General features: G+C 44.1%; 1 protein-coding gene across 1 annotated transcript; it reads right to left on the bottom strand.

The window, feature by feature from the left end:
• Positions 1-16,973: 16,973 nt before the first annotated feature.
• IRS2 (insulin receptor substrate 2) lies at positions 16,974-48,181 on the bottom strand. Its single transcript, XM_059815364.1, has 2 exons — positions 44,665-48,181; positions 16,974-17,229 (listed from the first exon to the last, which is right to left on the bottom strand). Exons 1-2 carry the CDS (start codon positions 48,179-48,181, stop codon positions 17,225-17,227), a joined length of 3,522 nt encoding a protein of 1,173 aa, XP_059671347.1. The 3' UTR covers positions 16,974-17,224.
• Positions 48,182-72,089: the final 23,908 nt, after the last annotated feature.

The following is a 72,089-nucleotide window of genomic DNA, read 5'->3' on the forward strand; positions in this document are numbered from 1 at the left end:
CATCGCTCAGCCTGTTTTTGTTAGGAGCTGTCTGCCACCTATGCTACGCGCTCTTGTGAACAGGGACTCACTTCTTTGTTACTTTCTTAAGCCCTTACCCAGCCAGTAAAACCCACGGTCCATTCCTACATGTAGGGCACCTGGATTGTTTTTTTATTTGGGATTTCTGAGTGAGCGATTGTGCAAGTTTGGAAGACTTCCATTTTTGTGCCGAGCCGCACATATTTCCACTGAGGACTGGCCATCCCGGACCTTGCCTCATAGGTGGTTACCTCACTCAGATGCATTGTGCAAACAGCTCTAGTCTAACGGTGTGTGGCAAAAGCTGCGCTTACCCGCGCATAAACACCACTAGTAAAGCCAGCGAGTGTCTGAATCATAACCATCCAAGCACCTGACGAAACGTCTTTTACTGCAGACCCTTACGTTAACCTCGTTTTCCTTTTGGAGTGGAAGACCGTGGGAAGAACCACTCAGAGAAGAACACCTTTCAGAAGGGCAGTCATTTCTGCCACTCTCCGGTTGACTCCTGCCTACTACACACACGCCAGCGTGCCACGCCATAGGTTTCGCACTGGGAAATACCCAAGACCCCAGCAGTGACCACTGCAGGGCACTGTTGATTCATGGGGACAATGAAGGTCCCCAAAAATGTGCCAAAATATATGTGTCAGTCCCTAGTATCTCAGTTTGGAGTGCAAGAAAAGGGAGTGCAGCCTGACTCAGACTGGAAAAGACTTGCTGCCGTCAAGCATTATTATACAAACTTCCACAAAAACAATAAAAAAGAAATATATTTATTGCCTGTATTCCAGGAACCTGACTGAATAAGCAATGGATGTTGCTTACCGTAGGCCAGAGAAAAATCTCTGCCAGAATAAGATTTTATTTGTGGTTTAACTACATTAATTCAAGAGATCCAGACCTGGCACTCAGAGGACTTAGTTCCACAAACACTTTGGTCTGGCACTGAGGCCAAAAGAAGCAGTCCTATTCTCCCATCGCCTTCATGTTTTTCTGACTCAACATTGCCCTTGTTCTGGCATCAGAAGCTGCATCTCAATGCAGTGGACCAGAACTGGTAACGGACCCACATTAGAGTTAGCCAAGCCCCTTTTCCTGGCATAGCTTTCTCCTTGGATGGGTTGCCCTGCCCAGCACACTGTGCAGCTGCATGAAACCTTGTGGTGGCACCAAGGATGGTATGGCATAGGGTCGAGGGGGAAATAGGCACAGGGGCAAGGAGAAAGCAGGATTGCTTATTCCAGTGGCAGTGGTGTCTGCTAGCTTAGCTTGGCTGTGAATGACTCTGTGGTGTCTTTCTTGCTGTAGCCTCCAAATTCACTGACAAGTTTTGGAAGTGCATCCTCCACAGTGCCCTGCTGTAAACGGGTAAGAGGATGTTACTTATACAGATATTTATTAAAGTGACTGTATACAGTCACTTTATGCTTTACACTTACACAAAGAAAATATACAGAACATGCAGAGAGTATGCAGCATACATATTACATAGGTTTATAAATGGTTTTAACTATGTTAATGCTGAATATCCAAATCCAGAACTCAAAGGGCTGCATTTTACAAACACTGGCATAACAATGTGTGATCCAGAATGGAAAATGGACCTGGGTTATGACTGATAATTTAGTTCTCCCATAATCTATGGCTACCAATAGATAAAGCAGAACCACTGTTGAAAAAAGACCTAATGAAAAATACATGCCAAAATAATTCATCTGATTTTAACAAGCAGTTTAAATAAAGAATATTTGTTTTTCTCAGCTAAGTTCTGGATAGTCTTTAATAAGGGAAAAGAAAAAAAAAGTAATATTTTTCTGGGACCAAAAAGCAGCAGTTCGGCTGCTGGCAAGGGTCCCTGTAGAGTGCATGGAAGAAGAGTGAGGCACTAGGCTGTGCTATTTTAAAATACTGCTTTCATTGACTGGAACTTTATTCACTGGACTGCAGCATATTAACACCAGGACAGTATTTGACATTTTTTGCAGTTCTTGGAACTTTCATGTTTCCTAGTACTAGTCAGACTAAATATTAAGTATTTCCTCTGTGATGCTTATTGTTCTTTGGTGCTTCTTCCTCTGCCCAGGACAGACTGATCTGTTGACAACCAACTACCTGAGCATATACTTGGGTTTATGCATTGCCATTTGAATCTTTCATGATACAGATACTACCAAATGCCATGTTGCAGGTGGCTCCGGGTGAAAACAAGAGTTTGGTTTCTCCTCATAAACACCTTCATTTTCCAGACAATGTGACTTTCCTGGCGGACTTCACTCTGGAGTAGAGGCTGCAGGGAAGTAACACCATGAGACCTGCACCTCCAATGCTTTCTCTTCTTCCTGACTCCTTTTCTTTTCTCCCCACACCTCTTTCTTTCTCTCTCTCAGCCCATGGTTTACTGAACTCCCCTCTTCTGACAAGGCCTTCTGCTTTTCTTCTTCTGCTGGGAACATGGCCCACCTTACCCCCCCCTCCCAGTCCCTCTGTCCCTACAGCCCTGGTCCCCATCAAGATTCATCAGAGACTCCCACAACACCCTCCTGGAGAGCGGATCAATGACATGGTTGGGGGACAAGCAAGGGCACCCAATTCCAGTTGATCCCCATCATGCTGATGAGGCAGAGGACTGTGCAGGATACATCTTACAGATTCAAGGGTGTAAGACCAAAGGGGGTAAGGGTGGGGAGAAAGGCACTGAGGGCAGGCCATGTGGCTGGCACACCACAGAGCAGCACACCAGTGTTGCAAAGGCTACACAAACATCAGCACCTAATAATTTTGGTACTACTTGATACCATGTATGTTTAGAGCTGCAGCATGCTGCCTAACACTTCTGGAAATGGGGGGGGGGGGGGAGAATTGCTGCTATTGTTTGGGATTTTTACTGTCTTCTGACTGTTTTTTATTTTACCTCGTAGTGAGCAAGTAGAGTGGTTACTGTACAACATAAAGCTGACTATTAACTGACAAGTAGGCACACTAAATCTGCTTCTTGTCCCCTCAGGCAGTGGTCCCTAACTCTTGGCTCGGAGACAACATGTTAAGCACCAGACTCCTCAGCATTACTTGCAGCCATCAGGGAAAGCGGAGTACAGCATCAGACATCGCTTGCAGTGCATTACTTCTTCAGTACATTACCCCAGGCTAGTGGAAGTTGGGGTTCTCTGCTTGGGGTTAGATATTGCACAAAAGACATCAGAAAGAGAAAATAACAGAAGATGGAAGAGGAGTTGGATCATGACAGAAATAATCCTGGCCAGTACCTGAAAGCTCATCTTTTCACTGCAGCAAGCCCCAAAAAGAAGACTGGGCAATTCTTTGTGTTCAGTGCCTTCCACAAATGCCTTCCTCAAGTTCATGAGAAGAGAGATATCACATCTGCACTAGTTACAGGCTCCTGCTGCATTTCATAGGGTAGCTAGGAAAGCCACATCTTTGTTTATGACAAAAAACCCCAACCAATCAAACAAAAAAAGTCTGGAAACATAATGAAGTATAATTCAGATCACACAGAGCTATTCACCTGGTTTGGGATGATTGTTTTCTTCAGTTTATAAAGAATTATTTAAAACATTCTGCAGTTCGGACTGGCCCCACACATCTATTTGTGTTTTAAGTTTGAACAGAAAAGAAAATTACCCATGAAATACTAGTTAGGTTGCAGTGTACTGCTGATCCATAGCCACTGATATGGCAAATTCCCACTGACCAACTCTGAAGGTATTTGTCTCCTATATTCAAGTATAATAATGACAATGGAAAGAGGCTACCTGTTCCTCTGGTGTAAAGAGGCAGCAGCAGTAATGCCTATTCAGCAGAAATGAAGGGCTGTCCAAGCAAAGAAGACATACACAAGTTAGCCTCACAGATAAAATAATCCTAGTCAGCCAGACTTGAAGTGAAACGCACATTTATGGATGGTATTGCGAGCACGCATGTGCTTGACACTCTCCAGATTTGGATTATAAAGGTTACACACAGATGAGTTAATCCTCTTCACTGCACAACCCGATTGTGGCTAAGAGAGAGATGATCTATCTTAAGGGATCTTATCTTTGAATCTCTACTCTACATTCACGAATGCTCCCCAGGCAGGGCTAATAATCTTGTATAGATCTCCTACATGGAAGAAGAGGAGAAATACCTTTACTGGCCTCTTGCAGCTATCTCAGCTGGGTCAGTGGCTCTCGTCTCAACTGTAATGGGCTACCTCAGGTTCACCCTAGTACACTGACAACGTGCTCTCCTTCCTACCAAGTAACTTTTTAACACCCTGCAAGCTCCGTGCGTCTCTTGGTTGTGCTGTGAGCCGAGTACCTGCAGCAGTACAGCTTGCCTTGTAAGTTGCCAAGGCTACCCTGAAAACTCTTCTTCTCCCTGCTTCGTGTATCCTTTTCTTGGTACACAAATGTCAGCAGTTGTAACCTGCTGTAGGGAGGCATCTGGCAGTGATGGCTGCCACAAAGGAGGAGGCTCTTGCCGAAGATACTCTGCCAGCAGCATTATGCAGACTCTCCTTCTCAATTCACATTTTCTTGGCACCTACACCCCTGTCTGACTGACTTTTAAATGGGCAAAGAGTCAACCCAACAGATGGGCCGGGTGGCAGGCAACCAAGCCAGTATGAATGTACATTGTCTGGATGTGGAGAGTCAAATTGCCAGTCAGGAATATCCAAGTAGCTGCCCGTCACACAGCTATGTGACGACAGCACAGAGATATGCCATGAATAGCCAACTTTGAAAGTCTTCTGTAACAGCAGCATTCATAGACAGAAAACATACAGTAAAGTGGTGTTGCAGCTGACCACACTTGTGAGGAATCCAGGAAGGAATTGCAATGGAGAGGCGAGTCCAGCGGAACTCTTGTGAACTCTCACTTTCCTCTTGTGAAGGGACTGTCGCCGTCCCCCATCACGATACCTTCTGGCATCGCAGGAGAAGGTGACAATGTGACCCACTTAGTGGATGAGGGAAAGGCTGTGGATGTAGTTTACCTACTTTAGTAAAGCCTTTGACACTGCTTCCCACAGCATTCTCCTGGAGAAACTGACTGCTCATGGCTTGGATGGGCATACTCTTTGCTGGGTGAAGAACTGGCTGGATGGCCGGGCCCAGAGGGTTGTGGTGAATGGACTTAAATCCAGTTGGCAGCCAGTCACAAGTGGTGTTCCCCAGGGCTCGGTACTGGGGCCAGTTTTGTTTAATGTCTTTATCGATGATCTGGATGAGGGGATCGAGTGCACCCTCAGCAAGTTTGCAGATGACACCAAGTTGGGAGGGAGTGTTGATCTGCTCGAGGGTCGGAAGGCTCTGCAGAGGGATCTGGACAGGCTGGATCGATGGGCCCAGGCTGATTGTATGAGGTTCAACAAGGCCAAGTGCCGGGTCCTGCACTTGGGTCACAACAACCCCATGAAACACTACAGGCTTGGGGAAGAGTGGCTGGAAAGCTGCCCCGCAGAAAAGGACCTGGGGGTGTTGATCAACAGCCGGCTGAATATGAGCCAGCAGTGTGCCCAGGTGGCCAAGAAGGCCAACGGCATCCTGGCCTGTATCAGAAATAGTGTGGCCAGCAGGAGCAGGGAGGTGATCGTGCCCCTGTACTCGGCGCTGGTGAGGCTGCACCTCGAATCCTGTGTTCAGTTTTGGGCCCCTCACTACAAGAAGGACATTGAGGTGCTGGAGCGTGTCCAGAGAAGGGCAACGAAGGTGGTGAGGGGTCTGGAGCACAAGTCTTATGAGGAGCGGCTGAGGGAACTGGGGTTGTTCAGTCTGCAGAGGAGGAGGCTGAGGGGAGACCTCATTGCGCTCTACAACTACCTGAAAGGGGGTTGTAGAGAAGTGGGTGCTGGTGTCTTCTCCCAAGTGACAAGTGATAGGACAAGAGAAAATGGCCACAAGTTGCACCAGGGAGGTTTAAATTGGATATTAGGAAAAACTTCTTCACTGAAAGGGTTGTCAGACATTGGAACAGGCTGCCCAGGGAGGTGGTTGAGTCACCATCCCTGGAGGTATTTAAAAGACATGTGGATGAGGTGCTTAGGGACATGGTTTAGTGGTGGACTTAGCAGGGTTAGGTTTACGGTTGGACTCGGTGATCTTAAAGGTCTTTTCCAAACTAAATGATTCTATGATTCTAAGATTTTTATACAGGGCAAGGCGAGCAGCAGAGAAAGTTTATCTTATGTCTCTCAGGAGCCCTTGAAAATTATTACAAAAATGTAATGCATTAAATGTTTTTGCTAAACGGCTCAATAAGCTTTGGACGGTATGTGGTGGCCCCTGCATGCATGGTGTGAGCAGACTAGCCTAGCAAGTCTAGTTACCAAGGAAACAAGTTTTAAACTTGAAACATAGGTAGTCAGGATGACAAAGAGATCTTACACTTTTTTGGAACGTGTCTCTCTTCTGAGGGGGAATGTGGAAGCTGGCTTTCAAAATCCTCCTCACTGTGGTCATGGGGCTAGTGGAAAATGTTTTTGCATTGCCGGCCCTGACTCGCTGATCTAGCAGAAGAGGAAACAGAATATATAACAGAGGATCATTACGCAGCATTGCGTAATGCTTTACCTTAAAGGAAGGCAAATGGGGGTGTTAATTAGACAAGGACTTCCTTTCTTTGAGGGAGCCGATCAATCACATTTTTCCTGTCCTGAAATGAGGAGATTTTTTTTTTTAACATAAATCTTTTAAGCCCCAGTGCTATGGCTTTATAGGAAGAGGAAATTGATCTCAGCCAGTCCCCGACAGAGTGGCACTGAACATAAAGTGTCTGTCTTCCAGAATGTATTCATTAGTTCCTTCTCTCAATCTGACCTTGAACACATTTGATTAAATGATTAAAATAATTTCATCCCAAAACGACAGTTTGTAGGACAAACTTAATTAAGCTCTGGGACTGAGGAATGGAAAAGCGCGTGCTACGCTTCTTGCTTTGTATGAACTCCTATGCTTAAATAATCACGTGAGGGCCATTGTAAGCCCCTGCAATATGTTGGGCATCTGGCCTCCCTGATCCCCCTCCACCTGAGGGGCTCTCCAAGCCCAGGCAGCGGGAGGTTACTGCTCACTGCCTGTCGCACTGCCCCAGCCCCTGCTGCCTTCCCTAAAAGCAGCAACTCTACCTGCACTGTGAGCAGAGTCACTCCTTAACATCTTCTCATTTCACAGCCCCTCCAGAATACACAAACTGGCCACGCAGAGCTTCAAAAATCATTTGGTTCTTGTAACAAAAAGGGAAGGAATCCTGCTAACTTCATTGTCATCTCATCATTTAAAAATACAGGAAAGTTACACCCTTTATAGTGTAGTGCAGTGAAAGTTGCGAAATTATTACTTTCTCCCCACTTTGTTTGATCAGCCTGTCTGCACCGTCAAAAACCTGAATCTGATTTCTCTGCTAAAATAGCAGCACTGCTTTTTGCGACAGTGTAATATTAATGCAGATTGAGATCTGCAGCATTGTTTCTTTTAAATTCCTCAGGTAATCTTATCCTGGCAGTTTAGAAATAGGGGGCTTCGTCTGCTAACATTCTACGCTGCATCTAGTCCTTTTGCGGGGCCATCGGTGCTAGCAGTGGTGGATATATCATATAAATACACCCTTTTAAACAAGGCTTGAGAGAAAACTATAGTGGGCCTTAATACGATGCTCAGTCATAACTAAGCAATTCTACTGACTTCAGTGGGGCTGCGTAAAAATAACTGTTAGCAAAACTTAGCTGAGAAACTTAAAAAAAAAAAAGAAGAAAAGAAATCCTTAAACCACAAACAGTATGTGGTTCATTTTGCAAACAATTACTTAACTCACCAATATATCAACGATAAAAACAAACCTCCCCCATTCCCCAGCCAACAAAAAAAAAAAGTACTAGAAAAGCAAAATTGCCTACGCAGGGTAAACGAGACACAAATAAACTAGAACGGGAAAAACATATTAATGAATCTTCTTTTAAGAGGTAAACAAAATGCTGGCTTCTCGCCAAGGAGGCGTGCATAGAGACCAAGCAGGGGATCCCAGAAAGCGCAGCAAAGCTGCCGATAAAGCATCTTTAGTGCTGTAAATGAGGCAGACACAACCTGAGCGATGGCTTCGCCACACACAGGCAGCGGAGGGGCGAGCGGAGGGGCGAGTGGCCCATCTCGGCACCAGGGGCCGGGTTCCTCCAGCAGACGCCTCTGAGGAAGGAGCTAAAATACTTCGAGCGTCCGGCGCTTGCCCTCTCAGTGGTGAGAGCACAATGGCGGAAAGAATCGGCAGAGGCTGAGTTTGATGTTTTGTGACATTCCCCACTGGCACGGCTGGTTGGAGCGGGAGCAGCTTGAGCAGAGGCCGGCAGATGAGGCATCCATCTCATTAGCTCTCCCGGTCCCAGTGGCCGGGGGGGATGCCGGTGTCCATTTCTGCGCTGCTTCTGAACCCACCACTGTAAAGGCTATGGGGTTTCCTGTATGATGATGAATGCCGCTCTGTGCTTAGCTGGAGGTTTTTATTTCTTCCCTTGAAAGGCTCCTGAAAAACCCCAAATGCAAAAAGAAATACGAAAAGTCTCACTTTTCTTTTCTTCGAGTCAGTCATCTTCCAGAGCCACCTTGCAGATCAATGCAGTGAGACAGGGGTTCAAAATGAGCTTTGCAGGGCCCTCGCCCTCACTACGTCTCAGTCACACGGATTAATGTGACGATTTAAATGGACAGGCTAAGAGAGGCGCGCAGCTGGTGGTCCAAGCTCTGACGCAGGAAGATGAAGTCTTTGGTGGCAGACAAAAGTTGGAGGTCCGTTTGAAATTTCTGTTTTCATTGAGGGGACAATAGATTTTCTCCTTGTGGATCTTCTGCGCGAAAGGACAAGTAAAATAGTCACCCACTCATCAGCAAAACAAACAAACAAATCGCATCCTCCAAACACATGTCAATTGGTTCACTGACATCTGTCAAGCTATATTTGAATGCACCCAAAACGTGAGATTTCTTGTGTAGGAACAAGTATAATTAGGCCTTTATCACAGTATCCATTGATAAAACCGGAGTGCTGCTTCCGCACAAGAAGAGAACTGGAGCATTTCGCTGAACAGCATGGGAGAACTTCACCCACAGAGCGATGATGCACTTCACACACCGAGAAGGTACATCGCTGCTTTACACATCGAATTGAGGACAATCGCAATGTAAAACATGGCTGAGCTTATAATTTGTAGCAGGACAGGCAGTTCAATGGCTGGAGAGTCTAAAGGCAAGTCCAAACATAAATGAGGTTCTTCTGACCATGACCTCTGGATGTTTCTCTTAATCTGCATGTGTGTAAACAAAGAGCGAAGATCACAAATATAACCCAGCAATGGAGTTCTCCAGGTACCTCACAGAACAAATGTGCTTGTTAAACAGTAAACAAGCAGGTTTCCAAAATTAAAATTATGCTGTCTTGAATTTTTTTGCAGTACAGCATTTCTGGTTTTGAAGGCATTGAGCTACAGCTGCTCAATTAGAAATCTCATTTTCTTTATTCCTTTAGAACGGAAAAATCCTGGTGTCTGTTACCTTCTGAGAAATACAGACAAAGTCAATAAAATAATGAAATGTTTATATTGTCCAAGTATGTCGTGTGAAATAGTAGAACCATTATTTGATTAAAATAATATAGAATCCAGCACTCGGATATTAATCATGATGCATCAAAGGCAGAGAAGGAAAATATTATTCCTCTTTTGTCAAGTCTGTTACTAAGAAAAAACTCTACTCAAAGTAGAAACACTTCAATATTTTTTCTTTAGATAAATAAGATTAAATGTTAACCTTTACTCTTCCGAAACCCTTAGAGAAACATTCATTTACCTGCAGCTGAAATTAATATTGGATTGCTTTATTGATTTATTGGATAAAGGCACAGACTAGCCGTGAAAATTCCTCTCTGCTTGCATTGACACATCGAACAGGAACAAAAAAATGTCATTTAAAAGCAGTTTAGCCTTGAGAAAATGGGCACTCGTTGTGAGGTTTGGCATTCTAGAAAAAAAAATGTTCTTTGTGTATCCCACTTAAGAATTAAGATATTTATACGGAACAGCTTGATAGACATGATAAATAACTGAATATAATTATATTTCTTGAGGTACTGCTCAAAGGCAATGTTATACGGCAACACAGTAAAGACTTCAGAGGACATAAGGTTTAAAAAACAGAATATCAAAAATATATAAACAACCCCCCAATCGACTCTGAGTCAGAGCTTCAGCTGCAGTAAATCACCATGTATGCAATGGTGGCATATTCCTAATCTGCAGCCGCTGAGACCGGTGCCCCAGGGTTTATCTTCGTGCAACAGCTTGTGATATTTAGACTGCAAACTGGCAGCAGTAAAAGGGCAATTGGTGGGTACATTGTAGGTGATCTGGGTGACCCTGCTAAGGGTGAGCTCGGTGTGAATTTACTTCCCAGTCTCTCTGTTTATACCCTGATCCCATGGCAAATGCGAGATAATTTGAGGTAATCATTGCTCCGCAGGGAAGGAGTAAACACCTCACAGTTACCTTGGGGTCAGTTTAAGTAAAATGATAGATATGGTGGTGTAGTTGCTCTATCCCTTATTTCTCCCCTATCTCCGTAGCTTGTTTAAGTGTACACACACCTACATGAACCATGACAGCTTCGCCTAGGTTTATCACACAGCTGAGGTAATGGCATAATAGACCACTGCCCGCACTTTCTGGTTCTTTTGCAGGATGGCAATACTTGTCTGATAGGTTTGATGAGAACAAGATGCTTTGTCCCCTGACCAGCTTCACCCCTAATACCGCAGGAGCGGTTTGTTGCCCTGCGTGGAGGCCCTGCTCTGCCCTGAGCCTCCTCGGCCAGGGGAGTTGCCAGTCTTCTGTAACACATGGGACGGTTCCTGTTCTGATACATGGAAAGCGTATCAGTGTCTCCTGATACAAAATGATAATGCCCGCAGCTGTCAGAGAGGTCGATCATGGTGTTCCTTTGGTTTTCTGGATTCATCATGTTGAATAAGGAGTTTCATCTACAGTTGGATAAGAGCACTCTTGAGCAAATGATCCAAGTTTTGATTGAGAGTGACCAGTCTCACCAGTTCCTTTCTCTTCAACATCTCCATCTAAATCAGGTCAATTGCCAGTAAAGGGCCAAAGTCACAGCATGTCATTATTTTTTTCCAGGAGTAACTGCTCTGTCAAATAGGGTCGTAATGTATTGTAGCACCACAAATTTAGACTATGCCTTGGAGGCCTCATAGAGGATACCTGGGAGACCTTTCCACAGTCATTTAGTGTATAAATTTGTCCAAAAAGCCATTACGCCTAGGTGAAAGGGAACTTTTTAAAGGAATTAGGAGCATATATTAACTCTACTTTTCACACAAAAATATTCTAGTGGAGATGTAGTAAATTCATCCCTTTATACACAAGTTTCATGATTTGATTTGGTATTTTGAATTAAGGGTACACTTCTTTTGGGAAAATCTAAGTCTCATTATAAGATCTAAGTCTGGACCCTTTTGCTTGGGCAAAACGTCCATGTTGGAGTTTGTCTGAGGTAGAATGGTAGGCCTGGATGTTCACCTCTGTAATACAGCTTACTCAGGCTAATGAATGAATGGGGAAGTAGTAACTGCATTGTTGGGTACACCCACATTTTCAGACAGGATCCTTGCTTAATGAGAAGGAAAACTATTTTTAGGAGCAGTAGCAGAAATTTTAAAGGTTGAGATAGAATAATATAGTAATGTTTAATTCCTGTCAAATGTGGGAGTTCAATTTGACTGGTCCATCTGCAGTAAGCATGTTTCCAAGTAAGGGAATCCTGTTCCTTTATGTAGACCCTCCTTGTATTCGTATTAATGGCTGTTTCAAGGTGTGTCTAATTCCATCTTCTGCCTCCTCCATTTACAATATGTAAACATAGCCTGATGTTTACATCCTCTTCCTTGTTTAAGAGGCAGTATTTTAGCAGTAGCACTCCTCACCTTCTAGACGTACTTTCTACATTCAGTTTAGCACTTACTGATGCATTTTTAGGATTCTGTTTATTACTCACTTTAAGCAGAGGGGAAAAGAGAAGATGCAAAAAGGCCCTCTAAAGAAATACTGAGGATCAAGTAGACTTTCAAAAACTTTTGGCAGCCACATGGTCAACACATGACACTATGTTGCCTAATAATATGAAAATATTATGAGGCCATGGCTCATATGAAGCAATGTTGTGTGTCATATCCATCCCACAGGCCATAGTTTCTCCATCCCTAGCTTGAACATTGTAAAACATATGTTTAGTCCGAGATATAGATTGGACACATCACAATAATAAATAAAAAATAAAAAAAAAAACAGGGTCTATATTTTCAAAAGTGAATGGTGACATTTTCTGTCCCTATTATTTTGGTAGGACATTGAGATACTTCAGAGAAGTCCTGTTTTCAGAAGTCAGATTTCCACTAAATGGCACAAATCGTACCCTTAAATAAGAAATATCTGTCATCAACTCTAAGTTAAATATTTAGGGCTCCTAAAAAGCAAAAACCCCATTAATTAAATATAATTTCTGTTTGCAGACCCTTTCAGAGACTCTTGCCCCCCCAGGAAAAGTCAGGTGCAAGTCAGTCGAGTCTTGCAGTGCATCTTGATGTCTCTGCAAGAGCTGACTGAAGTTCCTCAAGGTGGAAAAGCCATCTGGGAACAACTGAAACAGTAGTGATACACTGAAAGATTTGGTACATGATTTGCCTCCCACAGAGCACAAAGGCTTGCATCTCTGGCCAAATCTGTTCCCTTTGCACTATTCAGCAATGGCTCTCCCAAGAGCAGACTCCAGGGTGCATTTCCTCTCTCAGAATACTCACAAATGAGTTCAGAATTAGCATAGCAAAGACCCGAACCCTTTCTTCTTCCCAACCTTTTTGAGAACAGAAAGCAAGCTGAACGGTAGGAGTAGGTGCTGAAGAAGGCAACTTGCTTGTGTTCATTATTTATAGGCTATTGAAAGATGATGCCTTTCATAGTGGTCTCCAGGGCCATTCTGAACTGGGGAATTTGGGAATGCTTCTAAGCTCCAGGGCACAAGTAAGTGCTCATGGTAACCTCCTTCCATGCTGGGATGACACCTGGACATGTATCAATCCGTCCCTGAACCCTGTACCACAAAAGGTAAACTAAGGATCCCAAGGAGGCTGGAGGCCACAGGCTGCTTTGAGGTCCTTGGGAAGGATAGTCACTGGACAAGGACTTAAGAGCACCACTCTCAGGTCAGTGCAAATGTTGCTCTGTTTGGAAGCAGCTTACATCACACCAAACTGTGCTGTGGGTGGGCTGAGTATCCAAAGGTTTCCTTTATGCTCTGTCAGAAATTGAACCCACCAGAGAATCTGACACTGGATTTCCAGATGTCTCATCAAGCACATTGTTCTTCTATGGTATCATAAGGTACCACTCACGTACCCTGTTGACAGCAGAAAAGGAGAAGATACTTTTGGATAGTTGTATTTCCCCAGAGCGATTTCAAAGACTGAAGCAATTACTCTTTCTCTTCAAGCATGTAAGCACCATAAGATCCACAATGCCCCATTTTGTCTCCCCTAGCTAAGCCGGCAGCTAAGACGGACAGGACAGATGAGAGAAGGAACTGAATGTTCTCTCTTGGGCAGCACATACATTATCTGCGATTTGTGTCTGCACTCTGTGGCTTATATGGACACTCCAGCAGCCACAGGATGATCCTACTGCAGCAACAGACAGACAGAATTGCTCTTTTCCATTCAAGCCATTTTCAGAGGAAGAACCTGAGCTTGCCACAGTGACCCAAGCTTTGTCCTTTTAAGACGAAGTTGTTTAGGTATGGTCCTTCAACCATTCCCAAAACATAAGGTAACCAAGAAAGTACCAGCCCACTTAGTGGTAGATGTGGCCGGGAGAATATAACGTATGTGTCCCAAGACAGGATTTCACTCCAAATGACTTTAAATGTGTACACAGAGAGATCAGGTCTCCTCCTGCACCAGCAGGCCTTGCACACGATCAACAAAGATGTGCCACTCAGACACTCCTCGGCTTAAGCAAAGGAGATCTCAGCAGGACTCTGCTGTGAAACGGACATCAAGCTTTTCTGAACCTACTGTTGTTGGCCCCTGCCCGCCCCTCATCGCCACAATCCCTGTCATCAGTCAGTAACCCTCACACAGGCCATTTACCTGGGTCCAAGGAGCACTGAAAAAGGGTCATTTACACAGGTATAAGGCACATGCCTACTGACCAGGAGCAGATCAGGCTATGGTGACCCCACGGTGTCTATGACTGCACCCCGAAGCCCCTGCATGCAAGCCAGCAGATGAAGATACCTACACAGAGCATTAAGTTCCCGTTCACCTTGTACCAGTGTAAGTGACTACACAGCATGTATAGGGCAAGTCTGTTCCCACTAAATAGGCTGCCAGAAGGACTCCCATAGTCTTCCACTCACTTTTAAAAGCAGAATTAAAAATTAAGACCAAATTCTACTCCTAATTGTTTCTTCAAATATACAAACTTTGCCTGTATAACACTGATCTTTTTATTCTTAAGATTTAAAATGTTTTCATGATTTTTCAGGAGTGTTATGTGCATTAAAAGGAAAGCAGGTAAGTATGTGTAGAGCAGTAAGATTTATTCAGAGAAAGTGTGTTTCCGTTTAAAAGAGAGAATAAACCGATTTTATGTAAACAACCAGAAAAACCACCCCACCCCTAGAGAAAACAGGCACACAAATACTTTACTCCTTTCATAAATAATGTATTTTATTGCATATGGCTATTAAAGAGAGCATCCATGATCAATACAGACTAAATACAATACACTACTCTAGTTCCATTTATTCTGGTCTCCAGCAGCATCACATTTATCCTTATATACAGCGTGTACATTGGAAGACACAGCAAGATAAGTTAAGTCTCTTGTCATATCACAATAGCAAGAAATATATTTAACATCTTGATATCCAGAAACAATACGTACCCAAAAAGAAAACACTGCTTAATAACTGTTAAGGTTATATAGCAAAAAATATTTTAAATTTAAGGTAAGTCAGGCAAAATGTACAAAGACCCAATATACAATGTGAAGTTTTAGCAAACATAACATTTATACATTTTGGTTCCATTCTGTAAACTAAATTAAGAATGTAAGTATTGCATATGCCTTTGTGAAATATACAGGATAGAGAAGAATTGACTATATTGTCAAGTTTTTGTTTTGAAGTTGCTGTATGCATTTTAGCCATTTGTTTTAGTGGCATGATTTCTTAATTGGTACAGAGGGCTACTTTAAAATAGAAGTTCAAAACACTGAATTCAGCAGGTACCACACTCAGTGCTATGGGGCGGGTTCAGACAGAAAATGTCAAAGGTATTTGTTTTTTTTCATTCCAGACTTGAACAAGCAGCATTTTAGAATGTCTTAGAACCATTTATAGTATTATTATTAAAAAAGCCCAAACAAACAGATAGATTAGATATTTAAATTGATTTTAAATCTAATATTTTATTAGCCTATGCACTGCTGTGATTTAAGACCCTAAAAATTACACTGAAAAATAAAGTGTGTCATGGGGTAGGGAAGGAATTAGTTTACATTCATCTTTGTCTTGTAATACAATCCTCAGTTCTAAAAATTCAGCATGTAAGCAGGAAGACTGCATTGCCATTCATTATATTTGTGAGACATTGACTCTCGTCTTCCGCAGACAAAAAACCCCAAAAGGTAATGCATTGTTAATAGTGAAGTACAGGTTCCACCTAGCACAATGATTTTAAAAAAAGAAAAAAAAAAAAAAGTCTCACGTAACTCAAATAACTTAGTAATACTCACATGTCTATCAGAGCAGGCACTGGGGAGGTACCCTTAAAATGTATATGAACTCTTCAACGAATTTACTGAAGGAGAAACAAGGTGGCATGACATTCTGCTAGTCTGGTGCAAGAGTGGTATGCAACATTTGTGACGGTAGCCGCCACATCATTCGGATTTTCAGGCTACTGGAAGTGTGATGCACAGGTAGCCTTGAAAAGAACTCAGGATAAGTGACTGCAATGGTTCTTCTTCCCTGTAATAATGCCTGCAGCTGCAATGGTGCTTTCCTGGTAAAAGGCAAATATCAGGACTTTCTAGATGGCAAGATAATACTGTGTTAATATTAGCGCTTGAATCTGCCCGATACCCATTATCATCCCTGCATTCCTAGCATGCCTATGTGGATTTTTGGTTACAAGAAACGCAGCTAAGAACGGGGTTAGCTGACAAAAGTGAGCTTGTAAATAGGAGAAAAGGCTTTTGCAATCTGAAGTACCTACATAAACACCTACATAGAGAGGATTAAACAAGTGTGTCAAAGGTAAAGAGAGATACCCCCAATACAGTTTTTAACTTACGTTGCTTCAGTTACACATTTTTATATTTTTTTCTTTTAACTACTCTGAATCCTCCGTCCACGTCCGATTCACAGAGTTTCATCCCATTTTAGACTTTTCAGTGCCCTGGTTCGGCTTTGTCTGAGAAGTAAACCCTGCGGCTAGTGATTCACAACCCAGCAGCAGCAGCTGTACGCATTGCAAGTTCAGTAAGGCTGACAACCGTTCTTGAGAGAGAGAGAGAGACTCAGCATAGAGATAAAGGAGGTCCTGTCGTACACCAACACCGCAAATCCGGCTTTACTTTGAACTGAGGTAGTACTGTGGTAGGCTTGAAATTATGCCAGTAAATACCAGATCTCACTGCTTCAGCAGGTGTTACAGAATCCCCTAACATGCTGAAGAATAAATACAGTTTGTCTTTGCAGAAAAAGGAAATGAAGGCATTGGCCATTAGTTAAAGAGGCCGGCAGAAAAGTTCCTACGATCTAAAGAGCATCTCCAACTTCTGTCGAAACAGCAGCAAAACGATACCGTAGATGCCATGGACAGGTAATGAGTTAGGCAGGTTGCTTTCCCTTCCTCCCAGATCTGTTGCACAGTTTAGTCCACAACAGTTAAGTAACTGTCTGGACCAACAGTAACAACAACAACAAAAAGTAAACCTTAAGCAGCTTCAGTTAAAAAAAAAAAAACAAACAAAAAACCCCCCACAAAAAAAACCCCGAAACAACAACAAAAAAGGTATATGCCGAGCAGCTTCTTTGAATGTTGTACTCTGTTGTTTGAGGTCATGGTGAGAAAACTAACTCCTTCACTCTGAAAAGAAAAATGAAAGAAGGTCAATTAAAAGCTGCAAAAAGAAAAATCGTATTTATGATTTAAACAACACAAAAAATACCATAGAGAGATTATTCAGAATGGGTTTTCATGGAAAAAAAGAGCTATGCAATAACTGCTTTTATATTTGTATACATCATAAGGTATTGCAGAGGCAATAAAAGGAGTAGTCCCCAATCCAATACCACCTACTTTTTTTACAACTTTTCAGCTGTGGCTCCTCAGGCTAGCAAACCATGGGAGACAGACCTGGTTAGAAAACCCAACCCAAAATCCCCCAGTTCAAGTTACGACCGCCACCGTTTGCATCAATGGAAAGGAAAACGGGTTGCAGAAAGTAGGTACAAACTCAACTGTTTTTTTCATCAGCTGGGTGTTATCAAAAGCTGCCCATTTCCAGACATTAAAAACAAGCTTCTTGAGACTATGTTGTCTTTAGGGAAAGAGTCTTCTAAAAACTTAAGCAACGTACAGAAAGAACCTTCTTCTAATTTAGTTATTTGGTTTACTAAGCAACTATTACTCCAGAATTTAAAAAGTGGGTAGGTATGCAAATGGAAGGAATCTTCTCCAGATTACTGACTACAAAGCTGCTTTAAACAGTCAAGGTGAATTATGCAGTAAAATAGAAACTGATTACAAAGTGACCCATTCTATTTTAAAGAACGCAGCTGACTCCTTTCATGTTTTTTTCACCACAAAGAATTAACGGTAGTATGTGCCACCTCCATAAAGGGACATTATTATATTGATTAACTCACAACATTAAGATGATTTGTTAATGTGGTCATTAAAAAAAAATATCAAAATTTCCTTAGTATGTTGCTTATTGTGTAGATTTTTCCTGTTTGCTATATTTGGAAAGCAGCAATGCACAAACAGTAGTGATTAAAACACTGAGACTGTAAATTTTACATGACAAAACATTGAGAACTCATTTTGAAAGGTGCCAACTAAGTGGTAAATCCTGATACAACGTCAGGCTGCAACATTACATTCATGCTAAGTGCTATTAATAGTGTCTAGTTCATTTAATAGTTTATAGCAATGTTTTTTGTTGTATGTTATTGTCCCCAAGTTTACAAATTAGATGAAAATTTTAGTTTGAAGATGTATTACACAAGTTTTCCTAAAAATTGAAGTTATTTGGAACACTTTGGGAACTGAGATTGTTACTTAGAAAAGTCTATAAAGGACATAACCCATTAATTTTGACTGTTTTGATACAAGAAGTCAGGATTCCTGTATATTTTTAATGCCTTTGGGACCATAAAACCAAAATAAATTATATATGAAACCTGGATGTCAAAGTAAGTATAGCGCTTATCTGTGCAAGTTTCAATCCCTATAAGCCTCTGATAAACCAATACAAAGGCTTTTCCTTCAAGTCTACACAAAAACAAAGGTTGACATATTTTGGCATATATATGAGAATTGCTAAATTGCTACAGAATCTCTCAGAGCTAAGGTTTACTCAAGGAATTAGTCCTACTGGAGTCAATTGGAGCTGCTATATGATCAGATACTTAGGATATTACTTAGGATTTTATTTCATGACACAGCTTGAGATGAATTAATAGCTTGCCAAGACCAAAAGGAGAGCATCTCACTGCCCCCACCCATTGCCATTTATTTGCCACCACTTTTCTGATCAGAAACTAAGTCAAATCTACCCATTCAATCTTCAGAAAACGAGCTTTCGTTGTTTGGGCTGGGAGGCTGTTTCAAATTAAGAACTTGAACTGGCTTATGATGCAATCGAGGGAACCCCAAAACTGCTATCACCATCCAGTAAGGCTGCTTGGGAGAACGTGTGGCAGGATGGATGGCTCTCAGAAGGGAGCAGAGATCCCTCGTTTGAGGAAGAGCCACTGAACAAACCACTTTGTTCCGACTTCTGCTCAGGGAAGCAGGATAAATGCATCATGTAGGCAAACAAGGGAGTGTTTAAAGATACATGCTGACACTGTGTTACTCTTTCCTCCTCCAAATGGAAACCAACCTGACAACTACATTTAGGTTCCCAAACGTGGCCACATGATAGTGAAAGCCAAATAAAGTTAAAAAATAATCGTGTTTGGATCGGGAAATCAGGGGAAGATATTTTTCTACATGCAAAGAACACAAGTATGTTTCCAGAAGTATGTCAGCCTAGGGCGGTCATCAGGGAGGATTATTAGCAACTGAGTAAACCTGATGTTGTTCTTACAGCACAACAGGTACTTTCCAGCCAGAATTAAACTGGAGCAGGTGAAGTGGCCGATGCTTCAAAGCACTTCCAAACTTGCTTCATAGGGTTTTGTAGGTGGACAATGGGACTGTGGGCCCAAGCCTAAAAGCCTATGATGCAATAAACACGTCATCCAATGAATCTATAATGCTGACCTGTAACTCAAAAACTAACCCAAAAGTAGTCTTCAATAATGAAACAATTTTCTCTGACTTCAATAAGGTTTGAATCGGGTTTCGAATAAGCTTTGCATCAAGAAAGGAAAAATAACTACTGCTACCACTTGATCCACATAATAGCGATGTCAGCTTCAGAGGAAGCCTTCAGAGGAAGCCTACTCGCAAGAAGTAAGTTGCAAGTTCTGTGCTAAAGTGAAAAAAAATACATTAATATCACTGTTAATTTTTACTTCAGTGATTACTATGTTTTACTTATTTCAAGTCTCAGGTCAACATTCCACTTACACAGCAAGTCACACCAGTATACATTGTCTTTGTTCAGGAACTAAACAAAATTCCTACAGCACACAAATAGGTTCTTTGATAACCTCATTCTCCACGGGCACACACAAATCAAAACACAAAGTCCAGTACTGTGTCGATACTTAAGTTTCCTCTTGGTTTTGGGCTTTATTAAGAAAAACATCCATGATCACTGCTGAGTTTCCAAAACTACTTAAAGTCATCCGATTCCACCAGTGCTTCTTGGGGAATGAATCAGATAATAAACACACACACAAATTGCTAAGAAACTACCAAATACTCAGAGTCTTGTTAAATATACTGTGAAGAGAATACAATGGTTAGTCAATTAAAGAAGATCTAATCTACTTATTAATTTTCAAAGTCAGTAAGCAATGAATAAAATTTTTCTTAATTCCTAAAAGTAATTCTCATCTGCTAACAAGCACACAGACAGAAACAGCTATTCATGTGGCTCATGGCAAAACACATCACTGGTTCTTCAGAACTAGTAAATTTATTCCACTGGCAGCGCGACTGCCAGAGCGGATCAGGCGTCGGACGCAGAACCCCCAGCTCTGCCACGGGCTTCTGCCCTGACTGCAGGCAAATCACTCAGTGGCTTCGTCCCTTTGTTTCCCCTCCCCACACTGCCTGCCAAATCGATTAAGGCTCTGATCCCGCTCACTAACTTTTCCTGGAAGAGCAATCCTATTGATACAACTGAATCTGGAGGTTAACAACACGTACGTCTGCGGGCATCAGGCCAGGCCATTAGACAGCACAGCCCAAGGAACCGAATCCCACCCACCAGGAGATGTCTTTGCCCCTCCCCAACACCGAGGAGGAGATGCATGGCCCTGGGCGAGGCAGCTGACCGGTCAGAAAAGGCAAGTGTCCCCCCAGCCAGCAAGCTGCACTGCCCTCCCTATCCTCCAGCACCGCGCATTGTACCTGGCCGGGAACCCCATAGGAAATGAGCTTACAGGCACCTGCACAGGTTGTAGTCTTGCACCTCAGCAGCACCTTCCCTACACCCAGAGCAGTCAATGTCAGGAAGCAAGCGGAGCAGTGATGTAGGCAGCGGGGGCTGAGGGTGGGGAGGGACAGCATGGGTGCTGATGGCGATAAACCCGTGCCAACCTGGCACTGACAGCAACGGGAGATGGTCTGAACTGCAGTCTCTGAGGGCTTCTTTACAGGAGGGATTGTAGGATGCCTTCTTTGCCTCAGTCTTTAATAGCCAGACCAGGTATCCTCAGGGTATTCAGCTCCCTGAGCTGGAAGACAAGGATGGAGAGCAAAAGAAACTCCCCATGTTCCAAGAAGAAGGAGTTAACGACCTGCTATGCCACCTGGACACTCACAAGTCTATGGGGCCTGATGGCATCCACCCAAGAGTACTGAGGAGCTTGCCAAGCCACTCTCCATCATTTATCAACAGTCCTGGTTAACAGGGGAGGTCCCGGACGACTGGAAGATTGCCAACATCACGCCCATCTACAAGAAGGGTCGGAAGGAGGATCCAGGGAACTACAGGCCTGTCAGCCTGACCTCGGTGCTGGGGAAGATTATGGAGAGGTTCATCTTGAGGGCGCTCACAGGGCACGTGCAGGACAACCAAGGGATCAGGCCCAGCCAGCACGGGTTCATGAAAGGCAGGTCCTGCTTGACCAACCTGATCTCCTTCTATGACCAGGTGACCCACCCAGTGGATGAGGGGAAGGCTGTGGATGTTGTCTACGTGGACTTCAGTAAAGCCTTCGACACTGTCTCCCACAGCATTCTCCTGGAGAAGCTGGCGACTCGTGGCTTAGACAGGTGCACTCTTCGCTGGGTTAAAAACTGGCTGGATGGCCGAGCCCCGAGAGTTGTGGTGAATGGACTTAAATCCAGTTGGCAGCCAGTCACAAGCGGAGTCCCCCAGGGCTCAGTTTTGGGGTTGGTCTTGTTTAATATCTTTATCGATGATCTGGATGAGGGGATTGAGTGCTCCCTCAGCAAGTTTGCAGATGACACCAAGTTGGGCGGGAGTGTTGATCTGCTTGAGGGTAGGAAGGCTCTGCAGAGGGATCTGGACAGGCTGGATCGATGGGCCCAGGCCAACTGTATGATGTTCAACAAGGCCAAGTGCCGGGTCCTGCACTTGGGTCACAACAACCCCATGCAATGCTACAGGCTTGGGGATGAGTGGCTGGAAAGCTGCCCCGCAGAAAAGGACCTGGGGGTGTTGATCAACAGCCGGCTGAAGATGAGCCAGCAGTGTGCCCAGGTGGCCAAGAAGGCCAACGGCATCCTGGCCTGTATCAGAAATAGTGTGGCCAGCAGGACTGGGGAAGTGATCGTGCCCCTGTACTGGGCGCTGGTGAGGCCGCACCTCGAATCCTGTGTTCAGTTTTGGGCCCCTCACTACAAGAAGGACATTGAGGTGCTGGAGGGTGTCCAGAGAAGGGCGACGAAGCTGGTGAGGGGTCTGGAGCACAAGTCTTATGAGGAGCGGCTGAGGGAACTGGGGTTGTTCAGTCTGGAGGAGGCTGAGGGGAGACCTCATTGCGCTCTACAACTACCTGAAAGGGGGTTGCAGAGAGGTGGGTGTTGGTCTCTTCTCCCAAGTGACGAGTGACAGGACAAGAGGAAATAGCCTCAAGTTGTGCCAGGGGAGGTTCAGGCTGGATAGTAGGAAAAATGTCTTTACTGAGAGCGTGGTGAAGCATTGGAACAAGCTGCCCAGGGAGGTGGTGGAGTCACCATCCCTGGAGGTGTTCAAGGAACGTGTGGACAAGGCATTGTGGGACATGGTTTAATGGGCATGGTGGTGTTAGTTGGAGGTTGGACTTGATGATCTTACAGGTCTTTTCCAGCCTTAGTGATTCTGTGATGCGCACACACACACACATATTGTAAGGTCACAAATTTGGCCAAGCATCCCAACGCGAATGCAGCCTGCCTGCTCCCCGGGATGCTACCAGGGAGGTGCACAGTAGGAGCCAAATCCTGACCTAGCTGACTCTCATTAACCAATTTAATGAATACTATACTTAATATTAAAGTACATAGGTAACCCTGCTAAAGACAACAGAACAACTCATGTGCTGAGCTATGGCTCTCCACAAGTAATTCCAGAGAATCTGAGCTCCACTCAGCAGGACTGTTCATACCAAATAAAGCTGAGCTCAGCCATCGTCACAGGAAAAGGTTTCGATCAGAGCTTAAACATTTGCCTTACCAACAGTTTGCAGGAAAATATGAAGTAGTATGCTCTAACAGTTTACAAAGCCCATGAATAATATCCATCCAAAGTAAAATGTTTTCCACATTTGATGGGAAAAAAAAGTTAAACCACGAAATTAAAAAGCCATGGGTTGGTTTTTTTGTTTGTTGTGTGTTTTTTTTTTTTTTTATTAAACACACAAGCCATGGTTGATCATAATTGGAGACATGCTGCACCAAGTTACTAGGCTCTTTTGGTATGTTATTGCACTAAGAAACAGTACGTGATGTTATTTAGATATGTCTGTTTTATGAATTTAGAAAAGCGAGCATCAAGTCAGCATAGATTCTTCATAACTGATAGCAAAAAAAAAAATAATCACTGAATTTCGTTAAAGTAGTAAAGTAGGGATTTTGTGGCCACAGTTACCTATATTAAAATTAGCTTTATAGTACTTTTAACTCTTTTGTAAAATAGTTAGAAGTCATAATGTCTTGAATTGCATTAAGATAACCATGATGAAAAATATTATCTTTTAAGGTGGGAAACAAAACACTGGATTATCTGGAAAAAGATGCTGCATGTCAACACCTGCAAGTACTTTTTTTTATTGTCCTAGCATACACACGAGAGGCTAAAATGTTCATCTGATGGCATGGATAAATCCCCACAATTTATAACGAGTGTCAGCTTTTATCCAAATATACTAAAAATCAAAGTGATTTGTATTTGATGCCATATATTTGCATGACTAACACGTATTTTATCTGCAGTCTCACACTAGAGTTAAAACAGCTGCATCTACAGTAGAAGTAGGGATGACAATGAGGGCTACGCTTAGTTGATTTCAGAATTTGATATAATTTGTGTTTCATATAATTTTGTCAGGGTTCTTATAGATTTTGTATTATGAATAACTGAACATTAAAATGTAATTATGTGGAAAATAAAGGATTAAACTTACAAATGTAATTATAATGAATTTATAGCTAAAGTGCTGGTCCAGAAATACATCTCCCATATCAATTATAATAAAAATAGGCACTTCAAATTTAACATTAAGAAACTAGACATGCTCATTTTTCCAGAATTAATTTAATACAGTTGCTATTATATCTCTTAATTTCAGAGCTATAGCCACTGTGTACTATTAAACAAGTTTGTATAGATGTGATTTAATCCCATGATTAGGGATAAAATAAATTAGACAAGAAAACTCAACATAGTACTACCCAAAATTTGGTTCAATTATTCTCTCCCTGGCAAGTTGGGTATACAACCGTTCAAAAATGTTGAATGAAATTAAACAAAATCAAGTTGCTTTCTCAGAGCAAACAAAATGCTAGGAAAAAAACATCTAGTCCTTTTGGCCTTCCCTTGAGAGTTTGTAACAGGGACAGAAACACACAGAGAGAAGCAGATGTGGAAACTATATAGAAGACTTGCCACTGAAAAGATTAGTTTGTGGCAGCCAGCCAAAGAGCCACTTGACAGTTCACATGCACAAGATTTAACCATTGTGGAACAAAAAGTCTTGTTACTGGTTGATGACCATTACCAAGCAACTGGAATTGCCTCCCACCTTACAACCATCACACCATTCCTTTATCAGTGCAGATTCAAAACCCAACACTGCAAACGTGGCCTCAGTTAGGCAGTTGGCTTGAGTTTTACAGCTCCTTCCACCACACCACTGAGAGAGCATAGCTCTTCCCAGGAACAGGCTGACAGCAACACGCAAACTCCAGCAACACCGCTTTGCATACACAGTGAGGCTGGAAGTTTCTTAAGAGACAGAATTTTTGCAAAACAACATGCTCACCTTACAAGTGATGAAGGGTGAGGGAGGAAGGGATTGGTGACTAATACACTGAACTACCTACCAACCCCATCTTCGGAGACAACAAAACCAAATGCGTTAGCACATCTGCCCCTACCACATACACTACGCAATCCTCACCTAAATTCTGCCATCCCTAATGCGTACTACTACATCTCTGACCTACTCACCCCATGAGGAGCTAGTCGTTCTAGCTCCTTACAGTCAAGGAGAAGAAATGGGCACTTCTAAGCATCAATCCTTCTGCCCTATTTCATGTTAGGCTCAGAATCTCCAAGTCTGTGAGGTGTATGACTTGGCATTCATTTTAGGAGCAGAGACCATATCCTTTTACACACCTTTACAATTGCTGGGAAGTCTGCTCAGCTGGGATATCAAAGGAATATTTGTCCCTCTTCGAATATGTATCAGTAGACATTAACAAGGGCAACAAGGTCTGACAAGAAAGAGCTCCTGTAAGCAGAGCTTGATATTCTCACACAACTGCCAACTGAAATGCCATCAGTGTTGGTGGACCTATTTCAGGCAGGTAATGGGGAGGGGGGGGAGGAGAGGGGGGAAGTATAATCAGAATTCTGGTTAGACCCACAAGAAAGAACCTGACTGCCATTCCAGATATCAATGGCCAATACCACAGTCCAATAGCTTCTTCTGAACCATGTAGTTACCTCCATCCACATGCCTGAACACACAGTGTTAGAGTGCTCTCAAAGAGCTTAAAAGCATGCTTTTTCTCTCTCTCACTTGGGAGAAAAAGCAATCTTTTCCAGTGATTAAATTGAAGAATTATTTATATTAAAAATTTAAATATTCATGGGAACAGGGATAAGGACTCATGTAAGTTGTGGGAAGTCACGTTAATTCTCCCTTTCCATTGCAGTGGGTATCTAATTACTCCATGAAAACAGCTTCAGTAAGAAAGAACAAGAGCACTCTACCAAAGAATATATGGCTAAGATGCTGCTGGTCAGTCCTGGGTGAGTGCTCTAGCCACATAAACGTTGAGGCCAGGGGAACAAAAACACTTCATCCAGGCACTCTTTGAAAGACTAATCCCTGCCTCCATCATTACCAAAAGGGCTTAGGCACCTAATATCAAGAGAGGTTTCAGATTTACAAAGTCTTTATGGAGACTGGAGCATTCCTCCATCCTAAAGGAAGACATTTATCTTCCAGAGAGCAGCATGTTTTAAAACATGAGGCTCTCCTCAACTTTCGGAGTCAACTACCTGCCTGTTTTCCAAACTGACTTTCAGACTGCTTACCAAGGAGACTGAAACACCCCTGCCATTACATACATTCATTTATGCATCTAAACGCAGTGGATGGTCGTACATTAAACGTTAGGCTGGCTGCTGCAACCTTTGGACTTTCTGTGAGAAGCAGCATCTCTCTGGACATGAGATACAAGGGGAGAGAAAAAGAAAGCAGGGAAGGGCTAAGAGGAACAACCTGGCATGCACGGGACAGCAATCTTTCCCCTACTGCTTTCTCTTGTTGTCACACCCTCACTTACAACTCTGAGCATCTGGTAGTAAGACAGAAAAAGATTTTGAAGGATGATTTTCAATTCCTGCCAATGCTTTTCTAGAAATCATTAGTGTTCTCGCCATTGTCAGTGTGAATCAGCCAGTAATAGAGGAGCGAGGCAAAGGTGGAAGCTAGGCAAGAAGTTGCAAACTTCATGTTCTGTGATGAAAAGACACCACCACCCTCTAACCTCCCCAAAACCATTTAGTGAAATGAGCAATACAGCACAAAACAGCTGCACTGAAGCAGGCTAAATACTCTTCTAATCCAGTTTCCTCTCTCTGACATTGGATCAAAAGCAGCTGCGTAAGCAAGACTGTAAAAACCAAAACAAGCATACGGAGATACTTCCCCAAATTCTCATCTAGCTTCTTATGATCCCATCAAGGACCTCCTGCACTTCACCTCCCTTCATGGAAACCTTTAGTACCCTGTAGCCTGGAGTTTCACACCTGAACTACAGGGTGCAAGAATTATTTCCTTCTGCTTGTTCTGAACCTGCCACATGTTAGCTTAATGCCCCCAATAAAGCTGAAGTCTTAATTCCCACGTACAGTTAAGACTCACAGTCCATATATGATCATATGTTGCCCTTCCTTTACTCTATATATTGAGATACGCAGCAACAGGAACTGCAATTTCCCCATATAGACGTTTCCTATCTACAACCTGTGAGCATAATAGAAAGGCTCAAAAACACAGTGCCCAAGCATTTCTATACAATCCTGCAAAACTAGGATGAAAAGCCCTGTACAGCTGGCCAACAGTTTCTGCGGGATTCTTGGGAGAACTACTACGCTATATGCTACCTGAAAAGGTTTCTAACACTTTGATGGGAAATCAGTTGCACTGTGTACGTGGACTGCAGTAGAGGGAAAGAAAAACTCTCTGTGAGAAGATGAAAAAAGTATCCACAGATGTCCAGTGTTTCTCGACAAACATCACTACTTTATTTTGGCCATTTACTTAAAGTCTGCTCTTTAGGACAAAAAAAGAGGAGAAAAAGAGGTACTCTCTTTTTACATAATTTCCTAATAGGTGCTCAATATTTATTTTTATTTTAACCAAATCTTTCTCGGTAGGTTTACAGGAAGAAGATTCTTTTTCCTCTGTTTTTTTTGAGGTTTGTTCTGTCCAGGTTTAAAGAGTTTTTTTCCATGAAATCAGGTTAGGATCCTTTTCTCACACTGAAAGAAGAATGAGCTGATGCATTTTGGGTAATATTGCTTAGAAAATGTAAGAAGAGTTTACTTTCTCGATTTTGTATCTTTTGAAGTATCATTACTGAGTCATTGAACAGCTACATACTTCACTTCTGCTATTAATCTTGTTACACATAATGTTACCCCTGTTCTTTTAAAACTAGGTCTCATAGTTCAGAGTTGTTAATACAGTAGCACAAATAACGTTAAGCCCTTAACCTTTTTGCTTTATTAATTCCACTTACACAATAATTCAAGCTTCTGTATACAAACTTTTGGATCAAAAAAAAAGTAAAATATTTCCATGAATAAAGCCAGAGTGTCCTTATTTTAAAGGCTTTTTTTATTCTGTAAACTTTGGGGATTTTATATTGCTGTTGTTAGAAACCTCTATTAGTGGAGCCTATAGTTCCAGGCACTGTACATGCACACAGGCACAAGATATTTTTCTACTAACCACAGTAAATTAACTGAATAGAATTGTGATTATGACTTATCAGATGTATTGCTCCTGTCAGCAACACGTACAAGAACTAAAAACAACAACAAAAAACCCCACTCCAGAAAAGTGCTTGGAAACAACACTGCAAAAAATTCGGAAGACTAAGTTTGTGAGAAAAAGCTATTACAACAAAACCTTGTGAAAAGGTGAACTTCCTCATACTACCAGACCACTTACAAACCTTTCATGATGAGGGGGATCTAAACCCAAAGCACAGGCTTACCAGTTCATCATGCGTTAGGGACACGGCTCCCAGGTGCTGCTCAAGCCATAACCAGCAGGTTTTCCTCCAAGCAGAGCAAACTACTGCTCGTTGCATCACCCCTGAGCATGTTCCTTCACTTCATTTGCAACACACCTTGGTACTTACTCGGCTAGCAACACCCAGCCACCAGCAATTGCCAGGTTCAGTATGCTGTCGCGGACACACTGCACAACACAAAGATAAGAAACTACCTATTTTCTGTGAACAATTTTTTTTAAGCCTTAAAAATATTTCTGCGGGAACATTATTTCTGACTGTTCGAATTAAAAGTTTAGCTTATCGCTGGCCAAAAACATTTACAGATCTATTTCTGCTCATTAGAGTATTACAGTTGCTATTTTATAATCATCTGTGTGTCTTGTTGTATTCATCTATACTCCTTACACGTGTGGCATCTGTTAAGTGTAATCTATGTAACACAAAATGAAAACACATAAACTCAGTTTTAGAAATAGATTTAGGTAGAAAGAAAACTCACAATTTAAGATACTCAGAAATGACTATGGCTACACCTGAAATGAGGCAAGTGGGCTTGGCCGATAGCCCTGAAGTCCTGAGCTGTCAGCAAGATTATCACGGGAAGCCTCCAGAGAACCCACCGCAGTGCCCAGGGACTCCCTCCCTGCCTGAGGCTGGGCTTCCCCCCCAGATGAGTATCAGGGGACAGGATGGGGGTTGGGAGATGATGCAAACCTGGACCTTTTTCTGTCACCTTCCGCGCAGTCAGAAGGTGACTGGAGTGTCCATGCCATGAACCCAGGGCCTGGAAAATGTCCTGGTCCCACAGTTCAGACATAGAACTTGGGAGACAGATCCCGCCCAAAACCAAGAGTTGAGTTTAAGCAAATACTTTGTAACAACTGCACAGAGAACGATCAAAACATCTTACCCTTTTCTCAGCTACACAACGGGGCTATGATCATCTCTCCACGTCATGTTTATAAAAGTCCTCCTAGCCAGCTCATTAACAGCCATGAGCCAAGCTCTCATTAACTTCCGTGGAACTGTAGGCTTGCAACCCACAGCTACGCTTGGCACGGTGGATACTGTCTGAAAGCCAGATTCACACGTTTATCGAGGTGCCCTGTCCCTGTTGATTTCAACACCTTCGTCCGCTTCAGCCTTAATACTTACCAGTCTGCAGCAACCCACTGAGTCTCCTTGAAAACAGCCACTCTTTCTCTAACACAATCCCCCAGCAGACATTCCCTACTATTCCTTCAATAAACAAACACCTTAGTAATCAAAGCAAAACAATGTCTCAAAGAACATTATTTGTAGATTTCCTATTTACAAACTGGATTGTATTCTCCCTTACATCAAATACATTTCTGAGAAATGCTAGAAAAATAAAAAAACATTTTTATGTTGCATTTTTAAAACAAACAGGGGCACCTGTAACTTCCTGCTCTGAATTTAATCTCGAGATAAATTAGCATTTCTTTGTGAAGCTGCTATGGCTTGTATTGCATACAGAAGCTAGTATTATGTTAAGACATGAAAGGAGAGAATGTATTTTTGTCACATGGGCATCATAAATATCAACCACATACCACTCCTGGAGGCTAACTGATACTCTGCTGGAAAGCACAGGCAAAAAGCTTAGTAAACTGTTCAGAAAAGTAATTTTGGTGGTTAAAATTTATCTTCTGAGAACACCAGTTTGAAAACTGGAAGCTGGTCATAAAATAACTTGTGATAGCAGAAAGCACATAGAGTAATTACCTCCTCTGTCTTACTCATATTTTACTTTCTTTCTCAAGCAAGAAACACAAGAGTGTACTGAATGAATGAGCTTGTTCCCAGCTCCGCTGAATGCGCCTTGAATCCTCCCCATCTAATAGTTTACTGCACAAATAGAGCGAAGCAAGCCCACAGTCATTAGCTCTGCAAGACCAAACAGGTGCTAAAGCTTCACTTTTAAGAAAGGCGGCTAAGGAAGGTGAATGCAAAATGCCAAGTTTTACCTGCCCTGAGGAACAAGAATATCTGAGACTTGCAATGAATCTCAGCTTAGAAAACAGCACTTCTTTAATGGTTTTGCAGCCGTGAGACCTGCAATACAAAATGTTACCTTACCCATGAAAAAAATATTTCTTTGTTAAAATATAAAAAATACTATGCTGTCAGAGCAGAGTGTGCTTTCACAGCACTCTTCTCAAAACTTCAGAGACTTTTAAAAAAAAGACCAAAAAAAATTAGCATCATTTATGTCCAATATTGCTAACTCCAGAGCAAGATGAACTTTCTTCTGTAATTACAAGAGCTCTCAGTAAATATTTACACAAACAGAGCTGTACTGTACTGTTTTACCAGTTCTGTTTTCGCCTCCTCTCCCAAGTGCTCTCATACAGGTGTCTTTGTTTTGTTTTATGGCTCCCCTGATTTATTGCCAGTAAATATGTTTATAAGCAACCAGTGACACTTAATTTTCTTAAAAAGGCTCACCAGTACCTCATATAGCATTTTTGAAAAAAATATGTTTTACTTATAGCAATATATCTGACTACAAGACTATATAACTGACAGTGTCATCTTTTGGAAATTGTATTATGTTCCTGGGACTGTTCCTATAAAATGAATTAAAAACCACCTTTGTCACTTAAGAGTTTGGCTCTAGTCCCACGATACTCAGCAGAGAATTCCCCTCGACTCCAAGGAGACTTTCCAGCACATAAAGACCTGCATGTATTTTCTCCTATTGCCAGCATCCCAGCTCTTTAAAGCTGTTTAGCACATCTCAAATAGGTGTGATGAACACTTCAGGATGTCACGTTAAGGAACTATAATTTCCTGTAGGATACCTCCTGTGCAGTAGGTGAGACTTTATAAAGGTCAGATGCTGTTCTGGAAGGACACTCTGAAGAAGGGAAAAAGAAGGAAAGATCACAGACAACGCGCATGAAGAAATACTTTGCAAAATACCAGTATTTCCCCCAAGGCACCTGTGCCTTTAAAGCCCAAGTTTGCTTCCAAGTGCTAAGGCCTGATACCATTGCATATTTCACGTATTGTGATTGACCAGGCAATATATTGAAAAGCGTTCAGCCAACAGTGCAGCAGCTGCATAGCTACAGAAAACACAAATCCCTTTTAATTTCACATTTACTGAACAAGTACAATACATCATCAACTAACTAGAGTACAGTCCAGGTCAGGCAGGAATACTTAGCTACGCCAGCTGATCCACATATGAATATCAGTCTCATTTCAAGTCCTTCTGCTTAAAATAGACTCCACACAGCAAGTTTGCTCTCACAAGCCACAGACCTCTGGCAGTGACATGTTCCATTTATGCCAAGCGTATAGGATCCCTCTACAGTCAGGGAAGACAGGTTTGTGCCAATCTCCAAGTCTGACTTTGACCCACCTTTTCAATACTTAAAAGGCATCCATATCCTTCCAGTAGTCCTTCCAGACTACTTACGGAAGCCAGATCCTTATTTTAAGAGGGCTGTTTTGGTAGGCTCCTAGTAAGGTGTAAATCAGGTGTCTACAGACTGGGTCAAACCCCTCAGTTCTACGTAAAGTGCAAGAACACAGGCTAGAAGATGAAAAACCCCACCATGCATGTGGAAATCTAAACCAGGAACATGGGACCCTTAGGACATACTAGAGACACTTGAGTTGGAATCTGCAACACAGAAGGCATTAAGCGGCTTCACTCAGAACACCTACATTAAGGTCCCCTAAGATTTTGAAGTCCTGTGGTCATCCTGTGGCCTCAAACAAAGATATTTCTGCCTTTTAATTATACTCTTGTGTCCATCAGACCAAAATAGGAGCCCAGCATAGCTGAATTCCACAAAACCTGTTAGGGAAAATATGGATAAATGGCCTCCTCTGGAATATCCTCCCTCAGCTTGCAAATAATCCCATCCCATCTGTGCCAAACACTCCTACCAAAACTTTTCTGCAGCCATCACAAGATACCCATTTGTGAGGAGGAAAAACCAGCCAACCAACCTGAGGCACTAATAAAAGGCACAACAGTTTTGACAGTATCTTCCACCTTGATGCCTCAGCCTCTCCAACTGTCATCAAAAAAGTCTCTTAAAGTAAAAAAAAAAAAGCCAGATTCAATCTATGTTTGAGACAAGAGACCACAGGTACACTACCCTATACAGCAGGAATAAAACTTGGGCAAAATCACTTTACCATTTCCATAAAACACATATAAAATAAACCCAATATGAACAGGCTGTAAATGACTGGTTCCTCCACATCACAGCTTTCCAAATTACTGTCCTCAGACTACTTTATACTGTATCAGAGGTCCTTATTTCCAGTAGCTATTTTTAATTAAAGTACATTGAAAAAATTCATTGAAGTAATTAATTATTACTATTCCAGAAAGATATTATGTGGTCACAAATGGCCCAAAAATGGACCTAAGACAATCCATGAGAAAGAAGAGAAATGGGTCCAAGCCTCCCTATTAATATCTCATCACTGCTATGAAAAATCATGGAAACCTCTGCCAAATTAAAAGTTACCACATTACAGAAGCAGAGGAGAAGTTTAAGAAATATGCTACTATATACACCAAGACAAACACACATACTAGGAAAAAAGCTCCGTTAGCATCTGGTCCAATGAAGAAACAGAATTTCAAACTTACAAGACAGATAGCAATGCTGTTCACTCCGACAGTTACACTCATAACCCTGGTATGCTATATCCCGTACTAATATGGGTACCACTTATTTCCAATGTTTTTCCTAAACTAAATCATGGAATTTAAACAAGTGTTTCCTGCTCCTGGATTAACTGAAAATTACCAAATATAATTGTTTTTAGCACGGTGCTTTTTTTAGCTGATGAGATAACAGGTTTCCATGTATCAAATACACTTTATTCCTGCTTCCAGGTAAGAATTTGCTTTGTTTATATTTGATGCAAATAAGGAGTCCATATCTTCTTGCCACTTACCAAAATGTGAGATGTTTCTTTGACTACATAAGCAAAATGAAGATCTTACTTGGGTACACACACACAAAAACACAGCTACACTAATGAGTAAGATAAAGCCACTTCACAGTCCAATAAAACAACTGGTTTACATGATTAAAAAAAGATTGCAAAGACTAATTTAACAGTTTCAATAAAAGACTTATTTGTCTACTGTTTTGCCATCTTCAGCAGAACTTAATAGAACTATTAAGCTCTATTAAGCAGAACTTAATAGAACTTTGCCTCCAGAGTGGAATGAAGAAGCGTCAGCTGCTCAGGTAGCCCTTTACAAAATGCTGGGAAAACACCTCAAGAAGACAAGCAAAAAATCAGTGCCTGATAAAGGCACTGGGATCTAAAGCAAACTAACAAGAAATGCTAAGAACATCTTCTGAGTTAAGATACCTGACTAAGGACAAGATGTATACACTTCATTATGCTCAGGCTGGAGAGTCTAAAGTTGTCTCCTATGCATCAATCCTCAAAAGAGCTCACTATTTCCCAGGTACATGTTCTAAAGTCCCAGTACTTTTTTTTTTTTTTAAAACACTTCAGCATTCTGTTTCTCCTGTGCTTAAGGAAACAGAGCAAGCTGCACTATAATGATATGGCAATTATTAGTAAAAATCAATACAACTATATTATTTGGCAAAGTAAAAATAAGTAGAATACAAGCCTGAGTCTACATGACCAAAAATATCATGTAACTAACTCTCACTATGTTTTTTAAAACAGTATGGTTGAAAAGTTATCACCTTGTAAAAGCGACAACAGCCAATCTGAGAGTACAAAGAAAATGGAAAACATCCACTGAGGAGTGAGAGGAATACAAAATGTTGCAGTATTTTCTCTTAATATGACCACATAGCATCCACATGGCCAGTATGGCAAGTTAAAGCTTGCCGTGTTCATGACCGATGAAGCAGACTCAAGACTTAGGGAATAATTTCAGACTCGCAGAATACTCTTTAAATGACCTCTCATGACGACTCTAAACAGCAGCGTGGTAACTAAACCTCTTACGTAGCTCATTCACAGCACTGACCAGCTCCCTCTGCATTCAGTCACACCAGCTTGACCGTGCTCACTCAAGCTGCAAGATCCAAGTCTATTGTTTCCGCTTCCTAGCATAGTCAAGTATACATCTATTAAAATAAAAGTCCTTCAATTTATTTCCTGAGGGCTGAATACTAGTTCTACTAAAAATCAATAATAAAGAAATCCAGCTTTTTCACTACTACCAAGGTCTGACTATTTTTTTTTAAATAAGAGATGCACTATCTAATGTTACCGTACCTTACAAAGCTTTTAATTTTTTTCTGTTAGCATGAATGTTCAATTGACGCTAAACTAAGAGAGGACCGGGACTAGAAATCATTTACAGTGCTGAAATACATTGGTGCATTTGTATCTGGAAATCATCCTATTGGCTAACACTCAGCAACTGAGTACCACCGATTTATTTGGAACCCACACAATCTACTATTTATTTAAAAGACACCAGTTATGGTTAAAGTTAAAAGCTTATCTTGGCAGGATTTTCATTTGACATTTCAAGATTAAAACAGAACAGTCTATTAAGTTACTTGTCTGCAGCTATCCAAGAGAAAGCAATGTTATCCTAGCATTCATTAGTGCATGTTAGAATCTCTCACTGGTATTTGTGAGAGTTAACTGCTAGACTATTGGGATTACAAAGTCGTAAGTACTAACCATTTTAAGTTTATGGCCAATTCTCTCAAGTGTTCTTTGCCGCAGGACCATACATATATGTTTATTCCTAATGCTCTTCCACATAGTCATTTCTCTGTAACTATTGTTAAAGTCATGAACACTAATTCTGTAGCTTCACCTCTGAGTGAATTATGTACCCTTGCATTAAGTTATACAAGTTTGATTCCAAATCCAAACACAAATGTTCAGAGTTTTAAGCTACATCAAAACTAATCGGTTGTAAATAATTAAAGTGACTTTTCATAGTTCACAAAGAACTTTAATATTAATCACCATCACAAGTCTTTATCAATAGTTTCTTTACAAGATTGTTACAACAAGAGTGTAACTTTTCTTTTTGTTATGTTAAAAGAGACAGTGTTATTAAAGTTATATTTCATTAATTTTGGCAGAAATAATTGCTTAGGACTGAAACCTGTTGTAAAAGATGCAAGTCCACCCTCCTATAAACTTTTCCAAATGTTTACATTGTAAAAACAAATGCTGTCACAACACAACTGAGTGCAACTGCCTGACAGAAGAATTTCACCTCAGCCTTCCAGATCCAAATCTCACAGTTCCCATGCAAGAAGACTTTTTTGGGTATCAGTGAAAATTTTGGTTAGACATGTCCCCTGACATTTGGTCTGCCTTTTAAAGTAAACTGAAACCACTCACTACAGTTTTTGAAAAAAATCAGTATCAGAGAAACTGGTAAAAAGACTACAGAAGAAATTCACACCGTAACTTCTCAATAATTCAAGCTCTGGAGAGACCACGGTAGTTGAAGCAGTCGACTAGGTGATGTAGAAGGGTTTTGCATTAACTAGAAAACTGATGAGGTTCGCATCCATTCGTCAATTCTATTCTTATTTCTTTTAAACAATGCTAAAATGTAGCATTACCAGTTACTGCAAATAACTTTTTATAGCCTCAGTTACCTCCATCAGTGAAGGCAGACTAAACTAGCATCATTATTGTTTTCTTGTTTTGGAGCAACTGTTCAACACTACTGTCTCCTATGTAAGAGTTAAGCCTAACTCTCCCCCAAAAGACTGTCAGATACCTTGTTCAATCTATCTTGTGACTTCTGGTGAGCAAAAGCCTAGTTCCAAAAAAAAAAAAAAAATTTTCTAATTCTCATTCCAGACATTAGTTTTATAATGGTACCCAATTTAATGAGGGGTTAGGCCTGTCTTAAACACTGTTTTTAAATAATATACTGCCTGGGAGGACACAATGCAAGAGGCAAATCTGAAACTGCTTAGATGTTATTTCATTGACAGGATTTTCCCACTGTTACTGGAATGATTTATTGATTTGTCTTTGACTGAAAAGGAGCAAAGTCCTGTATCTCAAATTGTACTTAGTGTTGTTCTTAGTCTACTTTGAAGTATCTGTGAAACACATTTGGAAATTGAGACCCAATAGAACAATGAGTTTCATACCTTACACTCATCATCACGGCATGTATCAAACAAATTTTACTAAGTATCACTTGGAAAAGCTTGGAAAATTCTCCACTGTGCTCTACTGCTTCTAAGAAACTTCTGCTGTTTCTGGCATCAGCAAGTTTGCTATTTTGGCATCACACTAAAGCCCCAGTGCCTCCATTTCTGACCCCTTCAAACAAAACCAAGCTGCTCAACAATGTCTAATCCGTGCGTCATGTAATCCTGCTTAATACTCTACAAACTCTGGGTAATATTTGGGTAGTTTTTAAATTTAGCAAAGAACATCCTGGCCTACTTCAAAGATACCCTTGCCTTGGGTAGCGTCCCATAGAAACGTCGCCCACACTCATTTCAAAGAAGAAAAGCAAACACACAAACACATAAGAGAAATGAACAAAAGATAAAATAAGAGATCCTGGTCTAATGACATCATAAAAACATAGAATACTACAAATCAAATGACTGAAACAGGAATGCATTATGCAAGCACCAAACACACCACTCAAACAATTAAAAAGAGACATTCTGACTTTCTAACACCGCTTTGGCCTCATTTACCAGCACAAGACAGAGCCCTGCGCAAGTACATCCGACCCCCTGCTTCCAGCAAGGGCAGCCTCTGCTGCAGAGGACGGTGGCACAGCCAGCTAAATCATGCCAGCCTTCCTCCCATCGACACACAGCTATTAACATTAAAGTTGGCTATTGCTCCGCTGGAAAAACAGAAAATCCCTTCTTTGAGACATTGTTCGCTTTCTGCAGCATCACTACCTTAGCAGTGGCTCGCACTGCAAACACTACCAAAGAGGTCTAGATTAAATTCCATTGTAATTCTTTGGTACACCGTCCTGACCGTCCTTCCTAAGATCTCTCAGACCCTCGGCGAAGACAAATATGTTCCGATTTTGTTTAGGCTGTCAGGCAAACAGTCTCCAATCATTAGCCTCTTGTCAACAGTGATGCTGGGGTAGATTACTAGTGTGTAGCGCTTGTAACAGCAGGTGCATGGCCCTGGGGCTGCCATCTGCCAGGAAGGAAGTGTTCTCCTCCAGGATGCTGAAGAGATTGACAAATAATGTAAACAAAACACTGAATCATTCCTAATCTATGGAATCAAGCTATTGCATTACTCTTCTGCAATGTAGATGTTGCCATCAGAGGTGGGGGCTTAGGTCTGGGTAGCGGTTGTGGTTTTTTTTTTTTTTCTTGTAACTATTTCTGTGATTGATTTATCCAGGTAAAAAACACACTCTAAAGTAACTTTTATTCACCTGAGACAGGCAAATCTGGATTTGAAAACAAAAAAAACCCTCACCCTAGTATTAAAGAAGTTTATTTTGGAAAGTATTTCCCCACTGTTAACTTGTAGTGTACCTCTTTCCAGACTGTATTGCCCTTCACTATGTACAAGAACTGGATTTTTAATTACTATTTTTGATACCCCTATACACAATTTTGGGCCATCGTGACTGATGAAAAATTGAGAACACCCATTTTGAAAAAAAAAGTATTTTGGAAGTAAAAAAAACTGTATAGTAGCAGAACTCTGAGTGTTGTCTTTGGTCTTTTAAATCGATTTCCAAAGGGATTTTTCATGACCAGATTGAACATCTTTCCTAAACAGTGCTAGTTTAGTGGCTCATTTTTCACCCCAGCTACCAAGCAATAGCACAACTCCATGCCAACGTGCATGCACATACCAGACTAGTCGCTGTGATCATACCTACTCTTCAGGAAAGTTATTCATTACTGTCTAATCGGCAACACAGCAGAGATTGCACACTACTGCATTTGAGTGAGCCTGAAACGTTACGATACGTGTTGGCACTTTAACACACCATGAAGCGTATTTTTTAGGTGAGCCTCGGTAAAGATGTAAGCAATCTTTACATTGATCACTCTGTGTTTTGGATCAGGCTTATAACACCTAAGCCTTAAAAGCTTGCTTTAAATACAAACCCTTAACAACCCTACAACTAAGGGACTCATCCTACCTGAATTTGTGTGGAAACTGCAAATACATTCTAAACCAGCAATCCTGGTTTCCTCTACAGCTGACAGATGTAGGGGAAAATTCATGCTACTTTTTAACTTGTATTTAAAAGAGGTGGGAGCAGTCACCCTTGCTGGCCCTGTTACTGCTGCTGGCTCTTGAGAGCGCCTGGAGGACCAACCCAAGATGCCCACATGCTGGATAGCTAAAGGCAGCCGAGACAAACACCAGTTAAAAAAAAAAAAAGTTTTCCTTTGGAAAGGGGTTGCAGGAGGAAAACCAGCCTTTTCAACAAGCAAGGGGACTGCTCAGCTGAACTCGGCTTTTCAAGGCTGCCACTCTTGACCCCCTACATCCAGACACACAAAAACTTTAAAAATAACTACATGCCAGACAACAGACACACAAACAAAACATAACTGAACTTTGGTGTCATTACACCCTCTTCTAAAAACTCACAGGATGCTACTGATTTCCATGTATACACAGATCGTTTCTAAGCAAACATTGTAAGAAACGACAACAAAAAAGATGAAGAGTTGTGAAACCCTCCTAATTACACGTCCTAATCAGCCACTATACTCACTTGAAATTGCTATTACACACACTGCGCCAACACAACGTTAAAACTTCCACAAACTCCGAAGTATATCATAACTAATACATAACACAGCTAGACACAAAGAGAAAACATATGGACGACCAGTACAAAAGCATACTATACCCCAACAAATTGGGGAAAAAAACAGACCCCAGATAGAGCCATTTCTTTATGTGTTTATTACTTTAAAAAGAAACACATTAATGGTGCTTTAGAGAAAATGTAATATAAACAGAAGATACCTGGATGTCTGTGTTGCCATTTAACTACTGAATAGGGAAGAAAGTTAGATTACATACACTAACCAGCTTAATTTTTCTGTGGATGCTTGCTGTGTTTCAACTTTCAAACCACTTCAGCATTCCAGTGTAATTAATGCTATTTAAAAATAATAGTAAATCAAGTGTAAAGAAACCCATGTTATTCTCCCCTTGTAAAAAAAAAAAAAACCACCACCATATAAAACATGTCCTAATGCTTTCTGTTCAAACATTCCTTTATCCATTTTACTTACAAGGGAACGTTAGTCTCTGTAGCTATCTTGAAAGAAATCAAGTAATCAGAAGCAATCATCAACCTAAGCATTTCCTCTGCCTTGAGCAATGACTGTACTGGTTCATTTTAGAACAAACCCACCATTCAACTTGGTCTATAACAATTTATCTTAAATGACTCAAAGTAACCATGACATTCTTTCTATGAGCAGTATAGCTAAACATAATTTAAAGTATAAAGGAAAATAAAAGTCTAATACATGTTACACATTTTAATATTCGATCTGCTTGTAAAAAGCTGACATCCATATAATCAACATAATTTAAAATATCAAAGGCATAATTTAATCTTAGATAACTTCAGTTTACATTTCGTGTTTCACGAATGGCACTGCCAGGTTCAGACCTAACCATCTTGGTTTGGTCACCTGTAAAATATAATCTGAACGACAAGAAGTGCCCTTCTAGAGGTAGTACAAGAAAACCTCAAATTTTTAATTCTAAGCCTAAGAGGTAAAAGAAATAAACTACGTAAGGTATTAAAAGTAGTTCAGTTCTTTCTGCTTTAATTTTTATGTTCTCACAGAACTTATCAGTAAGAGAAACTACTATAACTAATTTATTGAAAAAAGACTTTAAAAGATGTACAGATTTCTAACACAGCATATAGGTCTTTTAATACTTTTAAGAAGTCATTTAAAAAATTAATACAAGTTTTGTAAAAGAAAGAGCCAAATAAAACATTCTCATGCTGCTCTGAGAACCAAAACTTTATGGCAGTTGTCATATCAGAGGAGAAAAATACCCCTTAATAATATAATTCATTGTGCAAAGTAATTTCAAAGAAAAAAGGAAACAAGGGTTATGTCTTCAATAATCTAAAATGCCATTAGAAAGACACAGGAAGAGATTTCTTAAGATAGGCTTTTTATTGTTTAGGTGCAACCATAAAACCCTCACAAAAGTAAGAGCTAATTGAGAAGGCGGGGTGGGAGGAGGTGGTGTCATTATTATCAAAAATCACCTTATTACACTCTTAAGTAGATGCATGACAGTTGATGACTTCTTCAAATAAACCAGGACAAAAGAAACTAACACAGAAGGAAAACAACCCTCAGGTTTTTTTTGCACCATTACACACAGTATCTGTTCAATTTTAGAAAACTAGACCAACTACTAGAAACATTTACAAGTTACAGAGCATTTTGTTAACGGAAAAGAAAACAAAGATAACCCACCCAACTCTGGTGTTTTCAATTAAGCAAAATTCCCTATTTCACACCCACTAAATTTAATGGGAATTTTACTTAAGAATTTCAGGATTACCCACAAAGGGTAAAAATCATAACCCCACCAAAATAGAGACAAAACTCCTATTTGACTTCAATAGACCTAAGATCCACCATAAAAAGTCACATGATTATTGGGTGTAATCTGTCATAAATATACTGGAATAAATAATTTACACTATATGAGAAAAATGAGTGCAAAATGTCTCCATAAATAATGAAAACCATACACAGTTCATAACATTTTTAAGCAAAAAAGCAGTCATAATTTAAGAACAAAGGCTAATTATCAGCAAGTAACAAGTTTTAACCAACAGTAACAGTATTATTTTATTTATACATCAGATGAAGGCAAGTGTTTCTCCAATTCTTAAATATTTGCACGCTTTCAGAACACAGTAAAACTAAACGAACCAATATTTTCAAGCAACCTTTTAATTTTTGTGTTTTGACAGCAGTTGTGGATGCACTCGCTTGCTCTTGCCATGAGAGGGTAATATGGACAGAGATTTCCAAAAGCACAGCACTCCCTACAGCAGAGGCAAGTTACTGATAGACAAGCTACACGTGAAAACCAGCCACCTTTAAATGATACAAATAATTTCCCTTAAAACACTAATCCACACAAACCCACATCTACTGCTACAGACCTTCAGGAAGAATTCAAACTGGGTTTTTAACACGTGTTTTACACAAATCGAAATATTCATTTATTGAGAAGGTAATTACAAGGAGCTTGTTTGTATACCCTGTCTCTCTGAGATTCTCCTGTTCTAAATATTAGGTATCTGTGGATTCTCCACTGTTTTAAAATTCCTAGAAAGCTCTCTTGGTTTTTTGAAGAAGTTTTGAGGAAGTAAAGCTTCTCCCTTGGCTAATCTAGTTAAAAACCAGAATTTTAAAAAAATGCAAACAACTAAGCAAACAATGCTGACTCTATATAAGCGCTGTCTTGTGCAAACCATTAATTTTTATAAAATTAGATTCTCTCAAATCCACCTGAATTACTACTGTGCTAAAATAATCTCGCTTCTGCTCACAGTTTCCTTTAACTGGCATACGTATGTGTTTCTCTGTAAAACGTGAAATTCCTAGTAGTCTCCCAAATCACAATGTCTGAAATTTAAATACACTGGCACAATACTTGGTGATCTTTTCAGACAGCGGCAGAAGTCGTACCGTAAACAAACTTCAGCGTGGAATCCCAGTGAAAACCAAAAGAGAAACCAGGAGATTTGCAGAAGTTAATGACCTGGTTCGACTTACACCGACAAAGCCCTTTGTGACAGATTTCTCCTTCCCCACGCTGTGACTTTGCCAGTTCGCCTGCCGCAAGCGCAGTCCACCCGCAGCCCTGGTCTTGGTACCTAAGCCTGCGCGCTGCCGGCTGGTGATGCTGGCCGGGGTTTTTCCCTTACCGCCTCGGCCCGATACTGGCCACAGCCATCCCCCGGGAGCCCCGGGCGCACGCAGCAGGCGCGCACGCTTCCCTGGAAGCGGGGCGGTGGGGAAGTCAGCCTCGCCTCCCGCAGGGAGGTTAAATCTCAACGAGCTTCCCCACAGCTCTTCTCCCTGTGGTCTGCGTTTAGAAGCTTACGGGAAAGAGGAAAAATAAATACGCGTGCAGATTAAACATTAAAGTAAGGCAAGCTTTTAACCACCCGTCGACAAACACATCGCAGAACTGCACCCTCTCCTCTGTGCGCCGCGGACACGTTAACACGGCCGTGTTTATTGCATTGTCCTTTTGTTTCCTGGATGGGAAGGGCAGCAGTCGGTTCCCCTCGCTCGTCTGCTCTTACCGGCGCTTTCATTCCGGCTCTTCGCCTGGATGGTGACCGCGCTCCCATCCACTCCAGGTTTTCCCGGTAACTGGTGCCCGCTCCCCTCCCCCTGCACACACCCCCCCTCCACCCGCCTTAGGGTCAGCAGTTTGGGGAATGTTGTGGAAAGAGCTCTTTCCCAACGTGGGGCTTGGTCTGCAGTTGGGGCTGTAGGCGGCTCAAGAAAAAAACTCCTCGTTTCTGTGAAAAATCCGCTTCCAAAGCAAGGGGCGCGGCAGCTGGTTGGGGCCCGGCACCGCGGTCCCCAGGCCGGGCAAGGCGAGCGGCCACGGCAGCATCCCCAGCGGCCTGGGGATCCTGGAAGCGACCCCAGCAAAACAGACAAATAACGCTCTGCCCTCAACCCTTCCAGTCATTCGGCGTAAGCGTTCATCCTTTCAAACTCTGACATTTCATTCAACAATCCCTCCTCTTAATTAGGTTCAAAGCTTGCTCTGCAAACGGTGGATCCCTCATCTTTTCCATCCTCCTCTACTTCCTATTCCTAAGAGAAAACTCCTGTTTCCTAAGAGAAAATATTTTCTTCTTCAAAATCAACTAGCTACTAAGAAAACAGAAGAAAAAAAACACGTGCCAGTGGCTCTTACAAACTGCCGCTGTTTGCTTATTATCGATGACCTCTATCAGCACTGTGACTACAGGAGCAATACTGATTCACCTCCAAGCAACTACTTTTACATGGTATGTCATTCCACCTCGCTAGACCCATAAACATATATTACAGCTATATATGCATGCGGGTTTAAAGTACCGCGTCTTGCATAAATTCAAGAGCAAAGAGAATCCCTAGGGTGTCTCATCATTAACTTTTAATCCTTGACAGATTGGCTGTTCCATGCCCTCCTCAACCAGCCCCCAATTGCATACACACTCTCACTTGCTAAGAGGAGGCGGGTTGCTATATGGGGGGGGGCGGGGTGGGGGTGTATTTCTTTGTTTCTTTTTTTTTTTTTAAACAGCATAACTAGCACCTCAACAAAGGAACAGCTACATAATTAAAACCGAAATTCTCTCTCACCCTAAGTCTCAGATTTCTTCGGTTTGCTTTTGTCTTTGAACACCCAGCATTTGCAATCCACAGAAAAGCAAGCCAACCAACTGGTCATTCATGCTGGGGACTGAGCTGCCAGCTGGAACGTAGTTACACACCACCATAGGGTGGGCCTTTAAGTGAAGTGTGCGATACAACATGCAACAGCTCATGCATATAGTGAGTTCTGGAAAGAATTTTCTTTTTTTTTAAATTCACATTCCATGCTCACCATGATTTACTGTTAAACTTTTGCAAGAGATAAGATATTTCAAAATCAAGATATTAAATTTATCCTTCTCACTTTGGTATGACTGACCTTCCCAGCTAGAGAGCCAAGGATTTTTTTTTTGTAATCTCATGTCCTCAGTCCAACAATCTGTTTTTTAACTCAATCATTTTACATTTTTAAATAGTATTTAGAAGCTGCATTAACATAAGCTATTTTGGTCACATTTTCCAAAAACTTTCCAAAATATTACATAAGAAAACTCTGAAGTACAGCCCAAACATAGTAACTGCGTAAACATTAGCTTCGATTGGGGTACCCAGAAGTATACACTCACAATAATAGCACGGTAGAATTCCAACGTGAAGAAATATCCCAAAATTAAACTTTTTCTCATACAAAGAGCCAGCGAGTTCCTCCAAGACTCTTTATTACAGGACGTGTTGGGGGAAAAGAGATTTTCACGAAAGCGAGGAGGAAGAGTGCTCTACCCGACAAAATACAACCCCGCGGTGAGAAACAAACACCAAGCACAAACACGCGTGGCAGGCACTGGCAGACGTAGCTACTCACCTTTCACAGCACTCGCTTCTTTCAGGTTGTGAGACAGAAAGTCTATGCTGGCATAGGCGCTCATCTCCACTCCGTTGATGCCCCCGTTCAGGACGTGCCTGGCTTTCGACCTGGCTTTGTCACAGTTTGCCAGGGTCCCGTCCACCACGTCGACGGCGATGTAGTTGAGGCCGTTCTGGAAGCCAGCCGAGGTCTCCCGGCACATGGGGCTGCTACCCTGCTCCTCCTCCAGGCCTTCGCTTTTCCTGAGGGACACGTTCTCCACCGAGGCCGAGTTGTGCCGTTTGGGGTTGTGTGCGAAGGAGGGGGACACCGGGGTCACAGTGGTGGTGGAGGAGAAAGTTTCCGAGCTGTGCCTCCTACGCCCCTGGGGATCCGCCCGGATGACCTTGGCCCCCCGGTTCGGATCTGGGGGAGGGCTGGAGAGAATGAAAGCCTCCACCCCGGAGAGGGTGAGCCTCTTCACCCCAGCCGTGGGGCTGGTGACCCGGGCACTTTCTGGCTTCTGAACGATGGGTTGGGGTGGGGTGGTGGCCATGCCAAAGGTCATCTCAGTGTAATCCCCACCGTCGGAGGGGCTGGACAGGCAAGCCACCCCCACAGCCGCTTTCAGGTAGCGCCCGTCGGGCTGGCTGGTGCTGGAAGAAGAACCTGGCGAGAGCGCTTCCAGGGAGCCCACCGAGACCGTGCCCGACTGGGAGGGCGACTGCGACCCGAAGTCAATGTTCATGTAGTCAGAGAGAGGGGAGCGCCTCTGCCCCGTGCCCGAGCCCAGGGAGGAGGCCGGGCTGTCGGCAGGCAGCGAGGGGGGAGAATAGACGGCAGCATCCCCGAAGTCGATGTTGATGTACTCACCCGGGCTCTTGGGCTCGGGCGGCAGAGGGTGCTCGTTCATGCTGGGCAGCATCGTCCGCAAGGTCTCCAGAGAGAGGCGGCTGGGCCGGGCCGCCCGCTGGCACCGCTGGCTCAGGAAGCTCTCGGTCCGGCTGTGCCGCAGGGGCGAAGGCACCGTGTGGCTGGAGGGGGCGAAGGTGCTGGCGGGGGACTGGCCCGCCCCGCACACAGCCTCCTCCGGGATCATCCTCCCCGGGGAGTTCATGAAGACATACTGGTCGTTGTCCTTCGCCAGGCCCTGGCTCTTGTAGGAGCGGGGTAAGGAGCTGTACGAATAGCAGCCGGGCTTGGGGGGCTCGCTGGACCCATGCCCCGAAGGGGCAAAAAAGAAGTCAGGGGGGGTGAGGGAGGGAGCCTGTGGCCCGTGCTGGGGGTCCCGAGGGGACATGTTGATATAGTCGCCGTTACTCAGCCTCCCGTCTGAGCTCTCCACGGACAGCTTGGAGCCGCACCACATCCGCATGTACCCGCTATCGTCAGGGGAGCTCTCCCCGGGTGAGCTGGTCTTGTAGCTGCTCCCGTTCCCGGGGGACCCGCCACCCACCCCCGCGCGGGGCTGCAGGATCTGCTTGGGGGCGGACACGCTGGTGGGGCTCATGGGCATGTAGTCATCGCCGCCCCGGCTTCCCTGCCCTACGGCTGGGGCCACGCCGGGGGTCATGGGCATGTAGCCGTCATCATCTCCCCCTCCTCCTCTTCCTCCTCCCCCCCCTGCCGGCGGCCCCAGGTTGGTGCTGCTGCTGCCGGAGCTGCGGTGGGAGCCGATCTCGATGTCCCCGTAGTCCTCGGGGTAGGGGGTGTAGGTCACTTTGGGGGAAGCCCCGGCTTGGCAGGAGGGGAAGAGGCGGCCGGCGCTGCCGGCGAAGGTGGCGCGCATCAGCGTGTACTCGTCGAGGGAGGCGGAGGAGACCTGCGGCGGGGCGGGCCGCTGCCGGCACGGGGTGGTCAGGGAGTAGGTCCGCTTCCGATGGCCCCTGTCGGCCGCGGCGTCGGGGCAGGGCCGGTAGCAGAGGCGGCCGCTCGGGGGCCGCTCCATCGCCATGTAGCCGTAGAGGTCGGTGCCGCCCCCGGGGTCCCGCACCGGCGGGGTCTCGGCCACCGACTCGGGGGTGTTGCTGCGGTTGCTGGCGGTGGAGGAGGAGGAGAAGGGCCGCAGGTCGCCGCCCGGGCTGGAGCCGTACTCGTCGAAGGACATGAAGCCGGCGTCGCTGGGGGAGCCGGAGACGGAGGCGCTGCCGCTGGACGGGCGCTGCGGGTGATGCGCCTGGGCAGGCTCGGAGCCGAGGCCGCTGCTGGAGGAGAGGCTGATGGGGCTGGTGGCGGAGGGGGGCGAGTGGGAGGCGGGCATGGACATGGAGCGGCTGCTCTGCAGGCCGCCGCCGCCGCCGGCCAGCACCGGCAGCAGCTTCCCCGCCTGCCGGCCCCCGCCGCTGCTAAGCGTGTGCGAGCGGCTGAGGGGGGTCCGCACGGGTCCCGGGCTCATGGGGCTGCCGGCCACCGAGCCCACCCGGCAGCCGTCGCCCTCGCTGGCCGTCCGCACCCGGCACGGCGTGCACTTGGTGCCGGCGCCGGCAGCGAGGCTGTCGGTGCGGGAGCGGCGGAGGAGGCCGGTCTGGCTGGGAGGCAGGTTGACCAGGTGGTGGTGCCGGCGGCCGGGCACGGTGATGGGGTGGGTGGCAGAGACGCCGCTGCCGCCGGGCCCGGCGGCGCCCCCGGAGGAGGAGGAGGAGGAGGACTGGCTCTTGCTGCGGGGCCGGAACTCGGACAGCTCCTTCAACGCCTTCATGGCCTCCAGGATGGTCTCGTGGATGTTCTGGGCCACCACCGAGTCGTCCGCCTGCATCCAGAGCTCGCCGGGGCCGGTGGCCGCCGAGCGCCCCACCTCGATGAAGAAGAAGCTGTCGGAGTGGCCGCAGCGGCGGATGTTCATCAGCTGCAGCGTGACCGAGGGCAGCTCGCAGTTGAGGCGCACGAAGCCGATGGTGCGGGCCGAGAGGCAGAGCCGGTGGACGCCGGTGAGGTTTTTGCTCTGCCCCAAGCCCTTGGGCTTCAGCGTCACCTGCCAGACCTCCCGGTAGGCAGCGGCGGCCGGGGTGATCAGCCCGTAGTTGAGGTCCTCGCCGGCGGCGGCCAGGGAGGCGGCGGCCGCGCTGCAGGAGACGGAGAAGGGGGAGGCGAGGTGGCGGTGGGGGGACCCCTGGCAGGCCGCCTTGCCCTCGTTGAGCAGGTCGGTGAGAGCCCGGTACCAGCCCTCCTGCTCCTGCTCGTTCTCGGCCGCCACGGCGAAGTACTCGTCCTTGGTGTAGAGGGCGATGAGGTACTTGTGCTTGGCGTCCGCCCGCTTGTTGATGTTCAGGCAGGACTCCAGGGCGATCACCCGCTTGGGCGCCCCGGACTTGTTCCTCCATTTCTTCTCGCTCTCGTAGTACTCCAGCCGGGCGCCCCCCGCCTCCTCCCCGCCGCCCGGGCCCCGCAGCACGAAGAAGCGCTTGTGGCCGTGCTTCTGCTTGCGCAGGTACCCGCACTTCCTCACGCCCTGGTTGTTGTTGTTGTTGTTGTTCAGGTTGGGGCCGGGCGGGGAGCTCAGGGGGGGCAGCAGCCCCAGCACGGCGGGGCTCGCCATCCCCGACCCCGCGGCGGGAGCGCCGCCCGGCTCCTCTCGCTGCTGCTGCCGCCGCCGCGCGGGGCCGGAGGCCGAGCGCCGCAGGAAAAAAGAGACAGGGGGGAGGCCGGTAAAATAAAGTTATTCCTCCGCAGGAAGAGCGCGGGTGCCCGGAGTCGCAGCGGCGTCCGCCGTCGCCTCTAGGCAGCGGGTGCTGCCGGCGGCCGCTCGGCGTCCTCCCCGGCTCGGGTACCGGCGGCGCCGCTGCCGCTCCCCTGCCGCTGCTGCTGCCGCCGCGGCTGCTGCCGGCGCCGGCGGGAGTTTCGCCGTAAGTAACACATCGCGCACCGAGTGCCCCAACTAAAGAGCAAAACAACACGTGACCGCCGCCTTACCGAGACGCTCACACACCGAGACGGGGCGGGGCGCGGCCGCCGCCGGCGACGCCCCGCATTGGCCGCCGCGCCGCGCGAAGGACGGCTCCGCCCGCCAATGGGACGGCGAGGCGGGCCCTCGGGTGCGAAGCGGCGCAACGCCGTTGGACGGCGGCAGCCTCGCCCCCCACCCCCCTCCCGCCCCTCCGCGGCGGGCGCGTTCCCGCCCACAGCCTCCGGCCCCCCTCAGGCGCAGCGGCACCCGCCTCCCCTCTACCCCCCCCCCGCCGCTGCCCTCCGCGCACGCAGCCGGGAGCGTGCCGGGGGCGCGGGCACGGCGGGGAGAGCCAGTACACCCGGCGAGCCCCGGTGCTGTCCCTCGCCAGCCATCGTAGCCCCGGCGGGCGGGACACGGTGGGGCATCGGCGTAGCTCTCCGGGGCCATCAGGTGCTGCCGACACGCCTGCCCCGGGCCCCCCGCCCGCCGAGCGGAGCTTCCGGGCGTGCGTGTGCGCCAGCCTCCCCGCGCACACCCACACACACGCGTGTGTGCGTCAGCCCTCCTCGCACACGCACGCACGGCGGCGCGCCCCCCGCCGTACCCGCACTCCTCCACCTGGTGTGTCAGCCCGCGCCCACGCGGCACGGCGTGCGTGGCCGCCCCGCGCCTGCCCCCGCGCTCCCCCCACCTCACGCGCCACGATTTCGCTCCCCCGCCCCGAAGGACTCGGGGAGTCGCCGTCCCCAACCCCCCACCGCTCCCCTCGGGGCTCGGCTGCTCCCGCCCCCCGCAGCGGCTATCCACTCGCGGCGAGGAAATGCCACCTAGGGAGGGCGGGGGGCGGGCACTGTTACTCGGTTTTAATTAAGTAAATTAATTTATCCAGGCGTTTCGCGTTAGCGGTGGAGAAGGGCAGCGCCCGCGTTTCCTCTGGAAACGAACCCGGTCCCGCCGTGGGATCACGGCACGACGAGGCAATTGAGTAACGAGCGGCGGAGCGGGGAGCGCGGCCCCCGCCCCCCCGCCGGGCTGCCCGCTCCCCCCGGCGCCCCAAGCGGTGCGCGGGGTCTCCGCGGGTCCCTCCGGCGGGGGGGGGAGGCGTCTCGCTTGTTTACCGGGGACCCGCACACTAGTCGCCGGGCCGGCCGTGCCCGCCGCGCCCGCGGATCGATGAGCGCCTTTCTCTCCCCGCCGCCGGAGGGAGGCGAATGGCGGAGGGGAGGGGGCGCGACTTACCGCCGCGGGGCGGGGGGGCGGCGGGCGTGCTCCGGCGGCAGGCGGGGATGGGGCCCCGGCCGGGGTGGGCGGCGAGAGGGGCGGGGGGCTCGCCAGTCCCCATTTTCCCGTGTGCGGCGGGAGCGGCGGAAGGAAGGGGGAGCGCAGGGGGCCCGGGAGGGGGCTGCGGGGCGGGGATGCCCGGCTATCGCCCCTCCGGTGAGGGCAGCGGCGGCCTCTCACGAAGCGCGCAGCGCAGAGCGCAGCCTTGTGCGGGGAGGGCAGTCATAGTCTAAGTCGGGGGATGAAGGGAAAAGGCTGTGCTGAAAGCCTCCAGCCCGGCCTGTTTCTAATCCCAGCCGCATCCCCCCCGCCCCGAGAGCGGCAGGGGAAGCCTCCCCTCGCACATGCCCGGGAGGAAAAGTGAGGCTGGGGTCACGCAAACATCCATCCGCCCTTTCCGTTCCTTCCCCTGGATGCCGTCGGACACGCTTTCGTATCCCGGCCTGCGACGAAGCCGAAGCAGCCAGGTTTGCCTGTGAAGTCGAGGGAAAAAAGAAAAAAAAAAAAGAAAAAAAAGACGAAAGTGATGCGGGGCCTCCAGCTGCCGCCCTACGGGGACCGGGGCCGGGGGCGGGCGCTCCCCGTGCTCCCGGCGGAGGAGGAGGCGGCGGGGCCTCCCGCAGCCCGCACGTATCGCTGCCGCCGCACGGCTCCGCTCCGCTCCCGCCTGCCCGAAATGCTCCGCGGTTTGGGTCATAATAACCCATTTAGAAATCAACAGCTGTAACTGGGGGGGTGGGGGGGGGGTGGGGTGTGTGATTGGAAAAGACCACTTCTCTGTAAATACCGGTACGCTGCAATAAAGCAGCTTTTGAAGAAAGACCTCTCCGTTCGTCTAACGGGGAAACATTAACATTTACATATAAGGTAATAGTTACCTGGTTTTAATTTTTTTTTTTTTTAAAGGAGGGAGGGCGGGGGGAGAGAAGTAATTGGAGATGTGAGGCACCGACCTCTCCGCAGGAGCAAGAAAAGGGCGCCTGCAACGTGCAGCTGATTCAGGGCATAACCTTGGGCACCTGTGACCTCTCTGTACCGGAGAGGCTCCTCACAGAAAACGGTGCTTTCAGTCTGTACCGTCCTGGTAATGGTCTTTGATTTCTGTATCTGGAAAAATGCGTAGAATTGGTGGCTGTAAATTTAGATTATGTGTAATGATTGCATAACAGATCTCAATGAGGAAAGTTTCATATGAAAACTCAGGAATAGTTCATTTTCTGCCTATGACTGTAATGGGCCAGGCTACCCGCTGTGCTCACACTACTGAATACATAAGGGGAGTTAGTTACCGGAACAATTTCTAGCCACTCTGAGTGATCTGGGCCCGTAAACACTGAGAAGAGCCAGTTGTCTGGAAACCCCTTGGAAATTTGGAAAGATTTTTCCAGACATTTATGAAATATGCTTGGTGAACTTGAGCAAGCATTCTTAGGTCTGACATGTGAAAAAGATGAATATTGATTCATCTACTTGGTATTTCCATACATGTTATTCCTGACTGTGTGGGCAATACGCATTTGATATACTGGCTGTAGCAGGAGAACTAAGTTTGCAAACAATTTCCATGACAAAGGCATTAGGATAGAGTAGAATTCAAGGTTGAAGTTAATACTTTTTATTTCTATATTGGCATTGATGTAAGGAGCATCTTCAGCAGTTCATTTTTAGCAGTGGCTGATTCATAACAAGTATTATTTTTTCCATAATTATGTTTGGTGTTTGTTTTTTAATGCATAACCGGGGTACAGCACGCAAGAAGTGGGACTCAGGTGTGCGTAAAATTCAGGTTAAAAAGTACTATTGTTTCATGACCAACACTCTAGAACAAATGACCCCAGTTTACATGGGTGATCTGTCTCATTCAAAGTTTTCTCTGAACTCCTCTGAATTGCTTTTTAAAACTATATCCCTTCTGGAAAATTTTCCCAGTCATTTCAATGTAATTGCAGGGGTATTTAATTAAAATAAATGCAGTAACACCATTCGTCCATCCCACCTCCCAGCTACAGGTCACTGTTTCTACAGGCTGGTATGTCTTATGCTTCAGCTATTCCTATGCGTCATGTAGCATATTAGCTTTCATTTCTGAAATAAGTGGGTTTTCAGTGATACAGCGGGCTGTGAATTTGGACAGTTGAAGCATAGCACATGCTCTCTTGTTCCACCAAGTAATTTCAGGCAGAACGCAGAGGTGGACAAATAGGGGCAACAGCACCTTCAGTTAACTGCAATAGATTTGCCAGAGGATGTTTGCTTAAATCATCTCTGTAGAATAATTCCATCATGATGAAATAAAAAAAGGTCTCGTTTTACCTCTCCCATTCCTTTTCTTCTGTCGTATCACCCTGCCTCATCTCTATTTCACCGCATTTATCTTCTAGTTTGAGGTCTCTGCTGGGAATGCTTTGCTAATATACGAAGTAGACCAACAAAACAGTGCTAATATTAGCATCTTTCCTGCCTGCTAAACTATGCTTTTGCCAGCATACCTTGCTCCAGCCATCGCCTTTTTCCTCCAAGAAAAATAAACTGTGCTGGGTAATGGTCAGATTTCTCAAAATATACTATGTGAGGGGTGTTTGCTGTCAGTTGTGTCAGTCATAAAATGTTATCTCCGTCCACCCTAAACTGGCAGAGACATGCCTAGAAAATTATAGACCTTGCTTAAGAACATGATGAAGTTTAGTCTAGATACAGCAAATACGGTTTTGCCGGCACAGAGCCCTGCTGATTTCATGTTTCCATGCTTCAAGTACTTGGGGTTCCTTAGCTATATGTGAAGAAAAAAAAAAAATAAAAAATGTGTGATTATTTCATTTATGTATTAATGTGTTTAAACTCTGTGTTTTGGTTACTGAACTGTATGAATGAGTCATAAACAGTGGCCAGCAACACTGTTGTGCAGGCAATGAACTTCTCAAGCCATTAGAGAATTTTGGTTGGGAAGACTGTTTGCCCGAATGGTCAGATAAAAATATTACCCCTAGGGGCAAGCAACTGTTTTCAGTTACATGTGAAAGCTTGATTCCACAAGCCCTACACACACAGGATCCAGTTGTTTTTTGGTTTTTTTTTTCCCCCCACGGTAGGGGGATTGGAGCACCAGGCCCTATGAATATGTAGCTGTATTTAAATACTGCCCGAAGTCACAGCCAGGATACTGAAAACCCTTTCTGAGAGGCTGGATGCATGAGGAGGTTGAATTTCAAAATTTGTCACATCCTTTAAAAATACATTTTTGTTTGTTCTTAGTCTAAATATCATTTTGAAATACCTTTTAATTTCAGGATAAGGAGTAACAGTTGAAAGGGATGTGCTTGATGTTTGGCTTGGCTGTTGCCTTCTACCTGTTGCCAGGATCACAGAGCTGATGGTAGTGAAGCCATGGGAAAAAAGCATAGAGAAAGATTATGTGCGTCAGCAACACTTTCTTGTACTATCAAGAGTACAGTTATCTGTTCCAACAAAACAGAGTGATTTATATTTTGATGTCCTTGAACTTCTACATAAACAGGTGAAGTCAGTTTATTCCCTTGTACATTTATTTGCATACTTCTGATACAGTGTTATTCTGGTTATACATTTCATAAACTTACTGTAAGAGGACATGAACTCCCATCAACTTCTTTCTCTCTAACCTTTCTCAGCTTCTTTGAGTGCTAATGTACCATGACTGTGCTGCTACCCAGTTGTGAAGCCTGTGTTATTTGGAAGGGAGGACAGGCCATCTTTCCAGATAGTTTTATAAAATAGTTTGTTGATACTACTCATTTAGTAACTCCTACCAGCATTTTTTATCCCTCTACAGCAAGAGTAACTCTTAAGAGCTACAGTTGCCCTACCCCCTTAAATTTGGGCTGCCAATTTGCGGCCGTTTCCCCCTGCCCCCCCAGTCCTGTGAAAAAAAATCATGGGTGGCTTTGTACATGAGGGAGAGATACTCAGAAATCATAGACTCTGAAAATACTTCCTTCTTAAGTAAAGATTATTTGCCTGAGTGAATATTGCACCCACAGATTTCCAGAGAATTCCAGGTTAAATAAATTGGGGTTATGGTTATGCAAGTTGTGCATCTTCAGTAATTCTTCAAGCTAATAATACTTCTATTAATTATTTTAAATACATACTGAAACAATGTTGATGTTATTGGCTTGTGCATCCTACTATGGGAAGGGAAAAAAGCTGGAGAAAACCTGGAGCATGCCTTCTATCCAGGTTATTATTTTTTGACAAGGACTTGGATATTTTTCTGCATTTAAACCATTTCTTCCGCAAAATTTGTATTTCAAGCGGCAAGTTCAGAACCCCGCAGTCCACAAGCAGGCTGAATACGTTGGGAGTATTTTGGAGAAAACACCGAGCAAAGTTCCCGCGGTCTGAACCGGGAGACAATTCTTCTTCATGTGACAGGTGTACCCAAAAGAGGCCGGTTTGGGAGCACGCTTTGGTTCACCAGCGTGGCCCCAGGCGGGCCGGTGCTCCGGGCCGAGGCTGGGGCCAGGCCGGGGGGTCCCGGGGCCAGCCCCCCCGCCTCCCGGCAGCGCGCATGCGGAGGGGGAGCGCGCTCCTCCGGAGCCACCTCCCGCTGGGCTGCGCGCCTTTGCCGTCTCCCGTGGAAATCACCGCCTTTGTTAAAGCTCCCGGGGCCGAGCCCGGGCGGGGGCACTAGCTCCTGCCCCGCTCCCGCCCCTGCGCTGCCGGTGCGAAAATTACGCACCGGGGGCTGAGATGCGTCAGCGCGTCGCAATCGCCAGGATTTTCTTCCCGAAACATCTCTTCCTTTGTTGCTTGCGGGGCTTATTTTGGGCTGGGTTGAGGGTTTTTTTCCCATTCCCGCCTCCCAAGCGCGTCGGCGGCGACGGAGGAGGCGCAGCGCGCCCCGCAGCCGCGGCGGCGGGGGAGCCCCGGGGCGCCCCCCCACCCGCGAGGGGCGGGGGCCGCGCTGGTGCGTGCTGCCCCCCGCCGGCAGCGGCGCGCCCGCCGCCCCGCGGGCTGCCGGGGCCTGCGCCGTGCGGAGCAGTCGCGGCCGCCCGTGCGGGCAGCCCCGCTCCACAGGCGCCGCCGCTCAAGCGGGCGGGGAAGTGAAAGAGAGGTGCTGGGAGCGGGGAAGGCAGCGGCCCCCGCTGTCCCTTAGGCGCTCTCCTGAGAGGCAGGTGTCAGCGGGTCAGCCAACGGTTTTTAAATGATGGGGTTTGGGGGGAGAAATGCGCTCTTTCGTTCCTCCTGGAGTGATCACGAATCCAAGAAAGATGCTGCCCTTTATTTAAGGAAAAAAGCCTGATAGAATATAACCAATCCTCTTTTAGGAAAAAAGCATTCAGGCAGCAATAGAGCCAAATATTTCCAAGCGATACTTAGAGCCTGTACCCCTCTTGCGTATGAGAAGAACATGTAAATATCTAAGAATCATTGAAAACAATGCCCTTTTTTCTTTTTTTTTTTTTTAAAAGAGATTTTGTAGTGGTTTTTTCTGACTTGCACGGATAGCCAAGATCTAGGGTCCTTCAGGGTGTTTCTGTTCAAGAAGAGACTGATGATAGAATTCAGTATTTCTTTGATGCAATATTTACAGAAAATTTGCAAAGACCAACAGAAGAGGGGTTGTTGTGGTCTGTTTTTTCCAACTCTGTTACTTTCCAGGTAGCAATTTGTTTGAAAAGCTATTAGTTTACTTCTTTCCCTGGGCAGGTTACTCCAGCCTCTCCTCCTGCTTGTTTCTTACTGCTCTCGGAGGCTGTTCCCCAGCAAAACAATCCCAGGCATTCAGCTTTCCCCTCTGCCCTACAATTCATTTGGCTATTTGTCTTTGTTTCAGATGGCCTTTGCATCTGCTTTAGGTAGTAACTCTTTTTCCTCTAGCTTTTCTTTTTTTTTTTTTTTTTTTTTTAACTTCAGAAGGGAGCCTAACTTCCTCCGTCATTTATCTTGACATCAGGATAATTTTCCTAACAGCAGGGGTAATGCAGTCCTGGAGTAGATTGTCAGGGGATTTTTATAGAGTGCCCATCACTGGAGCATTTTAAGCTGCGCAAATATTTATCAAGAATGACACAAGTACAGTTGTCCTGACTCAGGGCAGTATGATAGTCCAGCTGATCTCATGTTTACTTCCAGTCCTGTTTTATTGGATTTCTATGATATATACACCTTATAAATAGACCCAGGATTATGACTGCTGAAAGGGAAAAAAGTCTTCTCTCTTTTTTTTTTTTTGTCTTTTCTTTTTCTGTCTGCTTATTTGATTGTGCAGAATAAAGAGTATAAAACTATGATTATGAATTGTCACTTACTGTTTGGGATAAGCTATTGGTGCAATTCTTACTCATGCAAAGCATTTGCTGGTCTAATTTGCACACGTGCAAGACCACCAGTGAGATAAAGAGACATCTGGGGAAATAGAGTCACTACAGAGGAAAATCTTGCCTGCTTTTTTCAATGTACCCCTTCAGTGGAAGTTTTATGTGAATAAAATGAGGAAGGCTTGCCCTCAGAATGGGCTGACTGCTTTCAAGGAGAATTACCATCTATCTGCATTATTTAGACAGCGTCTGGGAAACTCACTCAAGCCTCAGGCTCCCATTGTGCTAGACATTGTGTAGATGAGTAATTAACGGTGGGCCTCCTTCTGTTTTGTTTAGTGTATATATTGTACATATACAATGAATTGAGGAAGAGTGCCGATGTGGGGAGTCAAATGGGAGAAAGGCGATTCTGCAGTCCCATGAACGGTGTGGCTGACAAGCAGTGGCTTCATCTTGCCAGTTGCCTGACTGATGGACACCGCAGGCATGCTCAGCATTTGAAGAAAAACTGAAAAGTGTCAACCTTCCATACTTTGGTGGGCTCATATGAATGGGAAAAGCACAAAAGGCAACACGTGTGCTTAAGGACGAGGTGAAGTATCTTTTTCAATATCTTTTTGGAAGCATATTTTTTCAGACATACAGCTTAGATGCAACTATTGATTTCAGAAAGATTAAGCACTGCAACAAAGTGAGTACAAAGCTGTTGGCACTAGAAATTTGTGCAGTTTCACGTGCCTACAAGAGAAGTTGAATAAAACCGTCTCCCAGTCGGTGAGCATCATGGCTCAAACACCACACCCAGAGGCTGTCATGGATGGCTGGATTGTGGGGCAGAAGAAGGAGGAGTGGGTACCTCCAAGATCCTTCTTGTAGCAAGCACTACTGTGGTTGGAGGCAATTTATATGTCTAAATAATACTAATAACTTGCTAAAAAAATTACTGTCAAGTAATTTCCACAAAAAGAAAAAAAAAGAAGATTCATGCATGTTCTGCTGAGTGCTCACGGATGCAAAACAAAATGGTCACTTAATGTTAATAAAATATTCATGTGAACATTACGTTTTCATTACTGAAGTGGGAGACCACAAAATCAAATACAAGTGAAGAGTGTGCTTTCAGTTAAACTGCTGATTAAGCAAAGGAACAGCATTTGTAACAGGAGAGAATGAGGTAATCATAGCAAATGAACATGTTTTTAATTTCATCTGTTGCATTTAATCATACAATAAGGGAATGTTTCTGGGTGCCTCACTTCATTCCTACACACTTCTGTTTTTTCTGATCTCATCTTTCAGTTCTATTCCTCACTTTGTCATTATTTTCTTCGCAGTGCCTTTGTTGATACGCAGCAAAGGAGGTTTAGAATATTTTCCCCAAACCCCACAGGGAATGGGAAATGTCCCTTGGATCACTCCTTAGTCTATTCAGGAGAGGTAGGCTGCATATTGGAAGTTCAGGATACATCTGAGTTTAGAAATTCACTTCTTTCTATGACATGATGGGAAATCTAATTGTTTTTGGCTAGGGAATCACTGACTTGTAAAATCTTTTGAGGCTACGGCAGTAGATTTTTTAAAGGTGAATAACTCCAAACGCAGATGTTGCAAGAGTTGCTGTCACCTCTCGAAAGCAGCTGTCATGGAAGTGGATCAGTGAGCTGAGATTCGGTCCACTACCTTACAGTGGCCAAACCAAAGCAAACAGTTTCTTCAGCTGGAGTTGTATAAGGACCTGGAAGAAGCCTCAGAAATGAAGCCTCCTCGGGGTATCTTTTTCTTACACCCTCCAGTGAGCTGAAAGAGCCTTTCATTTCTCGTACAAAGCATTCTGAGTTTGTTTGCTCACAAAAACTTCTGTCCTAACTAACTTGGACCTGGTGAGAGATCCTTGGATTGCACCGTAGTTTGGCCTTCGGTTTACCTTTCCCAGCCAATGTATCTATCCAACAGTTTCCTCTGTAACGATTTCCTGAGAAGGTGTCCCTCTTTGTGACAAAATGACCTTCTTTGCTTTGTTTAGAAACACATAAGCACTACAAATGTGCTAAACATGTAACCGTATCCCAGCAGTATAAATTACGCAGATGCGATTTATTGATTGTGGAAAGATCAGATAGTTTTAAAGTCAATGGTTGGCTGTCAAGTTGTTAATTGAACATTTGCTGAAAAATGCCGGTGGGTAAGTGATCTAGATATTCTTGCAGGATAATCAAGTTTAACAACAACAGTTGTCTGCCACCCTCCTGTGTTGGCTATATTTAAAGGAATACCAGCAGGTTAAAAATCACACTCCCCATAACATTCACACTCGGACATCCTTACATTACCAATCCTTTAGACTGATAATACTGAAATAATTTTACAACGCAATTTAATGACTTGTTGATTTTAGTTGCTTTTTTACTTTCACTTGGGGAAAAGAAAGTAGGTTGTTCAGTTTCTCACTTTCGAAGGCTGTCAATAGTTAATTATGATTTCTTTTTCCATGTGCAGGTTCAACTTTGTAAGCATGCTGCACGCACACATCAAATTAATGTATTACTTTAAACAGATATCTTGCCTCCAGTTGGATTTCAATAAATTAAAAAATCTTAAAATCTTACCAACCATTCCCTCTGAATTGTTTCCACAAGACTCAGGAACACGCAACAATTGATGAGGCTCCCTTTTTGAAAACAACCACACAGAATTGACAATATTTTGTCTCAACTTCATGAGTTTCAGTAAATTAATTTCTGTTCCTCATTGTAAATTTTTTAGTGCTGTATAGACCAGGGGTATTTTACATAAATGCAGCAGCTGTACTCTGCATTTCCAGAACTGATGTTATATCTGTAGAAAACCATCACAATCCACAAGACCTATTTTGTCTCAACAAGCGCATTCTATTTTATTTGTTGGATAAATTTTATAGTTTTTCTCAGGCTTAACGAGTCACTTAAGGATAGATATTCACAGTTCAAGTTGTATTTGTTATAGCAGCATGGATTTTAAAGCAAACTGTAGAGAGTTCAGTGATCTGATGTCCTCTGCAGCACAAACAACTTGTGATCGAACTATATTATAATATTTAAGTAAGTCTTCCTACACAGGACTCAAGGGGCCATTAAGTTATATCCATAAGTGATGGCGTAAGTGAAGAGATGCTGTAAACTCAGCTGGATTGAATCTCCCTGCATATTTGGTGAGGTGGTGTTCACCTCAGCTAACCATAGCTATCTAAAAGTTGGATGACTAACACGTTTTAGCCTCTGGAGTTCCTTCGAAAAGATGAAGGGAGAGTTATTCATCCTTTCTTTAGGTAGATCTCAAGTCTAACAGTGAGTAAATTCACAAGACAGTGAATCTGGGTTCATGTTCCTGTTAATATTGGAGGCGATAATATGTAGCCATATGACGTAGGTGTTGATTTGTACAATTGCAACTACTAATTCAAATTTTTTACAAAGAATTAAGACATTAACTTTGTACCAGGAAGTTTATGCCTGGTCAGATACCATCCACTCTCAGCACTCACCTTCATGCCAGTTAGGGCATTTTTGGGGCTTCTGTAGGAAGCATAAAACCCTAATGCCAGCATGGACTCAATATAGTGTGCTCTGCTCATTGAACAAAGGCATTCAACTTATTTTAAAAGAAGTGTGCAAGGTATGTTTAGTATCTCTTATGTTCATTTGTGTGCAGCTCTGGTATTAATGATCACAAAACAATGGCCTAAAAAAGGTATGACATACTTCCATTATAAAATAACTGTCCCTCTCCATTTGCTGTAAAGGGACTCTAGAGAACTAGCTTACCCTTGCCCCCTCTCTTAAATGGTCAAGATGAATATATGCATTTGATTTCTTGCCTGTCTGGATACAATATGACCACTTCAGAATTTATCGAAAAACTTCAGGAAACATTTTAGGCATTATGGGGAAAAACCCTGATGATTTTGCTCAAAATCAGAAAACTGGAAGACATCTGTACTTTAAAGTTGATCATTGCTCTCTGAGTGCTGTGGGACAGCTGTGGGACAGACGCTTAGCCAGCAAGGGAAGCCGGGGGGGAGCAAAATGGAGACATTTCATTTCTTCCCTTTCCCTCCTCACAGACGGTCTGTTGATAATGGTAGAAAAAGAAGGAAGACAACAGCTGTTGGGTCATTGTTTTAGAAAGGGCAGAATTACAGGCTATTTAGAAGAGGGATTAAAAACAGAAGCCCACAGTATCCTTAGTGTGGTGGTAAAGATGCTGAGAAGCAGGGATGTTATTCATCAGTGCTTTATTTATAACCTATCCATTTTATCCCTTTTCATCTATATTGATCTTCACGTTCCATACGAATGTCAGTGATTATTAGATTAGGTGATATTTTGACTCCTGTAGTCTCCCAGCCCCAATATCAGTCCTGCCCCACATTTGCCTCTCAGTTCCCAGTCTGCCAAATCTCTTGCATTAGCCATAAGAATTGTACACTTGCTCCTGCCTGATGCTTCTCTTTTTTTGCTGCAGGGTCTTCTGCTCCGCGAACTGATGTACTAGATGCAGCTGATTGACAAATCGCTGGTTTTACTGATCAGATATAGGATCATGTGTCAGATTAGAGAGGAAAGGCTGCAGGACCGTAAGGTAGCGAGTTACCAAAGATACTTTGCACCCTTAGGTGTGTGGGGTATATGCCCTCGTTGCAGGGCAGCATGAGGGCTGCTGTCTCACAACATGACCTGATGCACCATTCTGATTCCCCATCACATTATCAGCCATTACTACTGTCTTAACCACAGGCACTGGGTAATACCAACAGATACACATCTCCCCATTTATTTCTCTTCAGCTTCACCTCTGCTTCCCTGCAGCAGCCTACCTAACCCTACCAGGTTAGCAACCCCCAAGCAGTTTCTTCATCCCAAGCTGGGACTTCAGGTTTGGCTCCAGACCTAAACAATGAGTGGCCCCTTTTCCTGCTCCCTGGTTTCCATCTGAAAACTTAGCCCTGGAGACTGGGCAAGACTGAGAGATCAGGGTTCTGGGGCCGGCTGCATGCAATCTGATAAGTACAGCTTCTCAAATCAGCATCAAACTGCTTTTGTATATGTTTTCTTCTTTGCAAACTAGAAGAGTGGGTGAGACCTACAGAGATTCTTTATCATCTTTCCCTTTTAAAGTGTTTCAGGAAGGGAAAAAGGAGTTGAAAATCAGAGTGGCTTTCTCTGATGCTCCTGGAGAAAGAAGACAGGGGGTGGGGGTGGTGACAGGCAGCTCTGTCCTCCCATGTCAATGATGACTGCCCTGGAGGGGGCCAGGGGAGCGTTCCACCTCTTAAACATTAAATTCCTGGGGACCAGGAAACAGGAAAATAAGCGGGACACTGTCAGGATGGCTTTCCCATTAAACATCTCAAAAATTTCAGCACTGTCTAGAGCTTCTTGATTCACTCTGAGACTTGCTTTGTGCTTACTAAAATCAAAAAACCCAAAACAAAACCAAAAACACCACAGGAGCTAGCAAAGTTGTGCAATCTTATTTACAAATAACGTAGCCAAAGTCTTGTTTCCCCAAACACAGCAAGGACAAACTCCCTGCTGTTCTTCTGTGTCTTACTTATGCAGATGTACATAACCCCTGGTAACCATTTCTCCATCTGCTGTGTTTGTAATATATCCCGGAGAAATTGCTCTGTCCGTATAGTCCAAAACAGAGTAATGTGTGTTTGTAGGGTGGTGGCTTTCATTGTTTCTGCCTTTCTCTATGGAGAGCTTTATTTGGTCTGCCCGCCATACCCATGAGAAGACCATCTCTGACCCCTTCCAGAGTAAAACTGTGGATCACATTAGCCAACTTCATGCTATTTTACACTAAAAAATTGACCATCAACCATTGCCTTCCCATTTTTTTACATTTCCCATTACACTCCTCAGTCCTGCAAGTGTGATCTATATGTCCTCCTCCCAAAATAGATAGCCTTTAATTGGTAATAGTAATGCCCATATTGTTTCTGCTTAGCTAGAAAGTTGCCTAAATCACTTCCTGCTTGTAATCTGTCCTCATAATTTCTCTCCTTTTGTCATTTGCATCACTAGAATTATTACCAGAATTTAGTTGTTTTTTTTTTTTCTCAGGCCATAAGTAAAATCATGGAATAACAGCGTCTCAGACATGAAAGGATCTCTGTAGCACCACACTGGCAATACTTGGTAAGTTTTAGTCAACAATTACACATTGAATTTCTGAGTTATACAGTTTAGTCTCATTTAATACATGTTTTCTTGGGTATGTTCTGGTGCTAATATTTAAATCAGGGTGTCATGTGGTACCAATGCTTAACAGAAGTCTGAAAGTCATTGTTTTGTCAACATAGTTACCTTTATTAAACAAATCAAATAATCAAAATTCTTATCTCATTAAAGTACTGTACAGTTTGTTTAACTTAACCTGTTTTGCATAAAGTCATGTTGACTGGCAGTAATTATGTTACCATTTTTTATTTCCGTATGGAAATGGTCCCATATCAGCTGTTCCATTCTTTCACATGGAACCAAGGTCAAGTTAACTCATCTACAGTTACCCTGGTCATCCTGTTTACGCTGTTGAAATATCATCATGGCATTAGATTTTTCCAGGCCTCTTGGACTTCTCCAGTATGCCAAAGCTTTTTGCCAATGAGCAGCCGTACAAGATTCCTTTTAAAAGCTTTAAATCAAGTTATCTGATCCTGCCAATTAAAAAAAAAATAATAGATGCTCTTTACCATCCACTCAGGAGAATGTCAGAATAGATGATACTTTGGCAGTGCAGACTCTATTTTCCTTTCTAAATGCAAAACAGAAATATACAATGAATGCTTTTTCTTTTCCACAGCTAGCAATGGAACTGTCATCACTAGGATTTCTATTCTTCTGAACAGTCCTACAGAAATTCAGAATAAAACGAAGACGTGTTCTTATTGTCTTTATCCCTACATTTTCATGGATATATTTAGTTTGCATACCAATATACTGCATTTATTAAGGTATGAAATTTATTAATTTATATGACTGTCTGTTGACTTTCAGGTTTTCTTAACTACAATTATTATCTATAATTGTCTTTTAAGCATTCTATTAGTATGTGTATATACACATATATGTATATATACATTAATATACTGATCTTCTACCGTATGCACTAGTTATAATACCCATACTAATCACCACTGAATTCTGTGTGCACATCTTTAATTAGATCACTGCTATGTACTTCTTTGCAAGTGTTAGTTTTAAGTTTAGTGAGCAATCACTTTCACGAGTCAAAATGAAGGATAATGCAGTATTATAGCATTTTCCTTTGTGAGAGACATTTCAGTCTTTACATTTTAGAGGATCTAGGGCATTGTAGGGAATGTGGAACAAGTGCTTTAGCACATATCATTGTATTAGAAGCCTTTTTATAGAGGCAATGTTTCTTTCTTTATAGATACTTGGTTTTGGTCACAAAAGTTACATGGGGTGGATATCATCTCACCTTACTTGATAACATAGATATCCACGTCTAAGCTAGTGATTCCCTAGGGTGACCATTCCTCTGTCCATAGAGGAAAACAGACATTTTCGACTCAATGAATCTGACCTATTTTAGATGCCTACATTAGGATAGTATGAATCATGCCTTAAAGTGCTTTTTCTCTCTTTTTTTTCCCTTTTGTTTCCACAGACAATAAAAGGAGCCCAGGGTGATTAGTCCTGATCCAGTTCTTTGCACTGCAGAGTTCTACATCTGGCCATCCATACTGCATTTTTCTTTTCTAACTGAAAAAAAAAAAAAAAAATAGATGGTTATATAATCGTGAAGAAAAGAAGCAGCTGAGACTCTGAATCTTCAAGATACAAGAATTATTTAAAACCATTCATTTTCTTTGCCAAAATTGCAATCTAGACTATGATTCTATAAAGTTTTTAAAATTATTTTTAGTTAAATTTGATGAAAGAACTTTACATTGTTATATACAGCTTTACACTGAAGTAATGATTATAAGTAGATATTTAAGGTTACTGTATGTCAAATGAATCAGCCTAAATAAATCAAGAAAGCATTCTCTAATTCAGGTAACTATTAATTAAATTAATTTAATATCTTTGTATTTGCTTCATTTGCTAGATATTATTTTTTATTTTTACTGTACTTGAAAATGTTAATCTTTAATTTTTTAAGCATTTAAAATGTGTTCAAAACTTAAAGTTTAAAATTAGTTTGTTTCCTTCTACAATAAAACCATAATGGCATGCATGATCCATAAGAGAGCTATCTCAAGAGATATGTTGAAGCTGATTTCAAATAGCTCGTCTTAACCTACCGATCAATTTGGCAAAAGATTTCAACATGCTGACTTGGTGCAAATAGCTAGCTGGGTACACAGATTGCTTCAAAAAGACTTTGGCTAGTGGGTGAAGAATTTCTTTTGCATTTGAGAATTCTGCTCTAGTGATGAAGAGACAGGAAATCCTCAAAAGAAACTGGTTTTTGCAACACAGGTTTTCAAATTCACTCTTGGGCTCACCAAAGCACTTTTGATAAATATCAATGCAACTATTAAGCCTGTAATTTGAACAAAGGGTACTCTTCTTGGATCATCAAGTAGGAGACCTCCAGAAATAACAATACATTACATAACAATGTATTTTAATGTTTTTGTAAAACACATTACAAAATTTGTAAATTTTGTAAATACATTACAAAAAATGTTTAAGTGACATTCCAGTGTTAGAAAATACCTTTCCTATTGATGGCATTTGCTTGTCTGCTATAGGGTTTGAAAAACATTTCAAATAAAATTATTTATTTAAGGCATTTGCAATATTGACCAGTTTCCCTCTTTTTATGCAGGCCATGGCAACAAAACCTGTGGACAAGCAAAAACTTACTCACTACCTATCACCATAGATAGGAAATCATGGCATGCAGGCCTTTAAATGAATGCCCTAAAGACTTAACCATGCACAGCATCAGAGGTTCTTGTTATGAATGTATCTCTAACAACCAAGGACTCGAAGCAAGCAACAAAACCTAAGACATGTATCATTTGTTACAAATTATGCAGCTATGCCAAATCATAGAATCAAAGAATCATTTAGGTTGGAAAAGACCTTTAAGACCATCAAGTCCAACTGTTAACCTAAAACACTGCCAAGTCCACCACTAAACCATGTCCCTAAGCGTCTCATCTACACATCTTTTAAATACCTCCAGGGATAGTGACTCAACCACCTCCCTGGGCAGCCTGTTCCAATGTCTGACAACCCTTTCAGTGAAGAAGTTTTTCCTAATATCCAATCTAAACCTCCCTGGTGCAACTTGCAGCCATTTGCTCTTGTCCTGTCACTTGGGAGAAGAGACCAACACCCACTTCTCTACAACCCCCTTTCAGGTAGTTGTAGAGAGCGATAAGGTCTCCCCTCAGCCTCCTCCTCTGCAGACTGAACAACCCCAGTTCCCTCAGCCGCTCCTCATAAGACTTGTGCTCCAGACCCCTCACCAGCTTCGTCACCCTTCTCTGGACACGCTCCAGCACCTCAGTGTCCTTCTTGTAGTGAGGGGCCCAAAACTGAACACAGGATTCGAGGTGTGGCCTCACCAGTGCCCAGTACAGGGGCACAATCACCTCCCTGCTCCTGCTGGCCACACTATTTCTGATACAGGCCAGGATGCCGTTGGCCTTCTTGGCCACCTGGGCACACTGCTGCCTCATATTCAGCCGGGTGTCGACCAACACCCCCAGATCCTTTTTCGCTCGGCAGCTTTCCAGCCACTCATCCCTAAGCCTGTATTGTTGCCAAGGGTTGTTGTCACCCAAGTGCAGGACTTGGCCTTGTTGAACCTCATACAATTGGCCTTGGCCCATTGATCCAGCCTGTCCATATCCCTCTGCAGAGCCTTCCTTGAGCAGATCAACACTCCCGCCCAACTTGGTGTCATCTGCAAACTTGCTGAGGGTGCACTCAATGCCCTCATCCAGATCATCGATAGAGATATTAAACAAGACCAGACCCAAATACCGAGCCCTGGGGAACACCACTTGTGACCGGCTGCCAACTGGATTTAACTCCATTCACCACAACCCTTTGGGCCCGGCCGTCCAGCCAGTTCTTTACCCAGCGAAGAGTGTGCCCATCCAAGCCATGAGCAGTCAGTTTCTGCGGGAAAATGCTGTGGGAAACGGTGTCGAAGGCTTTATAAAAGTCTAGGTAGACTACATCCACAGCCTTTCCCTCATCCACTAAGAGGGTCACTTTGTCATAGAAGGAGATCAGGTTGGTCAAGCAGGACCTGCCTTTCATAAACCCATGCTCACTGGGCCTGATCCCCTGGTTGTTCTGTACGTGCTGCATGATGGCACTCAAGATGATCTCCTCCATAATCTTCGCTGGCACTGAGGTCAGGCTGACAGGCCTGTAGTTCCCCGGATCCTCCTTCTGGCCCTTCTTGAAGATGGGCGTCACATTTGCTAACCTCCAGTCTGCTGGGATGTTCCCAGTTAGCCAGGACTGTTGATAAATGATGGAAAGTGGCTTGGTGAGCATTTCTGCCAGCTCCCTCAGTACCCTTGGGTGGATCCCATCTGGTCCCATAGACTTGTGGGTGTCTGAGTGGTGTAGCAGGTCGCTAACCATTTCCCCTTGGATTGTGGGGGCTTCATTCTGCTCCCCGTCCCTATCTTCCAGCTCAGGGGGCTGGGTACCCAGAGGACAACTGGTCTTACTACTAAAGACTGAGGCAAAGAAGGCATTAAGTACCTCAGCCTTTTCCTCATCCTTTGTCACTGTGTTTCCCCCTCACATCCAATAGAGGATGAAGATTCTCCTTAGCCCTCCTTTTGTTGCTAATGTATTTGTAGAAACATTTTCTGTTGTCTTTTATGGCACTTGCCAGGTTAAGTTCTAGTTGGGCTTTGGCCCTTCTAATTTTCTCCCCGCAAAACCTCACGACATCCTCGTAGTCCTCCTGAGTGGTCTGCCCCTTCTTCCAAAGGTTGTAAACTCTCCTCTTTTTCCTGAGTTCCACCCAAAGCTCTCTGTTCAGCCAGGCCGGTCTTCTTCCCCACCAGCTCATTTTCTGGCACATGGGGACAGCCTGCTCCTGTGCCTTTAAGACTTACTTCTTGAAAAGTGTCCAGCCTTCCTGGACTCCTTTGCCTTTCAGGACTGCCTCCCAAGGGACTCTGTCCACCAGGCTCCTAAACAGGCCAAAGTCAGCCCTCTGGAAGTCCAAGGTAGCAGTTCTGCTGACCCCCCTCCTTACTTCTCTGAGAACTGAAAACTCTATAATTTTATGATCACTGTGCCCAAGACGGCCTCCCACTGTCACATCCCCCACAAGACCTTCTCTGTTCACAAACAACAGGTCCAGTGAGGCCCCTTCCCTAGCTGGCTCACTCTCCAGCTGTGTCAGGAAGTTATTCTCCACACACTACAGGAACCTCCTAGACTGTTTCCCCTCTGCCATACTGTATTTCCAGCAGACATCTGGTAAGTTGACGTCCCCCATGAGAACAAGGGCTAGCGATTGTGAGACTTCTCCCAGCTGCTTATAGAATATTTTGTCTGTCTCCTCATCCTCATTGGGTGGTGTATAACAGACTCGCACCATGATATCTGCCTTGTTGGCCTTTCCCCTGATTCTTAGCCACAGACACTCAACCCTGTCGTGACCACTGTTAACCTCTAGACAATCGAAACACTCCTTGACATACGGGGCTACCCTACTGCCTCTTCTTCCTTGCCTGTCCCTTCTGAAGAGTTTGTAGCCTTTCACTGCAGCACTCCAGTTGTGTAAGTCATCCCACCATGTTTCAGTGATGGCCACTATATCATAGTTTTCCTGCTGCACAATGGCTTCCAGCTCCTCCTGTTTGTTGCCCACTCTGCGTGCGTTGGTATAGATGCACTTTAGTTGGGCTTTTGATCCTGCCACCTTTTTGGGAGGAGAAGCCCTAATTCCTATGTGACTGATCTCAGGCACTTCCCTGGTTTCTAGCACATCAACGACCCCTACATCTTTGCTGCTGCATGGGTCCCCATCCCCTACCTCCGCTGAGACCACAGTCCAAAGGTCCTTGCCAGCACACCACCCCTCGAACACTAGTGTGCCACCCCCAGGCTTATCTTCAGTGACCCTGGTTTTACCCCTTTCCCCTTTCAAATCTAGTTTAAAGCTCCTTCAATGAGCCCTGCTAACTCCTGTGCCAGGATCCTTCTCCCCTCAGAGACAGGTGTTCCCCGCCTGTCGCCAGTAGGCTTGGTGCCGTATAGATCAACCCATGGTCAAAGAATCCAAAATTCTGGCAGTGACACCAGTCTTGGAGCCAGGTATTGACCAGCTGGCTCTTCCTGTTTCTTCCATCGTCATTCCCTGCCAATGGAAGGATGGAGGTGAACACCACTCCCGATCCCCTGACCAGTCATCCCAAGGCCCTGAAGTCCCTCTTGATCTCCCTCGAGCTTCTTGTTGCAACTTCAGCTCTGCCTACCTGAAGTATCAATAATGGATAATAATCTGAGGGCTGTACCAGGGGCCCCAGGTAGGCAGCAGACTTCCCTGAGAAGTAGGTCTGGTCTGCATATCGGGCCTTCTGTTCCCCTAAGGAGAGGGTCCCCTATGACAGTGACCCATCCTTTTTTCTTTATGGAAGCCGGTTTTATGCAGGGCATAGGCCAGCTTAACCTTGGTGACACCTCCAAGCTAGGTGAACCCTCATCCTTGTCATTGTTTGGTTCCACTTGCAGAGCCTCGTACCTGTTATGCAAGAGCACCTGAGAAGGTGGGGTAGTAACAGAGGAGGCTCGCGTCCTACGCTGGGCAGGAACTTGTTGCCATTGCCCCCTATCTCTTAAGTCACATCGTTCCGTTGGGTGGAGAGAGGAAAGGGAGTCTTCCATATCCTGTGCCCTGTCTGCCTGTTGGGTCTGTCCCAGGGGAGGTAGGGTGTGATTCCAGTGGTCTATATCCCTCTTGCACTCCCTGATACTCCTCAATGTACTCACCTCCTCCTGCAGCTCTGCCACTAAGCAGAGGAGCTCCTCTACCTGGGCACACCTCCCACAGGTGTGCTTGAATTCCTCTGATATCTTTTGAAGCATAAAGCATTATGCCAAGGGCTACCCACCTATCTGAGTGGTGTAGATCTCAAAAGTAATTGAATTTGTTGATGCACTTACTTATAAAATACAGAATTCTTTTGATTATACTGATTCTCTCAGTATTAGCTATACTTACGCTGGAGCCTTCAAGTGCTTCAGATGATTATGATCATACTGCCTCTTCCAATGAGTATGGTAAGAACTAATACATTTAAGAATTAATGCATGGCCATGTCTCTTAAAGACACAATGCTTTCTATCTAATATACAGCATTTCTACCATAATAGATGCTTTGTCAGTGGTTACAAAATACATATGCAACACCATTTTACACACGGTCTTCAAGAAGACTTTTGCACATGTATGTGGCCTCCAGGATTAGCTGGCATGCTCCTGCCTTTCATAGTTAGGAGCATTCAAGGGGTATTATGTGCATCATGGTATCTGATCACTTTTGATTCTTTGACCCAAATTACATATTCCTAACTGAGTTGACTGTGGTAGATGTCACCACATATTCACAGCTGTTCTTGAATTTATGTTTCCTGATGGATAACAAGATGCCCATCCATCTCTGACCCAGTAACACATATGGCCTCCTTATTAATGTCATCTTCCTTGAATAGCTAGTGTCTTACAACACTATTGGTTAATGAAAGTTGACACTGAATTTTCTTTTCTGAAGAGACCACAGTAGAAGCAAAGCACTTAACTTTGGAGTTGAATGCTAAAGTGCCTCAGAGTTCAAGACCTCAATCCCAATTCTTATAAATGTAGAACAACCCTCAGATGAAGTCTGCTGAACAGCCCTTCATCATTGTTGTCTTTCTCTTCCATGCTTCCATTATTTACCTCAGAGTCATACGTATCCACAGAGGTGGCAACTCTGTGTGGCCTAACAAGTAGAAGGCAAGTTTATTGTAATAGCAGGTACAGGATAGAAAAAATGCTAGAATAAATTTTCTGGCTTATTTTCATTATGCCTTCAGCTTTGGACTGAGTTGTTACAAAATAAATCACCCAGCTCTAACTGCATAAATATTTTAATAACTACAGAGATTCTAAGCATTTTTTATCTTTGGTGACTGCAGAATCCTGTTTATTTAACAGATGACTTTATACTGACCTACGGGTATTAGAAAAGAAATCTTCAGGCAAAGATAGTACTCTATTTTGGAATGGATATTGCACAATTAAGGAAAGAGCAATATTTTATTATGCTTGGCACAGAGGCAATGACTACCTGTTCCTTTTTATCTTTCCCACCCATGCCACATTGCAGCAACCGTGGCCACAGGTGCCTACACTGGATGAACACCTGTCCAATCTACGCAAGAAGGAAAGGAAATCAAAGGATGGTATGCTTACTGATTTTGTGTACACAACACAACAGAGTGATAAAAAGATGAAGAAATGGAAAGAAAGTGAAATTTAGCATGATTAAGAAAAGAGAGAGAGTAGAGGAAAATGGTCATGACCCTTCAGAAACAGCTTTTGCAGGAGACTGAGAGTAGGTAAGTCTAAATATGTTGTTTTCAAAGGCAAAACCCCACTCTCTCTATGTCTGTCAGCCTTTCTCGAACAACGTATCTACTGAGGTAGCAGCTTTTTACAGCAGTTTGCAGGTACAAGTTTATCCTTCCGCATTCCACATTGCAAAGCAACGAATGTGCATAGTGTGAGACCCCGTAAGCTCATTCATCCGCTCAAAGGGACTGTGTCTTTCTACGGTTCCACAGAATATTTTCCCCTGCTCTCTTGTGCTAACTACCTTACATCTCCTGAAATGGTTTTTGTAACATTGCTTGATTATATAAAAAGTTTTGCAGAATTTGATAAAATCCCTGTGTGTGATATATTAAACCCCTTCCTGTATACAGATTCCTCAACTCCTGCCCTAAGAGGGCATCCATTTTGTTCACAAATCTGCACTCATTTCACATTTGAATTGTAGGGCATCCCTGACTGTCGGCTTCCTGATCAGATGGAGGAGTGCACCATCGCTGCTTTTTTCACTACTCAAAATGTCTCAGTGTTTCTCTTTACTTTGCTGTGAAAGAATCTGCATAACACAGATGAAATAATTCTCATATGAGGCAGATATTGCCAATCAAGCATCTAGTTTTTGAGTACTGTTAACGCACAATCTAAAATTACCCCACTTGGTTGTGTGTAAATGAGCCTTTCTTGAGTTAAGCATCCAGTGAAAGACTTCATAAACAGGGGAAACGTGGGTGTATGGGTATGCTAAGTCTTTCGGACAGACAAGAATAATCATAGCCCTATCATTTTCTGTATTTTCCCTTAAAGAAAAAAAATAGCATTAAATAGCCCAGCATTTCTATAAATGCAGGTTTCTTGGGCCCTCCTGTCATATCGTTCTAATATTAGTAAGTCTCCCATGGTGATCATCTGTCTTTGCTACATCATAGAAAAATGCTGCCTTCTGTTAGGTACAATCTGAAGTGAGAATAGCCTTATCGGTCACATTAATGACCTAAACACAATTAGCTACCTTCAAATACTTAAACTCATCAATAAATGCCTCTGTGTTGCCAACTCATATAAGCCAGACAGTTTTTAGTTGTTGCACATAACTCCTTTACAATAATCCTGGCCATTTTTCCTGCAAATTTCTCTCTGCAGAAATGGTTACCAAATGAGAATGGCGAGCCTTCAGATGAAAATGAATGAGTACATTTCACCGTGCCAGGAGAAATTCTTATGACATGTTCCATTCTTACAGTTGCGGGGCAATTTCTCCATTTAAGGCTCTTGAAAGTTAATATTCCCAAACCCTGTTGAAATTGCTGGCTGTCCCTGTTCTACATCACTACTGAGCCTCACCATTTCGTGCATTAGTTTAGTCAGTTGTC

This window comes from Gavia stellata, chromosome 1, assembly GCF_030936135.1.
Source record: "Gavia stellata isolate bGavSte3 chromosome 1, bGavSte3.hap2, whole genome shotgun sequence".
NCBI classification, from domain to species: domain Eukaryota; kingdom Metazoa; phylum Chordata; class Aves; order Gaviiformes; family Gaviidae; genus Gavia; species Gavia stellata.

What these genes read in the sequence shown, in the direction of transcription:
- IRS2 (XM_059815364.1), bottom strand. Translation starts at nt 48,181, where the DNA reads ATGGCGAGCCCCGCCGTGCTGGGGCTGCTGCCCCCCCTGAGCTCCCCG.